Source organism: Camellia sinensis, unplaced genomic scaffold (assembly GCF_055761805.1).
Source record: "Camellia sinensis isolate YWXY unplaced genomic scaffold, ASM5576180v1 Unanchor2, whole genome shotgun sequence".
NCBI classification, from domain to species: domain Eukaryota; kingdom Viridiplantae; phylum Streptophyta; class Magnoliopsida; order Ericales; family Theaceae; genus Camellia; species Camellia sinensis.
The window spans coordinates 22,667,727-22,728,674 of NW_028129079.1; the positions used below are offsets into that span (position 1 = coordinate 22,667,727).

At 36.8% G+C, this 60,948-nt stretch overlaps 3 protein-coding genes across 3 annotated transcripts; all 3 read left to right on the forward strand.

The window, feature by feature from the left end:
- The first annotated feature begins 16,550 nt into the window (after positions 1–16,550).
- LOC114313040 (24-methylenesterol C-methyltransferase 2) lies at positions 16,551–18,056 on the forward strand. The gene has a single exon (XM_028259351.2). It carries the CDS (start codon positions 16,642–16,644, stop codon positions 17,722–17,724), a length of 1,083 nt encoding a protein of 360 aa, XP_028115152.2. The 5' UTR covers positions 16,551–16,641; the 3' UTR covers positions 17,725–18,056.
- An 8,512-nt stretch (positions 18,057–26,568) lies between these two features.
- LOC114313039 (pentatricopeptide repeat-containing protein At4g35130, chloroplastic) lies at positions 26,569–29,337 on the forward strand. Its single transcript, XM_028259350.2, has one exon. The coding sequence runs from the start codon at positions 26,697–26,699 to the stop codon at positions 29,106–29,108; it is 2,412 nt and encodes an 803-aa protein (XP_028115151.2). The 5' UTR covers positions 26,569–26,696; the 3' UTR covers positions 29,109–29,337.
- Positions 29,338–38,042: 8,705 nt separating this feature from the next.
- LOC145815459 (serine/threonine protein phosphatase 2A 57 kDa regulatory subunit B' beta isoform-like) lies at positions 38,043–43,665 on the forward strand. The gene is made up of 2 exons (XM_082912207.1): positions 38,043–39,092; positions 43,152–43,665. Exons 1-2 carry the CDS (start codon positions 38,043–38,045, stop codon positions 43,488–43,490), a joined length of 1,389 nt encoding a protein of 462 aa, XP_082768333.1. The 3' UTR covers positions 43,491–43,665.
- Positions 43,666–60,948: the final 17,283 nt, after the last annotated feature.

Here is a 60,948-nt window from a genome sequence, read left to right on the forward strand (position 1 = left end):
TAATTTTTTCTTTCATGTTTTTTAATTATCTAACACAATATTTTACAAACCTATTTTTTCACTAATCATAATAGTATAAAATATTATGTGTCCATGCTCTAAGATTACTTTAAAGGTTGTTTGAGATATTCTAAATAAGTGTATTTTTTAACTTTTTATGAAATATGGGTTGATTTTGAAGTGATATGGTAGAGAGATGTGACTTAAATAAGATGATATTATTTAAATAAAATAGTGACTTTTTGACTTTTTAATTTTTTTAGGGGATGCAAAACCTAACCTAAATAATTACCCTTACTGACGTTGCAAAATTACTTCAAATTATAAAAATCAAAATTGAAATCAAAATATATATTCCTTACTGAGTAAATTAGTCACTGCGTGCTTGGTCCAAGTAATGTGGCCATGTCACAAATCCATGGATTTGTATGGGGTCAATCGTTTGGATGAATTTGTGACAATACCCTGTTGGGTATATATTTTATTGCAGGTTAAAAATTAATAATCAGAAAGTACAAATTAAAAATATTTTTCTCCTAGCTTATTTTAAGTTTTTTCAATTAAAAAGTTATAAATAAAAACGATATCAAATAGTTTAACACATACTTTTAAATTAAAATAAATTATAATCAATTCGTTTAAATTGCAGCAAACATTGTGAGACATTGAATAATTTTTAATTTACTACTACGTCAAATGTGAGTGTGATATGATTTTTAAAATTTTTAAATAAAACATTTTTATGATATTTTTGTAATTAAAATAATTTTTCATGAGCTCTTCTTCTTTCTTTTTTTTCTTTTTTTTTTGTAATATGATTACTCTTAATTTATTACAAAACTAGTGACTTCGTACAAACATACTTGTTCAAAACAAAGTAGTGAGGTATTTGGTTAGGGAGTGTGGAAAAATAAGAATTTTTTTGGATTTTTCTTTTCTTTTACATTTTTGTCCAAAAGTTACGAATGTAAATAGTTTAAACCATGTAAAAATATTTTATTTGAATAATTTTGATAGACTTTTGGATTATTATTATTATTAGGGTAAATTATAATTTAACCCTCTGTAGTTTATCCTAAAAACACGGAACCCCCTTGTACTTTCATTTGTAACACTTAAACCACTAAACTTTATACCATGTTGCAATTTTTGACGGACGTAACAGAAATGCACAAAACGACGTCGTTTTGTGCACCGCCTAATAAAACATAAAATAAAAAAAGAAAAAACAGGAAAGAGAGAGAGAAAGAGAGAGAGAGACAAACACTCTCCCTTTCCCTCTAATGGCCAAAACCAAAAACCCAACAAAATCCACCAAGAAAAATCAGAAAAACCAGCCCGACAATGCCCTAAAATCACAAAAAACACTATCTTGGTAAGTTGTGAAATGCCTCCTCACCTGCAAACACCTCCAGATCCAACCAAAATATATGTGTATATTGGCATTGAGAAGACCCAAATATTGGCTCAAAAAAGCCCCTTGAACTTCTTGGTGGGCAAAATCGTGAAGGCCAGGCCATGTCTGCTTGGAAGCAATCCACCAACCCAGATATTGAAAACAACTCAGAAAAAGAGCATACTTGGGAATACTCAACACTGAGATACTCATGAGCAAAAACCCACAGCTATGACAGCGTTATCATGGACCATTACCATGGACAGCGATACCATAGCCATGAACTTGAATCACCTCTCAACAGCACCACTGGACCTCTCTATAATCTCTGAACCACAAAAAAACAACCCAGAGAAGCACCAGAGAAACAACGAAAAACCAGAGAAGCACTACCGACCAACCTGCCATATCACACGGAGAACCCGCCGACAACGAACTGACCACCGACGACACAACCCAGACCAACAGAGCACTCACAGAATTGCCAAGGCTGCTCTACAACCCAGCCGAAACACCAACTGGCCGAAGAGCTACCAAGACCCACAGAAAAGACTGCCAGAGTACCAACCCAGAGACCACAATTGTTAACATCATTTTTCTCTCTCTAGAACTAGAGAGAGATGCACACCTTCAGTTGAACCACAAAACTGGGACATGAAAGCCTTCCAGACAATTGTTGTGGAGTCGGTAAGTTGGAAGAGACCATTGTTGTAGATCTTTGCAACACCGATCAATCAAAGAGTGTTTATTCAATCGAAGAGTGTTTGTCCTTCTCTCTCTCTCTCTTTTCTGTTTTTTCTTTTATTTTATTTTATTTTTTATCAGGCAGTGCACAAAACGACGTCGTTTTGTACATTTCTGTTACGTTCGTCAAAAATTACAATATGGTATAAAGTATAGGGATTTAAGTGTTACAAATGAAAGTAAAAAGAGGTTCCGTGTTTTTAGGGTAAACCATAGGGGGTTAAATTATAATTTATCCTTATTATTATTGTTGTTATTATTATTATTATTATTATTATTATGTGTTGGTTGTTCCAAATTTGGCATAGAAAGGATGTGTGATGGGCCATATCATGCTGTAGGTACAGCACAGGTCTTCTCCCCAGAGAAGCCCACTAGTGAATGGGCCAATATTGACATTTTACAAAGCCTGTTATAGCCGTAGTGTTTTTTTTCCATAATTAAATAAATAAATTTAGGAGATTACAAAATGGAGAAACTTTTTCTTCAACTCAAGATGCAGGAGCTCCTACATTCCAATAATGTGGCACCCTATAATTCCTATGATTGGCTAAGAGATTACACAATTCAAGAAAACTTGTATTTGAAACTTATTTACTCCGTTTTTTTAATTAAATTTTTATGTAAATATATAAAATTCAATATTGAGAATTCTTGGATAACTTATCAGCTAATTTTTATATGTTTATTCTTGAACGATTAAATTGTTTCACAATTGTATTGCACAACTAGTACTGGTTCAAAATTTACATATATCAGACAATATTGTGTGCTATAAAATTATGTTAAAAAAAATAAGCATGCTTGGTTTTATTTTTTAAAAATAATTTTGAGTTTTTTTATTTACATTTTTTATTTTGTCTTTAGTAACTTTTCATATTTTAATCAAAATTTTAATTTTTTTAGAGGCGATACACTTTAAAATATTTGTGAAGAAATTTGATTTTTTTACTAAAAACAAATAAAAAATAAAAATACCACATTTTCAATTTTTTTTTTTTTGGAGAATTTTTTCTATATTTCTACGACATACAATGTTACCTAATGTATGTAAGTTTTTAACGGATATTAATTATGTAATACAATTGTGAAACGATTTGATTGTGAAAAAAAAAAGTGATGAGTCATACAAAATTTAATACCAAAATTAAATTTTGTATTTTTTGATAATGATTGAATTACAAATAAAATACATAAGTTATCTAATATAACTAGGTTTCTAAATAGGGTAAATTACATTTTGCCTTTCTAAAGTTTCATCCATTTTTTACTTTGACCCTTTAAGTTTATATTTTTCCACTTTGACCATTTATGTTTGTAATCCTTCCCACTTTGGCCTTTAAGTTTGATTTTTCCTATTTTGACACATCATGTTTGCAATACTTCAGACTTTTAACCTTTTATGTTTACAATTCTTCTTACTTTATTCCTAGACTAACTTCTATTCAAAAAACTAACAGAATCTGTCACATCACCAGCACATCAGCTCAATGTATAATGTAAAAAATTCACTAAAGATGTAAAAAATGAAATATAGAAAACAAAAGAAAAAATAGATTTTTTTTTTATAGTTTTTAGTGAACTTTTTTTCAAATTTATTCATAAACATTATTACATTATAGATGCATCTAACTTAGATGCACCTAAAAAAATAAAAACAAATTTAACTAAAATAAGAAGAAAAAAAAAGTTCACTAAAAACGAAAAAAAATCGATAATAAACTTTTCATTTCAAAATTGATAATATAAGTGTTTGAGTCAATATATTTTTATTTTTTTTGTCTTTAGTAAACTTTTTTTTTCCTTTTATAGTTAAATTTGTTTTTATTTTTTTAGGTGCATCTAATCTAGATGCATTTATAATGTAAAAATGTTTATGAATAAATTTGAAAAAAAAAAGTTCACTAAACACTAAAAAAAATCTATTTTTTTTTGTTTTCTATTTTTTATTTTTTGCATCTTTAGTAAATTTTTTAGATCACAGATGGAGCTAATGTGTTGGTGATGTGACAAATTCTGTTAGTTTTTTTTATGGAAGTTAGTTTAGGAGTAAAGTGGGGAGGATTACAAATATGAAGGGCTAAAATGAAAAAAAATCAAACTTAAAGGGCCAAAGTGTAAATGATTGTAAATATGATGGGCCAAAATGAAAAAAATCAAACTTAAGGGACCAAAGTGAAAAATGAATAAAACTTTAGGGTGACAAAGTGTAATTTACCCATTCTAAATATATGTATAATCTCTTAACCAATCTTAGGTGCCACGTTACTTGGGATGTAGGAGCTCCTGCATCGGGAGTTGGAGGAAAACATTTTCCTTTATAAATTGGTAAAATAAAACTTGAATATTGAATCCTATTTAAAAATAAAAGTAAAAACTACACCAATTTGATTTCTATACAATATCTTCTATTTCATTTATGTAAAAAAAAAAATCTCCTAATAGAGACGTTAAAAGCAAGAATGATTTTGTTAATTTTACTTCTATCTATTGAGAATTTTTTTTTTATTTTTCTAATTCAACTTATTTTCATATTTTAGTGAATTGTTTCTCAGAATTTACTCAAACTTCTTTACTTTTTATATTCGTCTTAACTATACGATTGTAAAGAATTTTTTTTTTTTTTTTTTTGAAAAAAGATTGAAAGAGAGAAAAATAAGCAAGTTTTTGTAACTTTTTTGACAAAATTTGAATTATTTTTATTTTTAATAAAATATTATTAAAATTGACTTAATTTTTTACAATTTTGACTCTCACTTAGAATAAAAAAATGAGCAATGCTATAAACTACTAACTTGCCATCACTAATCCCACCACTAGTAAGGTGGCAATTGAAAAAAAAAAAACAAGACACAAAAACATTGTGGCAGTGGGTGAGACTCACTGTCACATCATTAGAGCCACTTCTAATTAGTGGTCTAAAGTATTTCTCTAAAAAAATAAAAAATAAAAAGCTAGCTTTTTTTATATATTTTTGCCAAATCAAATACACAAGGAAACAAATAGCATTTTAAAGATTTTGTAATTTATATGTCACCAGGTACCTCTTTAAGGTCGGATCGCGTTAAATCCATTCAAATATGTAATTCGTCTTGTTTGAAAAGTGACTATATTTTTTACTTTTTGACTATTTAATTATTATAATAGACTATTTTAATTTTTATATTTGAAAGATAGGTGAGATTCTTTTGTTTAATTATTATATTAAAAAATATGTTTAAAATAATATTAAAATGTAAAATGACAAAATTGCCTCTAATGTTTCGTTTGTCAACTATATAATTTAGCTAAAAAAGCTAAAAAAATCATTATAAGTTGTTGAATAATGTTTCAGAGCTCGAAAATTTGCCCTCCTTAATCCCCCTAATGCCCAAAACGACGTCGTTTTGGGCATTAGGCTTTTTTTTTTTTTTTTTTTCCTTCCATTTTCGACATTTTCGAGCTCAAACACACAGGGGGAAGATGGAGAGGGAGAGAGAGAGAGAGAGAGGAGAGAGGGAGACACACACACACATGGGCCCCTGTATTCCGGCCGATCGGCCGATCGGCGCAGCTCCACCATCATTGCAGCTTCGCCATCGTCGCAGATCGCCGATCGTCGCAGCTCGTCCGCCGTGCCGCCGTCGTCTGCCTCTGCTGCTTCTTCTCTTCTTCTTCCCTTCTTCTTCTCTTCTTTCTTTCTTCCCTTCTTCTTTCTTCATTTCTGCCTCTGCTTCATCTCTGATTAAACGGAAAAAAAAAATCCAAAAACGACGAAACGACGTCGTTTTTGGTTTGGGGGATTTGGGGGGCGTGAATTCGAGCGACATAGCACTGCCGATAAGTTGTTATATCACTCTCTCTACTTCTCTGCATATCTTTTTGTAAAAAATTAAAAAAATATTAAAATAGTATATTCTCAAACGAAACCTAAGAATAAAATATCATTTTTCTAACAAAGAAATATTTGTTGACGTGGCATGCATAATTCAAAGGGCAAAAATGAACATTTACTCACCTGTGTTAGCAATGTTGTGAACCACGTGATCTATCATCTCACAATAGGAGATGTTACAATGTGCACCCTCAAAAAAGTACATATAGTTTTATAACTTTTTCATAAAATTTCATAACTTAAACCCAAAATGTCATAATTTTTTTACTACAAAAGTCATAACTTTTTTTCATTGAAAAATGTCATAACAAAATATCAAAATGTCATAACATTATCATTTCTAATTTTAGGGTGCTATAAATTTGCTATTTATAACTTTAAAACAAAATGTCATAACACACATGTCACGACCCGCTCCCCGTACCCAAGGGTTAAGCATTGTGATGGCCAGTAATTGAGATTACCTACGGCCAATTCTTAAACAAATCAAATAACGCGAGCGGAAGTAATATTTAAATAAGGGTACCAAAATAATCATTGGAGCTTCTATTTTTATTACAAAATATGTTGACCAAAAAGGCCGATATTTACATAGAAAAATATCATAAAAGTACTGTGTGTGTCTATTCCGCAGCCCCGCATCTAAGACTTTCCAAAAGCTATTTTTGAATTACATGTTTCTTGAAAATTGGTAAATAACTATAAGTACATGACAGAGTGAAAAATATTATACCAAGAGTATGAGAGACACGAAATAACCATGGATAGTTAGTTAGGCCAAAACATTTACATAACTCAATTTGGTAAATAAATCATTAGTAACCAAATCATTTAAGTAGCAGAAACTGAAATACATATATTATGTAAATATATAACCATAACCACGATACAGAACAGAACAGAACAGAGGTCACAGAAGTGACAGTCAGAACAGAGGTACGGATTCAAGAAGTGGCTCGTACGGATTCTAGAGATGGCTCCCACAATAGTGTAGCACTTAGCTCCGCATAACACTTTGGTCCGCACAGAACAGAGGTCAATGGATCAGAGGGCCACAAAGTAACCAAACAGAGGCCAAAAGTTATTTAAGTCCCCCAAGGCGTGGGACTCCCGTAATGGTATTTACAAAACATAATTGTATATAAGGTCATAACCAAATACTCTTTAAAATATAAACACACATATCCATGAGTTTCTTTTTAAGCAAATATGGTTCAGAAAATAATCCATGTAACTAAAACCTTTATAAAATATAACTTGTATAAAATAGATTTTGGTAAGTCAAAACATAAGTAAAATATATTTTGATAACTTAAGGTATAATATAATTTACCTTAACTTTAATACATTCCTCTTTCTTTCCACTATCAAAGACCTTTTCAACTTCCTCCCTTCTTTCCTTCTTTTCCTTTCTTTGCAGGATCACCACCTCCTTATTCATAAAGAGGTGCGAGCATCAGTTGGCCAACACGTGGCCCAACGCATCTCTCCCTCCAGATTCGTTCAATAATTACATACACTTATTTTTATTCTTAATAGATATTTAAGATAATTACTTTTTGACTTAATATTTTAATATAATTATATAAATTAATTAATTTTTAATTAAATTACATTTTATCATGTATCAATAAAAAATTAATTATTTATTTTACTATCACACCCATTATTATTATTATTATTATTATTTACATTTTAACTCCTAAACTTTTAATAATTATATTATTTTACAAAATTACGCATAATAATATATAATAAATTATATATTTTCCGAACTGAGATTAAATAATATTAGTATAAATTCTACAGAATAATCAAAAATTTGGGTTGTTACAACACATCACAAACAGTTATAACGTTCATCATAAAAAATCATAACTTTTTTACAATGTGCATCATTTGAAAAGGTGCACATTGTAAATTTCTCCTATCACAATGGATACCAATGTTTTGAAAATCGGATCGGACTGACCAGTTCGATCGGTCTATGATTTGATCCAGATATACTGAACCAATTTGCTATATTTGGTCTAATATTGAAAAGGTTGATATTAAAAGGACCTGAACCCAACATCTCAAGTTTTAAAGAACATGAATTTCCACTCTGCCAGCATATTTCCTTATTAATATATAAGAAATATATAATATTAATTGTATTCAAACTAATTTCTCTAAAACACATGTATAATTAATATTTTTACAAACAATATTAATATAAAAATATATATATAAACATATATGTTTGATGAATATATACAGTACAAGAAAAAACACTTTTGGCGACCACCTATTTTGAATTGGTCGCGAATAGTCCACTTTTTGCGACTAAAATTTTTTTGGTCGCTGGTGGATATGTTTTTGCGACCCACAATTTTTTGGTGGCTAATAACTAATTTTTGGCGACCGAATACAAATTTGGTCACAGAAGGTCGTCTTTTGGCGACCAAAAAATAAGTTGGTCGGGAATGACTTAACTATTGGCAACCAACTACAAATTTGGTCGCGGAAGATCACCTTTTGGCGACCAAAAAATAAGTTGGCCGCGAATGACTTAACTATTGGTGACTAGCTACAAATTTGGTCGCGGAAGATCATCTTTTGGCGACCAAAAAATAAGTTGGTCGTGGAATGTTATGGTAGGATAAATTAAAAAAAAAAAACGGGTACAACTGTAATTACATTCTATTTTTCTATTTAGGCATTGAAGGTTTTATGAAATAATATATAACCCAATTTTTATAGGTTATATATTTTCTCTGCCAAATGTGAACAACAAGCATGTTATTGGCAGAGTGGATTAGGCGCATAGAGAGTGACTCCTTGGTCAGGAGTTTAGCTCATAAGCGGTGCAAAAAAATATTTTTCTTCGGGTGAAGACGCTGACTTTTGGCGACTAATTATAACTTTGGTCACTAAAAGTTACCTTTTAGCTAATATGGATTGGAATTTCCGAGACCAATTATTTGGTTGCCAATGGTCCCTTTTAGCGACCAATTATAACTTTTGTCGCAAAAAACTATCTGTGACGAGACTTTAGTGACCAACTCGCGACCAACACATTTTGGTCGCAAAAAGATTTTAGCGACCAAATATGATACTTTTTGCAACTATCCGCGGAAAGTATAATTTCTTGTATTGATATTAAATTATAAAAATACCCATAAAATAATTATGATATCACGATTCGATTTCGTTCAATCTAGAACTAGTGATTCACCTCACTTATCGATGTGATTTTTAAAACATTAATAAAGACTTTTAAACTATCTTCTTTATGAAGCTAAAATAATCCCTCCCTCCATTTCCCAAACGGTGCCATTGTCAATGATGTGTATTGGGATAAGTTTGAGCGCATCATTAAAACATTATAATTTTTGAGAGAAATTTACAATGTGCGCCCTTTAAAATAGTGCACATGGTAAAAAAATTAAGATTTTTTATAATAAACGTTATGATTATTCGTTATGTATGTTATGACATTTTATAGTAAAGTTATGAACAGTAAATTTTTGATGTGCACCCTAAAGTTAGAAATGATAATGTTATAACATTTTGTGATTTTTGTTATGACATTTTAAGATTTTGTTATGACATTTTTTAATGAAAAAAAAGTTATGGCTTTTGTTGTGAAAAAATTATGACATTTTAGGTTTAAATTATGAAATTTTGTAAAAAAATCATAAAAGACATACCATTGTCAAAAATTATAAAAAACATAGCATATGCACCTTTTTGTGTGTGCACACTTCAACATCCCTAATTTTTGACAATTGAATTACGGATGTGAGTCAGTGACAACAAAGAACCACGCACTTATTTTTGTGAAAAATGAAAATTAATTTTTTTTACCAATTTAGGTCTTGGAAATAAATTTTTTAATATTTTTTAATTTTTAATAAAAATATATTAAAAAATAAAAAAATATTAATTTTTTCATGTCTTTTTGACTTGGGATATTTTTTCATAAATCTCTTTTCACGCTAGATACTGTAGCGAGATTGATGGACGTCTATTTTTATGAATAGTATCACTAATTTAGTTAAAAAATGATTTTAGCTAGTTTGATGCGGATGCTCTTATGTTCCATTTAATCCACATTATTTTCTTATATTCCAATAAGTTCTATGAGTGACATATTTATCAAAATACTCCTAATAATATTCATATTTATAGTGTGAATGTTCCGTGATGTGAAATTCACACAGTCAATGTAAATATTTACATCGTTAATGTGAATATTCACATTGTAAAATATGATTGCTCACATCATCAAATTACTAACATTTTAAAAAATATTTGTAAAGATATAAATGTCTATAAAATATTTTAAATATGAGAATTAAAAATTTATAAATTAAATATTTAAATAATAAGACTTATTAAAATATGAGAATATCATATAAATTAATTAAAATACCTCCCTTTTAACTTTTAATTAAATCACTAGCCGCCCAAAGGAGGCTTAACTAGGCTAATTACGTATGACACAAATCTCACTCCCCAAAATTATTGGTGGATGTTCGAACACCATATGATTATATCTTAAGATAATCACAATTTTTTTTTTATATTTAGTATATTTTTTAATTCTTAGCCTTGGTTTGGTTTGTATGTTGGGACTCAAAAAAAAGCACATATGGAAAAAAATAAAAAATTACAAAATCACAATATAACAAAACACTCAATTTAAGGTGTAAAATTATCAAATTAACCTATATACAAATAAAAAGTCAAAAAAATATCATTTTCAAGTTGAGGATAATTTTGTCATTTCAATACAAAAAAGCCAAAAAAATCAAATAAACAAAAAAATCTCAAACTAAAAAAATTAAAAAAAAGTAAAAAGCCAACATTACCAAACGACTCCTTAATATAACATTGTACTGTACATTTCATCCTCATCTATGTAAGGCGCCACGTGACTTGTGAGGTAAAATAATATTGAAGATTTTAAATAGAAATTTTTATTGATAAGTCCAATTTAGAAGTGTTTTAACTCAAGAAGTCCATGAAGGAATTTTTTAACCCATTTAGTCCCATGTATGTATAGTTTTATTCCATAAAGTCCATTTTCTTGATTTACACTATTTTCTTGGACACTTATGCCCTTATATTTAATTTTGATACCATTATAAATATTTTTTGAACGATTAGCAATTTAATGATGTGAACATTTATATTTTAAAATTCACATTGGTAGGAATGTAAAATTGGCCCGTGGGCGGCCCGAAACCCGGCCGCGAGCCGGGACGGGCCCAGCCCGTTGACAATGTGAATATTTACATTGACATATTAACATTCACATTAATACAAGTGTAAAATTGACCTCCGTCCCGTGGCGGGGCGAAACCTGCTCGCGACCCATGGCCGGCCCGGGGCGGTCCCGGTCCGGCCCGTCGACAATGTGAATATTCACATTGACATGTTAACATTCACATTGATAAGAGCATAAAATTGGGCCGCGGCCCATGAGCGGCCAAAAGCCCGCCCGCTGCCCGGGGCGAGCCCGGCCCGGCCCGTTGACAATGTGAATATTCACATTGACATGTTAACATTCACATTGATAGGAGTATAAAATTAGCTCGCGCCTCGTGGCTGCCCAAAACTCGCCCACGGCCCGTGGGCGGGCCCGGCCTGGCCTGTTGACAATGTGAATGTTCACATTGACATGTTAACATTCACATTGATAAGAGTATAAAACTGCACAGCAGCCTAGGGTGGGCCCGACCCGGCCCGGCCCGTTGACAATGTGAATATTCACATTGATATGTTAACATTCACATTAATAGGAGTGTAAAATTGGCCACCGTCCCGTGACGGCGCGAAACTCGCCCGCAACCCATGGGCGGCCCGGGGCGGGCCCGGTCCGGCCCATTGACAATGTGAATATTCACATTGACATGTTAACATTCACATTGATAAGAGTATAAAATTGGGCCGCGGCCCATGGGCGGCCAAAAGCCCGCCCGCGGCCCGTTGACAATGTGAATATTCACATTGACATGTTAACATTCACATTGATAGGAGTGTAAAATTAGCCCGCACCTCATGGCTGCCCGAAACCCGCCCACGGGCCATGGGCGGGCCCGACTCTGCCTGTTGACAATGTGAATGTTCACATTGACATGTTAACATTCACATTGATAAGAGTATAAAACTGCACAGCAGTCCAGGGCGGGCCGACCCGGCCCGGTCCGTTGACAATGTGAATATTCACATTGACATGTTAACATTCACATTAATAGGAGTGTAAAATTGGCCCCCATCCCGTGGTGGCGCGAAACCCGCCCGCGGCCCATGGGCGGCCCGGGGCGGGCCCGGTCCGGCCCGTTGACAATGTGAATATTCACATTGACATGTTAACATTCACATTGATAAGAGTATAAAATTGGCCCGCGGCCCATAGACGGCCAAAAGCCCGCCCGCTGCCCGGAGCGGGCCCGGCCCGGCCTGTTGACAATGTAAATATTCACATTGACATGTTAACATTCACATTGATAAGAGTGTAAAATTGGCCCGCAGCCCGTGGGCGGCCCGAAGCCCGACCGCAGCCCGAGGCGGGCTTGGCCCGACTCGTGACAATATAAATATTCATATTGACATGTTAACATGCACATTAATAGGAGTGTAAAATTAGCCCGCGCCCCGTGGCTGCCCGAAACCCGCCCACGGCCCGTGGGTGACCTGGGACGGGCCCGGCCCGGCCTGTTGACAATGTGAATATTCACATTGACATGTTAACATTCACATTGATAAGTGTGTACAATTGGCCCGTGACCCGTGTGCAGCCCGAAGCCTGACCTCAGGCCGAGACGGGCCCGGCTCGTTGGCAATGTGAATATTCACATTGACATGTTAACATTCACATTGATAGGAGTGTAAAATTGGCCCGCAGCCCGTGGGCGGCTCGAAGCCTGATCGCAACCCGAGGCGGACTTGGCCCGACCTGTGACAATGTGAATATTCACATTGACATGTTAACATTAACATTGATAGGAGTGTAAAATTTGTCCGCTGCTCGAAGCTCGCCCGCGGCCCGGGGTAGGCCCGGACCCAAACCCGGGCAGCCCACGGGCTTCAGGCCGCCCGTGGGACGCGAGTCAATTTTACACTCTTATCAATGTGAATGTTAACATGTCAATGTGAATATTCACATTGTCAACAGGCCAGGCCGGGCCCGCCTCGGGCAGCCCACGGGCCGTGGGCGTATTTCGGGCAGCCACGGGGCACGGGCTAATGTTACACTCTTATCAATGTGAATGTTAATATGTCAATGTGAATATTCACATTGTCAACGGGCCTGGCCCGCCCCAGCCCGGGGCCGGGCTTCGGGCTGCTCACGGGCTAATTTTACACTCTTATCAATGTTAATGTTAATATGTCAATGTGAATATTCACATTGTCAACGAGCCGGGTCGGCCCGCCCTGGGCAGCGGGCGGGTTTCGGGCCGCCCACGGGCCACGGGCCAATTTTACACTCCTATCAATATGAATGTTAATATGTCAATGTGAATATTCACATTGTCAACGGGCCAGCCCACGGGCTTCGTGCCGCCCATGGGACGCGAGTCAATTTTACATTCTTATCAATGTGAATGTTAACATGTCAATGTGAATATTCACATTGTCAACAGGCCGGGCCGGGCCCACCCCGGGCCGCCCACGGGCCGTGGGCTAGTTTCGAGCAGCCACGGGGCGCGGGCTAATTTTATACTCTTATAAATATGAATGTTAACATGTCAATGTGAATATTAGGGCTGAGCAAGAAATCCGTGAAATCCGTAATCCGATCCAGTCCAGTCCAATCCGATAGGTTTGGATTGGTTTTTTGAATCCGTGGTTCGGTTCCGGATTGAAAAATTAAAAATCCGTAGTACACGGATTGGTTCCGGATTGAACCCCACGGTTCCGGATTAGAACCGATCCGGACCGTATACAAATAGTATATATTTTTATTATACATTCTCCCTCATAGTATCTTCTCTTATTCTATATAAAATCTAAACTCAAACCTAAAACCATATAATATCTTCTTTTATTACTTTTGTTTGTTAGTTTTTAGTTTTAATTTGTAATGGTCTAAATATTTATGGTGAAACCAGTTTTCTTATGGTTGTTTAAATTCTAGCACAGTATGTCGCTATTATAGAAATAGATGTTGCTATTGTGGAACTAATATAGCGCTATTTTATATTTTTATGAAATTATAGTGTTATATATATTTTTTTGTTATTTAATTATGTGAATCCGTGGTTCTAAACCGATCCAATCCGTATTTAAATGGATTGGTTCGGATTGGTTCCATGATTTAAATGGATTGGATTGGTTCCAATTTTTCAGGAACCGTAGATAACGGATTGGTCCTGATTTTACCCCAATCCGGTCCAATCCGAACCATGCTCACCCCTAGTGAATATTCACATTATCAACGGGTCGGGCCGGGCCCGCCCAGGGCAGCTCACGAGTCGCGGGCGGGTTTCGGGCCGGCCACAGGCCGGGGCTAATTTTACGCTCCTATCAATGTGAATGTTAACATATCAATGTGAATATTCACATTGTCAACGGGCCGGGCCGGGCCTGCCCCGACCTGGGCCCGGGCTGCCCACGGGTCATGGGCCAATTTTACACTCTTGTCAATGTTATTGTTAATGTTAATATGTCAATGTGAATATTCATATTGTGAACGGGCCGGCCCGGGCCCGCCCCGGGCGGCGGGCCGGTTTTGGGCCGCCTACGGGCCGCAGGCCAATTTTACACTCCTATTAATGTGAATATTAACTTGTCAATGTGAATATTCATATTATCAACAGGCCGAGCCGGGCCTATTTTTTGGCCTGTGGGCCGGCCCGACCCGACTCAAATTTTTCCAGGCACCCACGAGGATCGACATGGGCCGGGCTCTTACACATTGACGATATGAACATTTACGTTAACGGTGTGAACATTCACATTAAGGGTATTTTGGTAATTATGTCACCCATAGGACTTATTGAAATATAAGAAAATAATGTGAACTAAATGGAACATAAGTAGATGAAAAGGATATTTTGGTCTTCTTATCTCAAATTGGACCTAATGGAATAGTCAAAAAGAATATGGGTTGGATGGAATAAAGCTCTTAGAAAATGGATTTATCAAAAAAGCTCCCTTTTAAATAATCTATTAAATATTTATCAAACCTCAAATATTTATAAATAAATTTATATAAATCTCATATTTATATAAAAAATTTAATTTATTTAATAAATCATTTAAAATTGATAGCACTTTCTCTTTTCATATCTAAGATCATCTCCAACGGTGAATCAAAATTTTTACCAAATTTGAGTAAAAAAAACTAAGGTAGCGTTTGGTAGAGTTTTGTAAATGTGATTTGAGAGTATGAGTTGTATTTTGAGTTTGTGTGTTGTGGAGTTATGATTTGAGTGTAGAAAATTTGTTTGGTAAAGAGTTTTGAAAATAGTTTTGGAAAAGAGGTTTGATTTGAGTGGGGAATTATTGATGTGACATTTGATATGTGATACAAAAATTTACAACTCATAACTAAACATACAATTCAAAATTATTTTAAAGCACATAAAAAATTAAAAAAATTTCAGAAAATATTTTTTCCGATTATATAAATCAATTGCAAAAAAAAAAAAAAAAAAAAAAAATTACTGTTCCGGACAGCCGGCCGGTCAACCGGCCGGACGTCCCCTTAGCAAAAATTTTGAAAAAAAAAACAGAGCAAAAGAGCGGCTGAGACAGATTTGGTACAGAGCTCTCAGTAGAGCTTTTGAAACGTGATTACAAAATCCTAAACAAACATCATACTGAAACACAGGTGTAGAATCACGTTTCAAAAGCACAACCAAACACAGCCTAATTTTTTTAATCTGATATTTCTTCCTCCAACCGTGCATAAAAAGGGAGGGTCGATCGATAAGGCAATTTTTTTTTTTTACCTGTTTGAACCTTTTTGACCAGTTTAAACCTACCTATTTGAAAAGGAACCGGTCGACCGATTGGTTGACCAGTTGATCTCTTCCAACGATCACGCACAGTAAAATAGCGAAATCTGTACCCTATTCTTACTTTGATGAAATTTTCGATAAATTCTCATTTTGATACTAATTTACTGAAACTATTAAAGCTCTAAAAAATAATTTTTTTATCAAAATTTAAATTTAATATCAAGTTTAATTCACCGTTAAAGATGCTCTAATAAATTATTTAAAATTGATACTCCCTCCGTCCCAAAATATTAGTCCCTTATTCCATTTTTCATTGTCCCAAAATATTAGTCCCTCTTTATAAATCAAGTACAAAAATAATATCAATTTCCTATTTTGCCCTTCTTTTAAATTAATAAACAATTTAAAAAGTACAATTATGACATTGATATTCTCAAAAAATGTACTATCAAAAGGGTAATTTTGAAAAATCAACTTTTTTCAAATGCAATAAGTGTACTATCAAAAAAAGTTAGATTCCCCAAAAGGGACCAATATTTTGGGTGGGATGGAGGGAGTAGCATTTTCTCTTCTCATATCACCCCCAACATAACATAAAAAGGCGCTCCCACCTTTGAGTATTTGACTCTCACACTTGACACACAACACAATCTCTCTCCCTCTCTCTTATCATGGACGCTCTCGCTCTCTTCTGCACCGCCTCTCTCATCGCCGGCGGCCTCTACTGGTTCGTCTGCGTCCTCGGCCCCGCCGAACAGAAAGGCAAGAGCGCCGTTCACCTCTCCGGCGGCTCCATCTCCGCCGACAAAGTCCAAGACAATTACAAACAGTACTGGTCCTTCTTTCGCCGCCCCAAAGAAATCGAAGTCACCGAGAACGTCCCTGCCTTCGTCGACACTTTCTACAACCTCGTCACCGACATCTACGAATGGGGTTGGGGCCAATCTTTTCATTTCTCTCCTTCCCTCCCCGGAAAATCTGATCGCGAAGCCACCCGCGTACACGAGGAAATGGCAGTAGATCTACTCAAAATCAACCCCGGATCCCGCATTCTCGACGCGGGATGCGGCGTCGGCGGCCCGATGCGCGCAATCGCCTCCCATTCCGGCGCTCACGTCGTGGGAATCACCATCAACGAGTACCAAGTCAATCGGGCTCGAACTCACAACAAGAAAGCCAAGCTCGATTCGCAATGCGAGGTCGTTTGCGGCAATTTCCTCGAGATGCCCTTCGAGAACGATAGTTTTGATGGCGCTTACTCGATCGAAGCAACTTGTCACGCCCCGAAACTCGAAGAGGTTTATTCCGAGATTTACAGAGTTTTAAAGCCTGGATCTTTGTACGTATCGTATGAATGGGTGACCACGGAATTGTACCGTGGGGACGATGCGGAACACGTTGATATCATTCAGGGGATTGAGAGAGGCGATGCTTTGCCTGGATTGAGGAGTTACGATCAGATTGCGGAGATTGCGAAGAAGGTAGGGTTTGAGGTTGTGAAGGAGAAAGATTTGGCGAAGCCTCCGGCGAAACCGTGGTGGACAAGGCTGAAAATGGGGAGATTTGCGTATTGGAGGAACCACATTTTGATTACAGTGCTTGCTTTTCTCGGGATTGCGCCGAAAGGTGTTGTGGATGTTCATGAAATGCTGTTCAAGACTGCTGATTATCTAGTTAGAGGGGGTGAGACTGGGATTTTCACTCCAATGCACATGATCCTCTGTAGAAAACCGGAGAAGAAGACCGCGAATTAGTCCGAGATCATGGAATTGAAGGTTATTCTTGTGCTGTCTTTGTCTCTTTTTTTGATCAACTCTGTTTTGGTTTTGTTATTTATCTGTTTTAATTTAATGTTTTGCGACTGTGTTTCCAGTTCAATCTGCTCCCTTTTGAAATTAAACTCTTGGTATTGGGGTTTGGGTACTTTTTTATTGAAGTAGTAGATGCTGCTGCAATCTTTAATTGTAGCCAGATTACATATAACTAGAGAGTTGGACAATGTCCTCTGATTTACCTGAGAAGTTTCTCTAGTTTAGTTTTTTTTTATGTAATTTTGAATTTTCAATGATATTTTCAGTGTTGCCAATTTGATTGTTTAGTGGGAGAATGTTTGAACTTTTGAGAGGCCATTTTTTTACAGCATTATTCATTTCATGATATGATATCACTAAGTTGGTGGCTTTACTGAGGTTGAGCTGTAAATGATGCTAGTAAGTAGCTGGAGACTGTTGTAATTGTCCTTAATTGTAATAGATAAATTTTTTAGTAGACATGGCACGTGATGTAGTTAGCTGTATCTCTCTTAGAGAAGAGTCATGTGGTGGCACTTAAAATAAAATTCAACATTAAAAAAAAGCGCACACACACAAAGAAAGAAAAAGAAAGGAAGAACCAGAAAGAGGAGAGGGTAATGTGAGGGATAAGCTTGATAGGATTTCATTTGTTTAGTTTTGAGTTTTGCTTTTACTTGTTTGCGTAGAAGGCATAGGATCTATGTTAATATCAAGACCAAAAGATGATGGAAGTTTAACCAAGTTGTAATATGGGAATTGACAATCTTTTAATCTTGGCAAAACCTAAGGAACTTTATGATAAAAAGAAACTATTTTGAAATAGGTAGGCAGTTTTAAGAAACTTACTAGTACTTTAATGTGAAATGATTTCGCCAATTTGTTGTGAAAATATTGACTTTGATTTGACACGGTATTAAAAGGTTTACATAGGAAAATTCTGAGATTTGGCTATAAAAATGATTATTAATTAAAAATCTTGGTTTTCCTTTGCTTATACAAAGATGTTTGTATTGTATTTGATGTGGATGGCAATGAACTTCACACTAAATTTTACCTTGATGGGAACTAGGGCCTTCCAAGTTATATGCTATTTTGCACAAATCATATCAAGTAGAAGGCAACAACTTTGGGTTAGCTAAATATGTACTTTTTACCATCTAACTTATCCAAAATCATATCCTTCATCAAATCCTTGACAAAATATTTCTATGTTCACAATTACTTGTGTTCTTTTTTTGCACTTTTATTGTCCTTTTGAAAACTTTGTACTATATTTTTCTCAATTAATTTTGGCTTTCTGACAATCAATCGTAATGCCATTTATCCTAACAATTTAAATCAACAAATCTTAATCCTAACTAATTGGGGTTGATTACACTCATATGTCTTTTACAATCCATTTCAAATGAGTGATTTTGGGAATAAAGAAAATGATGGAGAGGAGAGGTTTTAGTGCACAATGTTGAAAGGGAGGAAAGAAATTGAGAGCCTTTCGTGCTCTCATTATCTACTCTCTCCGAAAGTGGGAAAATTGGAGAAAGAAGAAAAGGGCGTAGAAAATTATCCTTTTTTACTCCCAAATATAAATGTCATTTTTTTTTTAAAATTTTTAATGCAAGGGAAAATAAATAAATCATAAAATTTGTGGGCAAAAAGGTTAATTCCTTTCTCTAAAGTGGTTGTGAGAGAAAAAATCCTTCAATGATTGTTACCATTTCTTTACTTTCTTTCATTAGCAATCCAAATAAGATAAAAGAAAGGGTTACAACTATCCCTTCTCTTTTTCCCTACTTTAACCTTTTTCTCCTCTCCTGCGGATTCAATATTTATTAAGTCATATTCTCAGTTAAGTCAAAAGTAATTATGTCATTTTTCACAATGTCAACCCACTTGCGCTTTGATTTACGTCTTGTCCTTCGGTTCAATTGGTCTAAATTGCATATGATCGGAACATCTCAATCAACTTTTCGTCATTTTATCTTTTTGATTAGTGCCCCTTCTAATTTCCTTATTCTATCTTTTCTTGTGATGGAAATCATTGATCTCAATATTTTCATTTTAACATTTCTTTTAGTTCATTTATTAACTTTCACCTATTTTGTCTTCGTTGTGTGAACTTGCAAAATGGTTCACTACTCCTCTTACATTGGATTGGATAATAAATAACATGGACCTAGTGTCTGTGATTTAGTATGCTTTTGGGACAGGAATAATTTAACCTTTGCGGATCTCCATGTATTAGTTTATTGTGAGTGTGCATCACATTCATCAAGTTTGAGCCCATACAATAAAGTAGTCTCCTGAGCATTGTATCTTCACTATTTTAAATTTTTTTGGCTTTTGGGAATAGAATAGGCATGTTCTACAGTACCATTGTTATAGTTAAAGAAATAGCTAATCGCAGGACAAAAGTGTAGTCAGAAAAACCACGCCTGATTGAGGAATATCTACATGTTCCACTGATACATTATCATTTCGAAATTTCATTTACATCTGCTGACAAATTGTACGAAAAGTTTATCGTATTATATCGTATCATATCAGTTTTGGATTCAAGCGGTCTGTGGGCTGCTGGACCACTTTGTTTCTTATGATGTTGGCAGTGGCAGTGTTCCTGGCAATAGGAATAATCTTCGCAATAGTGGTGGTAGCAAACACTAGCAGTAGCAGTATTGGTTGTAATAGTAGTGTATTCTGCTTCTATAAACCTAAAATTTGTCTCAAATTAATATAATAGTATATCTATAAATGTTTAGTTATAGCTGTTTGATTGTCTCATGGAAGTTGTGTATAGCGTATTAACCTTGGAATTATAAAGTAAAGCCTAAAAAATTATTTGTAACTAAGCTCTTTGTATGCACTTGTGATTGAAAAAGCTATTGCCGATAGTTTATTACAGCAATCTTGTGTAAGATTCTTTTTTCCCACACGCCGGAATGGGATAAAACAAAATGTTGCAGTATTATACAAATCAGACTGGATCCGGGCTTTCACTTCCGTTGTGTTATGGTGTAAGTTTCTAAGGTGTGAAAGTGGAAACAAGGGGGTGCATATGCCTCGTAAGGAGCACACGAGCTGTCCAGAAGTTGGGTTGGTCTGGCTCTGGCTGTTGTTCCCAAATTGTTTTGGCTTTCGCTACTGAATGCGTGTATATATATATATATATATATATTATTACCAGAACTCGGCGGGTCATTGGGATCCACTCCGGGTATGTGAACTTGGGGTTCAAAGGTCATTCCCTAGGCCTATGAACTATGCAATAGGGAGGGGAGTCATATAGAGATGGCAATTTAAACCTGATCTGATAGGAATCTGGCCCCCGACCCCAATTAGAACAGTTTTTTTTCCAAAAAATATCTCCAACGGGCTGGGGATGGTATTTGAAAATGAATCCCCAATAAATTTCGGGCCAGGGAGAGTGATACGTTCCCTAGCTTCGGTCTCGGCCCCGACCCGTCCCCGTCCTCGTTTCCCTGATGTGAAATTACTATTATACCCCTATATATATAAACCAAACACTAAAACATAGTTAGATCACCTCTCATCTCTCTCTCTCTCTCTCTCTCTCTCTATAACTCTCCCATCACCGTCGATCTCCCTCCCTCCACTATCCTCTTCCTCGTCCCATCACCGTCGATCTCAAAGTGATCAAACGCCATGAAGAAGACCCCACCAACACCAAATTCGCCTTTGCCGATCTTTTCACCACCGCTGTTTGGTTCATCTTCGCCATCGTCTGGTTCATCTCCAGCCACTCGTCCTCCCATTCTCTCCACAACATCAAGATCGTAGGCTCAGATATGTCGATGAAGAATCCAAAGTAAGTATTGCCATTGCCATCACTTTAGCATATTGAAGTGAACAATATGATTCACGGTCGATCTCAAAGTGATCAAACGCCATGAAGAAGACTCCACCAACACCAAACTCGCCTTTGTCGATCTTTTCACCACCGTTGTTTGGTTCATCTCCGCCACCATCTGGTTCATCTCCAGCCACTCGTCCTCCCATTATCTCCACAACATCAAGATCGTCGGCTCAGATATGTCGATGAAAAATTCAAAGTAAGTATTGCCATTGCCATCACTTTAGCGTATTGAAGTGAACGATATGACTCACGGCAATAGCGAGCCCAGTTCCCACCGTGCTCTTCTTCCTCCAAGCATATCTGTGTTTTTTTTTTTTTTTTAAATAGATCTAAGGATACTGAGTTCAGATTTGAGGATTTGTGTTTTTTTACAAACATTTTATCTGAGTTCGAATTTGAGTTTGGTTTATCTGAGTAATGATCTGTGGAGTGAGATCAATTTTTGTACATTTTACAAACATTTTTTTGAAGACATTTACTGTTATTGTTGTAGTATATATATATATATATATATATCTTATCTTTGTTTCTTCTCTATTTTGTGTCTTTTTATTACTGTTTGTTTAGTGTTAGATCATATGATTGAAGGATCAGTACGGCCTGTGTGTGCGCGCGCACGCATCCATCTTTGTATATCTGTTCTTGCATTCAAGATTGGATTGTATATCTGTGTAAATGAGAGAATAAATTTCATCCTATTTAGCATTCATCCTTTTTGCTTTTCTTTGTCTTCCCTCTGCCTCAAAAAAAAAAAAAAATGGGTCGGGGATTTTTTGGGGTCGGGAAAACCCGATCCCCGTTAGGAGCCGGGGGTGGGGGGGTAATGGGTTCCTTGTCGGGATTGGGGGTGGGGACGGGGAGTTTTTTACATTCAGGGATAGAGAGTGTAATCTCCGGCTCCGGCCCGGTCCGTTGCCATCCCTAGAGTCAAACCTCAAACTTCCTGGATTGGAACCTGGGCAACTGACCATCCGAGCTGCTGATCAGGGTCTGAGTTCCTATATTACTCCAAGGTGAAAGCATTGTTTTGGATCTTCCACTCCACTACTGCAGAAAGAGATGTTTTCACCAAGGTACCATCAATTTAGGGAGGATATTTTAGATTTTGAATAGGACATCATAACTTTTTCATCCCTTTTTGTCTAATGCTTGAACCATTTTATTGGTTGTCTACCTATTACCAACCTTGCTACAAGCAGAGTCTTGTGCAGTGGTTATAACTTCTTTTTTTTTTTTCTCCCTCTTTTTTATATTATATTTTATGAAACTAAAATCGTTTACCAAATGCGACCTTAGGAACTTCATAGATATGTTAATAATGTGAATACAATCTTGAATTCTAAAAGTTGGCTGTTAAGGGGAGAGTAAGATTACTTAGGGATAGGGATGGATTAAGAGTGTATTCCTAGCTTGCATGCGGCAAGTGTTGTTGAGTGAACATGTTGCAAGTGAGGAAGAGTATAAAGTGAAGTCTCATGTTCTTGTGTGCGTGCGTGCGATACACCCTCAACTCAACAATTAGCTTTTGGCGGTGGATTTTATCATAATTTCATATAAAAAAAATATGGTGCGCGCGATACACCCTGAACTCAACAATTAGCTTTTGGCGGTGGACTTTATCATAATTCCATATAAAAAAATATGCTCCTCTCTTTTTTTTAAGTGAGATTGAATCGAAAAACCTATGCACATATATTGAGAATTTGGCATGAAGTTGTCTTCACACGCTTATGTATTTCTCATTATTTTTTGATCTTTGGATGGAATTTAATCCCAAAAATTGGTTGTTGAGGAAGAAAAGGAGGATGAAGGTGTAGTTGAATATTCTTGATTAAAGAGCATTTCAATAAGAGTTAAAAGAGAACTCTTGTAATCAGGTATGATTCGGAAGTTATAACTATTAGGAGAAGAGAAATAATCAGCGAAACAGGCTGTGTGACACATCGCCAACATTGATGCCTTGCATTACGACTAAAACCCCCAATTATATATGTATAGGATCTGAGTAATTTTTAATTCATTTTTTTATATAAATAATTTGCTTGTTGATTCACCTTATAAAATAGACTATTTGAATCACCAATGCACTATGCAACCCTCTCAATTGAACTGTCAAATCAGAGAGAAGCCTTTATATATAGTATACAAGGCTTCTCTTTGCTCTATGAAAATAAATCAAACGATGTAGTTTTCATTTTGTGTGTTCACTCTAAGCCCACTTTAATAATTTGAATTGTTAGGACTTATCGAGAGAATCATCCATATAAAAAATAAAATTTGATTGCACATTGATAGCCACATGACCGGTTCACAAATTATGTGAAAAATAGACACTTTATTTCAATCATACTTGTCCTTGATCATGTGGATACCAATATTCAATTAATTTTATTTTTTGTATAAATGATTTGCCGCAAACTCCTAGTTTGGATTGTCGAGATGGCCTAAAATGTAAATTACACCCACAAATCCATTTACTCATTTAAATATAATCACAATGAACATTACTAGTATCTGAATGAGGGCCAAAATTCTGCCACCAACCTAATCAATCACCTGTAGAATCCCACCTATCTCCTCATCATTGTGTTGTAGTTGTGATCTGCTCTCTAACCTCCATTGAATTGCAAACTACTCTGAGATCAAACACCCACATTATTAATAAATAGATCCTTCTCCATTGACATTGACATGTACAAATACAGATACATATACATTTCCTGCGCATTATTCGGCTTTGCATGTGAGGCTAGTAGTCGGTGTGGATTTAAAATTTTCAATACATACATAGAACCTCGCCACTACATTTCAAATATCATAACTTTATTGAAATTTTGTTTAACTATTTCTTAGCTCTTGTCCCAATTCACGCAAAGGACTACTCCATTTGACAATTGAGCCCCAAACTCTAGTCGGTGAGGTGACAACATAACCCTTTATTGACTCTCTTAAATTATGTATAAATAAAGTTTAAATTGAGTTTTAGAGTATTTGAACTAAAATTAGGTTGAACTTAATTAAAAAATTGATTGGAGCTAACTCGATTATATAAATTAACTGAGCGCAAACTCAGCTTGAAAAAAAGAAAAAAAAAAGAAAAAGAATACATGTTAAAAGAAGAAAGAGAAGATCATGAACAGTATATATATATATATATATATATAATGATCATATTATTAATAAATTTCATCAATTAAATATGTAAATTTGCACAAACACCAAACATAAACAAAGAAATAATATAAATTAGTTTGAACTGATCTTGGGTCTCATGCAATTTAGCTTGAACTCATTTATTTAGAAAATGAGTTATGCTAAATAAATGAGTTATGCTGAGTTTAAATTGGCCAAAATCAAACTATTTATGAATAATTCGATGCATTTGAAACTCTATGAACAAACATTTCAAGCTATGTGAATGGGTATTTGGGAAATATTCTATCAAAAGTCAAACATTACAATCTTCATTCTTGGTATTTCAATTTGTACTGAAACGCGTATTTTTTGGTTAACCGAACTTGCATAGTTTAATAGGATCCATTGGTGGTTATTACTTATTATGACTATATAAAGGCCTAAATGGTACATGCGCTTTGATCAACAACATAGACATAGAGTCAAGTATAGAGAGAGAGAGAGAGAGAGAGAGAGAGAGAGAGAGAGATGGAATACTTGAAGGTTGCAGAAGGAAGATCTTCACCAAAGAGAGAATTTAGAGTCTCAAGAGCTAGGAATCAAAGGGCAATGAGGAACAACATTTTGGACGCTATTGCACAAGTCAGCAATGGAGATGGTGTTGTTTCGGGCAGCGATGGTGGTGAAGATGGGGTGGTGAGGATGAAGATTGTTGTGAACAAACAAGACTTGAAGCAAATGCTAGAAGTCATAAGAGGTGGCAAGAACACTGGTGGAACATCAACGTCGGTTTCGCCTACACCGTCCTTGTGTTTGGAACAACGGTTAAATCTGATGAGGAGAAGGCACCAATGGAGAGTCGGTCAAGTGAAGGGGAGTCGCCGGAGTTCTTGGAGGCCTGCTCTTCAGAGCATCCCTGAGGAACTTTAAACTTAACTATGGCGCGAGATTCTCTGTTCTCAAAATCTCTATTATTTTATCTCAGTGCACTTTCAGACAATCTAGTCACAAGATTCTCATATTTTGAAATTTTCTTCACATCATGTGATTGGAAGTACACTAGGAATTGAAGACAGAAAATTTGAAAACATAATCTCTATTGACGTCTAAATTTAGCTCATATTGGCATTTGGCCTTTTTGGTTATAGTTGTAATGTTTTTCTTTGTTTTGTGTGAATGGTGCATCTTAATGTGGCATGGCACCACATTATGATGAGATGATCTAATTGTAATTTGCTGCACAAGCCCTGCATATTATTAATTGAAGGGATGTAACTAGTGGTGATTTTTAGCTGATCATTTGACATTTGTTTGAATTTGGAACAGTCTGTCTTATTTTCCTCTCTTCTTGTTCAACACCATGAATGGAACTCCAATCTTATGTCCTCAGTTGCCTTTTAGCACCAATTTATTGTAATTTGGGAAAGGAAAATTATATTGTGCCCTTTGAGGGTATATATTTTCATCACATCAACAAATCATATAATAAAGTAAATTCTTTATATTTAAAGATGCACTCCACGTGATCATATTTAGAGATAGATGACCGTGTAATTCTTTAAAGAAACAATCCAACGTAGTAATATTAATGATATTACGGCATTATTGATATATAATATCTCCCTCCAATTATAATCTACTTTGTAGAAATAATAAATCCAACCAATGCAAGCAGGCTCAACTTTTTAAAAGTCCTCCATTGTAGAGCTTAAAAAATAATTTTTTTAAAAATTTTTTACTAAAAAATAAAATAATAATAATAATAATTAAAAAGTATAGCTCAAGACACTCTAATGCGGCTAGCCCTTCACGCGCCCATAACCGTAATAACGGTCACTCTGCGTCCCCCCCAAAAAAGAAAAACCGAGACCACCCCATGATTTCCAACGCCTCTCTCTCCAATTCATGAAACTCTATTGATCTAAAGATGTCTGCAACTCTTGCTCTCTGCTATTCCCACAAACCCATCTCATCCGAAAACATCCGACGAGTCAACTCAGCCAAAAAGAACACGAACCCCGACCTCGCTATCAAGCAAAGACTCACCAAATCATCTCGAATTAATAGAAAACCGTCCAAGATTGTAAAGTTTTCAACTCGACAACGCAATCTCTCTGAAATTCGGAGTCTTTTATCGAATGTGAATTTGGGGTCTATGGAAGATGCACTCCATCTGTTTGAGAATATGACTAAATGTGACCCTTTTGTTTGGAATGTTATAATCAGGGGACTAACTAGCAATGGGTATTTTCAAGAGGCCATTGATTTTTATTATCGAATGCAATTCGAAAGAGTACGATCTGACAATTTCACCTACCCATTTGTGATTAAGTCGTGTGCCGGGTCATATTCTTTGATAGAAGGACAGAAAGTTCACTCAAAGTTGATTAAAGTTGGATTTGATTTGGACCTTTACATTTGCAATTCCCTTATTGCTATGTATGCAAAGCTCGGGTGTATTGAGCTTGCTGAGAGGGTGTTTGAAGATTTGCTGGTTAGAGATTTGGTTTCTTGGAATTCAATGATTAGTGGGTATGTTTCAGTCGGGGAGGGTTGGAATGCGTTGGTGTGTTTCCAGGAAATGCTGGCCATTGGATTGAGAGCTGATAGGTTCAGCATAATTAGCAGTCTTGGAGCGTGTTCTCTTGAGTGTACGCTGCGATACGGGAAGGAAATTCATGGACAAGCAATCAGACGTGGATTTGAATCAGATGTGATGGTTCAGACATCAGTCGTTGATATGTATGCAAAATGTAGTAGAGTGGATTATGCAGAGACATTTTTTCAAACAATTTCTGAGAAAAACATTGTTCTTTGGAATGCTATGATAGGTGGATTTGCTCTAAACAGGCAACCTTTAGAGTCATTTGTTTGCTTGAAGAAGATGCAAGAGGATGATAACTTGACTCCTGACATGATCACTGCAATAAATTTTCTCCCATCTTGTGCACAAATTGGAGCTCTCTTTCCCGGTAAAACTATCCACGGTCTAACCATTAGAAAAGGGTTTCTCCCTCATTTGGTGCTCGAGACTGCTCTTGTTGACATGTATGGAAAGTGTGGGTATCAAAAACTCGCAAGAAAAATTTTCAGTCACATGAGTGAAAGAAATCTAGTTTCTTGGAATGCCATGATTGCTGCTTATGTTCAGAATGGTTGTAACAGAGAGGCCTTGGAACTGTTCCAGGACTTATGGAGAGAGCATTTTAACCCAGATGCAACAACAATAACTAGTATTTTACCTGCATATGCTGAAGTAGCCTTGCTCAGAGAGGGGAAGCAAATCCATGGTTACGTCATAAAGCTAAATCTTTGTTCAAGTACCTTCATCTCAAATTCAATTGTTTACATGTATGCAAAATGTGGGGATCTCAAGACTGCACGGAAAATTTTTGATGGGATGTTGTTTAAGGATATCATTTCATGGAACACAGTCATTATGGCTTATGGTATTCATGGATTTGGTGAAAATTCAATTAAATTGTTTTCTGAAATGAAGGAAGAGGATATCAAACCCAATGCGAGTACCTTTGTTTCCCTGCTGTTATCTTGCAGCATTGCTGGCATGATCGATCAAGGATGGGAGTACTTCAGTTCAATGAAAAACGACTATGGGATTGAACCAGGAATAGAGCACTATGGTTGTATAGTTGATATTCTTGGCCGTTCTGCAAATCTTGACCTAGCCAAGCGTTTTATCGATGAAATGCCACTGGCCCCAACAGCAAGGATATGGGGGTCTTTGCTCTCAGCCAGTAGACACAACAGAAACATAGAATTAGCCGAGCTTGCAGCTGAGCACATTTTGTCCTTGGAACATGATAATACTGGTTGCTACGTCTTGCTTGCAAATATGTATGCTGAAGCTGGAAGGTGGGAAGATGTAGAACGGATTAAACATCTTATGAAGAATCAAGGATTGGAAAAAACCACTGGGTATAGCACGGTTGAGAACAATAGTAGGACTTTCAAGTTTGTCAACCAAGACAGGTCTCATATCGACACCAGCTTGATATATGATGTTCTAAACATTATCTCAAGGAAGATTAGTGAAGACATATACATTCATAGTCTCACCAAGTTCAGGCCACTAGACTTGATACGAAAAAGATCAACCGCTCCTGAATGTCACAGTGTTAGATTAGCAATTTGTTTTGGCCTGATAGCTGTATCACTTGGAAATCCTGTTCTTGTTAGGAAAAACATCAGAATATGCGAAGCTTGCCATGGTGCTGCAAAGAAGATTTCAGAGGTTACTGGAAGAGAGATAGTAGTGGGAGATCCGAAGATGTATCACCACTTCAGAAATGGTCGATGCTCATGTGGAGATTATTGGTGATTGGTTCTTTGAATCGCGCAAATATAGAACTGCGAATGAGTGTAGATATACATTTGTGACAATGTAAAAATCTCATGATCCGTTAGTGAAATTTTCCCAAAGGAACGATAAAACCACTTCTTGATTTTCTGGTGGTGATATTGATACTATTTTTTTGTGTTGGTCCAACTTCTTAGCATTGGACTGTTGTGTGATTATGGAAGATAGTTACATTCATTCCCTTTGCTCATCTGTTTGCAAAACAGTCTTATTAGTCAATTTAATATACTTTGTCACATGTACCATATCAATATTAAAGAGTACCAATCCGTAGAGAAAAAAAATAAAAATAAAAATAAAAGAGAGAAAAAAAAGTGTAATGTATGCTTCTAATTTAAATTAAAGTTTATCCATTCTCTTTTATTAAATTTAAAAAAATAAAATAAACATTACTTACAATTTTTTTTTAAAAAAAAATCAATTATATGATGAACCTTGACAAATATAATTCCATGCCTGATTTATTTATTTGATAATTGAGAGTCCATCCTAAAAAAGTAGACTTGAGATTCAAAGATTACCCCTAAGTCAGTGAACTGAGCAAACAACAGAAGATTCGAACATAAATAATATGAGGAAAGAACACTAACTCACATACTCGAATAAGTTATCTATTGTTTTATAACTCTTTTATAAATTTAAAAATAAAATCCCAGAAATATAGAAGATAAGAAAAACTCAAGAACACAATAATAATATCATAACAAAAACGGATATATATAGATCAATCAAATCAAATAAATTTTGTTCTATTTTCTCATCACCTATCGCTAAAAATCAATAAACCAATTAACAAAAAGAAAGTGTGTCAAACTAAAAGCCAAAAAAAAAAAAACCAAAAAATTCTTATTTATATACGAACTAAAAGTCCATTCACCAGTCAAATCGAAGCTTCAAAAAATTCCGCTTCAATGTTCAGTCAACCTTAACAGCTTCATCATCATCATCACCAATTCTCATTGTTGGAAAACATCCTCTTCATCATCAAAGACACCCCCGAAGCACCCGATCACAGCACAGCACATGTCCTTGAACTTGGCGGCGCAACCCCGACGGTCTTCGGGTTCCGACAACCTCGGCCGTAGGTAGTGCCACGCTGCCTTCTGCAAGAGAGGATCCTTTATCCGAATCTCCCTCCAGCTGTCCTTCCTTCTATAGTCCGGCCCTGCCGCCACCTCCGGCAATAGATCTTTCAGACTAATGTAGTTGGTGTAAGAATCCACCATCGTTTAAAAAAATTAAAAATTGATAATCACAATGCAGAAATTAAAATGAAACAATGAAACAATGAGTTTTTAAGGTGGGGTTGGTTAAGATTGTTTCCATATGTGAATAGGATAGAATTGATAGGGTGACTGTGTTTTGATCAATCACTGATTTTTAATGTGTCCTAATTAGGATTGAAATAGCAAAGTGTTAGTTTTATTGAGGATGTGAATCAATCTATTGGATTTTTAAGATATACACGGCATGTGGGACCGAGGTATTTCCAAATCTAGCTGCGTTTTAGATTGAATGAGATTGTTATGCTGAATTAACGTAATGTCATCACGATCATGTTGTCATATTTTTTTTAAAAAATCCATTAACATTCTTACTGTCCTAATAGATAATTACATTGACCATTGGGCCAATTATCATGTATTTCTGTGAGGATATATTTTCTGAGTACCAACATGTGGCAAGGTGACGCCGACGTGTCAGCTGAGGTGCCACGTGTCTTGGTCGTTGTGCCGAGGTCATCTCAGCTAGGTCGAGGTTGCCTCTGAAGATATCAGAATCCGAGATAAGCGGATAAGGGGACAAGAGTCCTAGAATGAAGAGGGAACTCAACTTGGATATGGACAAGAGTCCTAGATTGGGAGAAGATTTCAGTTTGGGTAAAGATAAGACTCTTAGAAAGTTTATCCTAATCCCACTGGGAGTCCCGAGTAATCCTAAGAACATTAGGGTCAGGCTCCTTTTGGGACTAGGATTGTATTGGCTTAGGATTGTCTTGGCTATAAAAGAGAGGCACCCCCATGGGTCTAAGATATGCTTCTAATACTCAAACTTGTGAGTTTAGTACTTGATTTATCTTTGAGAGATATACTGACTTGATCGTCGGAGTGCCCCCGGGTGGTCGAAACCACCGCGGGATTCTTATATTTCTGTTGCAGGTCAGTCAGGTGCCATCTATTCTGCCAGTGCTCTCCAGCTGGTTACTAAGCGGGCAGTGTGGTCGGAAAATCACCCATACAATTTGGCGCCGTCTGTGGGAAAGAAAGAAGAATAGATGGCCAATGACGAACAGAAGGATCAGACTGGAGACAACGCTCCTACTGGGAATGAAAGATCTATTAACCTCGACGTTGAAGGGGACAACCGCAACACAGAAACTCGTGACCAGAGTCACGGAGTGAAAGACGCCGGCCAGGAAGGTGACGCACCAAAAACAACAGATCGAAGCAACGAAGATGACCTCCAGGTATGGAAGGATAGATACCTGCGGAAGAACGAAGACCCTTCCAGAATGGATGCAAAGACAGGGGGCATGAGCGCTCCCAATGAGATAACATTCAAGCATAGAAGAACTCATCCTGAGTGAGCAGATCCCGGATTCTAGATCTTGGATCCCGGATCCGAGAAGACATGATCTCAGCCTAGACAAGTAGGCCCGAGAAGACGAGAGCTCAACCTAAGTGAGCAGATCCCGGATCCTAGAAGACATGATCTCGGCCTAGATGAGTAGGTCTGAGAAGAGAAGAACTCAACTTGAGTGAGCAGATCCAAGATTCTAGCAGACAAGATCTCGGCACTTAAGTCCGAAAAGAGAAGAGCTCAGTGAGCAAATCTCAGATCCCAGAAGATAAAAAGGAAACACACAAGATCAGACTAAAGTTGACCAGAATTGAGAAGTATACTAAGGCCGAGGAGGACATGCCGGGAACAAAGGCATCGGAACAAGAAAAAAGAAACGGCCCGCCGATACGAGACCGAAAATCAAACTCAAGTTGGAGCCAAGTAAATAGAGAAACCAAGGCCGACAACCTCGGCTTGAATTAAACCTCGGCGACAAGGTCGAAGCTACATGTATGATGAGAACCCAAGGGGATTTTAAGTTCACACTGGGGGGCAGAGAGAAGAAGAATGCGTTTACCACTTGTTGAAATTTGTAGCAATTTACAAGTTGGTTAAACCGAGATGATGCTTAACCCTTGTTGAAATTTGTAGCAATTTACAAGTTGAAGTTAAGCCGAGATGGTTCCTTATCTTCACTTGTTGAAATTTGTAGCAATTTACAAGTTGAAGTTAAGCCGAGATGGTTCCTTATCTTCACTTGTTGAAATTTGTAGCAATTTACAAGTTGAAGTTAAGCCGAGATGGTTCCTTATCTTCACTTGTTAAATTTTGTAGCAATTTACAAGTTGAAGTTAAGCTGAGATGGTTCCTTATCTTCACTTGTTGAAATTTGTAGCAATTTACAAGTTGAAGTTAAGCTGAGATGGTTCCTCACCTTCACTTGTTGAAATTTGTAGCAATTTACAAGATAACGTTAAGCCGACATATGATTATCTGTTGAATTTTGCAGCAATTTACAGGTTGAGGAAAAAGCTAATTTGCAGGTCAGTATCTTGCCGAAGTAAAAGTTTTGTAGCTATTATACCCGAGGTATGTAACCCCGAGAAGATTGCACAAAGAAGGCAAAGTATGAAAGGCATACAAAATATTCTAAGTATAAAATCATGCAAGAGCAGTTAGAAGAAGATCAAAATAGAATTCGTCATGATTGACACGCCTTCACCTTACAACATCATCTTGGGAAGGCCATGGTTGCATGCAATGGGGGTAGTTCCCTCAACGTTGCATCAACTATTGCGGTTCCCCACAGAACATGTGATTGAAAAAGTCAGAGGAGACCAACTGCAGGCAAACAATTACTCCATGGCAGCAATGAAAACTACCCGCAACATTCGAAAACCAGGGAAGACAGAGATTGAAGACGAGGACATGGAGGTCCTAGATGATGTCGGCAAGGAGTCAGCCGAAAAGAGTGAAGAGACACTGAAGAAAATCCTCGTCCAGGAGGGCGACAAAGAGCGCTTCTTTCTTCTCGGCTCAAGCTTAGCCAAAAAAGAAGAAAGACAATTGAAAAAAAAACTACTCGGCATCAATGGCAGGATATAGAAGACAGTTGGGAAGACTTCTCAGCAGCCTTCTCGGCCTCGAGCTCAGCCTCGATCTCCTGAAGAGTTTAATCAAGGCTCTTCTCGGCGATTGGCACCTCGGAGTTTGAAGGCAAAGATTGAAAGCAAGAATCTGAAAAAAGACACAGAAAACAGAAACATGAATGTAATTCGTAATCAAGAATGATGATGAAGCTATCAAGAAATCAAGATAAAAAGATTGCACAAGTATGTCAAGCCAAGAACAGTGGTAGAAATCAATAGATGTGTGAATAGTGTGTATTCAAGAAGATGATTTGGAAATAACGGGTAAAAAAGGCAATGGTGATTAACAATGAAGCAGAGCTTCTTGGAAAGCAACAAGAAATAAAACCAGGAGGAACAGTAGCTTACTAGAAAGAGGGAAGTCGGAATGAGAATTGCCGAAGTCTGACGACAATGACAGAATAACGTAAAGCTTCACCGGAGGAGAGAAACGAAGACAGTTGCAGAAGCTTGAAAGCTTGGAACAAATGACGGATTTAAGCAAAAGAGCTAGAAAGAGAAGAAGCTAGAGGATTAAATGAAAAAAAAGAAAAATAGTCAAGAAGACGACAAAGTTCAAGAATAAAGCCAAGTGCACAGGCACTAAGTATGTGAAGAACAAGAAAGTAATGAACCAGACATGATGCTAGCAACAGAAAGCGGGTATGACAAAGAACAGGTCCAGGCATTTTAGCAATAAGAAATCAAAAACTTGAAGACAGACGAGAACAGAAGGCCACAGATGGCAAATAAACAGATTCAAAGTAAATCAGAAGAGTTATGAAAGATTGAGCTTAATAAAAAAGTAAGAGTTTATGAACCTACAAAGTGAAATGAACACCGATATGAAAATCGCCGAAGTCAAATAAGTGACTGGAAATCGGAAACTCACCAGAGAGTGTGAGTGGAGCAGTTGCAAAACTCTTGGAGTTTACGAATTAATGGAACCAGAACCTCGGCTAGGAGGTGCGATTTCAAACAGCTCGGAAAGCATGAAACTTGATTCTTGACACCAGTGGACAGTAAAGTCCATAGAACTTTGAGGTCGGCGAGTTTGATCTCGGACAGAGGGGCACAGATGAACAAACAGTGTAGGTTCCAGTACCTCAGAATGCCGAAGTAATAGAACCTTGGGGGCAGTTGTAGGGATATATTTTCTGAGTACCAACACGTGGCAAGGTGACGCCGACGTGTCAGCCGAGGTGCCACGTGTCTTGGTCGTTGTGCCGAGGTCATCTCGGCTAGGCCGAGGTTGCCTCCGAAGATATCGGAATCCGAGATAAGCGGATAAGGGACAAAAGTCCTAGAATAAAGAGGGAACTCAACTTGGATATGGACAAGAGTCCTAGATTGGGAGAAGACTTCAGTTTGGGTAAAGATAAAACTTTTAGAGAGTTTATCCTAATCCCACTGGGAGTCCCAGATTAACAGTAATCCTAAGACCATTAGGGCCAGGCTCCTTTTGGGACTAGGATTGTATTGGCTATAAAAGAGAGGCACCCCCATGGGTCTAAGGTATACTTTTGATACTCAAACTTGTGAGTTTAGTACTTGATTTATCTTTCAGAGATATACTGACTTGATCGTCGGAGTGCCCCCGGGTGGTCGAAACCACCGCGGGATTCTTATATTTCTGTTGCAGGTCAGTCAGGTGTCATCTATTCTGCTAGTGCTCTCTAGCTGGTTACTAAATGGGCAGTATGGTCGGAAAATCACCCACACAATTTCCATCTTCGATTTATCAAGGTAAAAGATTTCAAAACAAAACAAAACAAAAATTTGTGGATAATTAAACTAAAATAAATAATTATATTTTATAAATACTTATTTATCTTTTCTCAATTTTCTAACCCAACTATAAAAAATAAAATAAAAATAGAAGTCTTTTACTCTTTTCACCTTTTTTTATTTTATTTTATTTTATTTTATTTTTTTCAAATTTAAGATTAAAACATAACATAAAGGATGAGTTTAGAAATCACTAAGCAATATTGTCCAAAACTTTTCAACTCGCGAAAGTGTTTGGGTTTCGCTCCAATTAATCCCAGATATATCTCACATAGTGTGCCTGTTTCACATATATCACATAATTACCTACCTATGTTTTAAACTTAAAATCATGTAGAACCGGTTATGGGAGTGGTGGGCTCAAGGGGAATGAAGAATAATGAAACTTAAAATCATTGATCAGTTTTGAGGTTTGAATTATGATTTTCCATATGAGTCATAAACCTTAACAAACTGGAATAGCGTAGAAGGATAAAACAAATGTCATTTATACTCATAATGGGAAAAAATTAATCAATCCACTAGAAATAACTCGTGCTAAAAAAATTTGATGCTACATATGGGAAAAAGCAAACATTACTCAATTGTCATTTTTATTTAGAATATTCTGATCTTCCAGATCTTTATTCTTTTTTCCAGGATGGTACTGAACCATGAATTGCATCAAATCCTTTATAAAATAACTATCTAGAGATATTCTGTCTTAATTTCGCCAAGTTTTGTGTCTTTCGCTCTCCTTGCCCGAAAAAAATAAAATAAAATAAAAAATACCTCTTGTTATTTGTTAGGGAAATTGCTTGTTCTTCTTGTGGATATGTCTGTCTTCAATTTTGATTTTGCTTTACTTTTTTTGTTCATAAAAAACAAGAAACAAGTTATTGTTTTTCTGTTTTTTTATAAAAAACAAAAGTTTTGAATATGAATGAACCCAAAAATAATTAAACATGTTTAATGAGTTGCTAGAGGTGGTGTTCGACGGTGGGAGTGACTGGAAGTAGCCACCCTAGTTCGTGGCCAGATGTCACAAGTAATGACTATCTGATTGCAGAAGTCTACTAAAGAGTCATCGGAAGATGGTCAGAGTACATTGGAGCTCGCCGGCAGCTAGCAGTGGGGTGGTGGTGGTGGAAGCAGTGGTGTTGATGGTGGGTGGTGGCCATAGGTGGTGAGAGAGGGAAGAGAGCATAAAAATTTGTTTTGAAAATTAGTGAAAGCACTTTTTCTATTTCCAAAAAATTTTAGAATATTAATTATACCTTCTGAAAAACAAAAATAAAATAAACAAGTTTTGTTTCTAGTTTTAAAAAACAATAAAAACAGAATACAAAAAATAAAAGCTTTAACAAACATAGCCACTAATGAGTTAAAATATACAACTGTTCCCCCACCGATATCTAGTTTTTAGGCCAAACTCTGATGTAGCCAGACGGTGAATCATTTTGGTTGCATTCAAGGTTTTCTTGTGATTGATAAAAGCTATTAGGCAAGTCTGTTTTTTTGTGTTTATCTTCTGTTCTTTTCCTGATTACTCAATTTCTTAAGTTGAAATTTGTTTTAAACCTCTAGTGTGCATAGTAGCATTAGTTTAGTGATGTGAGCTGTCATTGGTTTCAAGGTTTTTTTTTGTTTGAAATTTAGATGAATTAATATGGATGATAAGGACTTATCCAGAAAGGCAGACTCCACATATCCTCAAGAATGGTTTTGTTTTTTTTTTTTTTTGGTTTTTTGGTTATATTTGAGGTTTTTCTTACATAAGTCAAAGTACCAATCCTTGTTATTAGCTTCAAATCAGGATCAGGATAAGGCTTCATTTTTGGAGCATCTGTAAATGCAGCCATTCAACTCTTTTTTCTGTTTACTGATAGTGAGGCCTACTTCTATAACATTCCCAATGTGTTTGCTTTCTGTATTCGGTTTTGGTATCGGTTATACTTTTATCTGCCAATAATGCTATACATAAATGAATTTTTCACCAAAATTTCCTTACCAATTGACACAAAAGCCGTGGGTGTCAATAACTGCATATGTAACCTACGCTTTCATATCTATTGAAAATCAAGTAAAAAATTATAGAACATCTCTCTTTCTTTTGCTAGCTAATAACAAGAGATCAGAAAAGGTCAATAGGGAATTGTCATCAACAATGAGACTTAATCCAAAACCATTTCCAAAAGGACTTAACTTTTGTTACCGTCAACTCAGAGAAGTAATATTCATCATTTTATGCTAAAATTCTATTACACATGTTATTTTTTTTATACTATTTTACATTGCTTACGCACAATGAGAGTGAACTTTATATTTATTTTCATTATGAGTAGGCGGTATAAAATAATATAAAAATAATATTTTTGTAACCTTATTCTTCATGCTATACAACTCTACCAAACAATCCCTTTTGAGTTAGCAACTTCAATCATTGTGTGGACCCTTGTTCCAAAGCTCCAGATTGGTTTTCCTGTTGGTAGAGGCACATGCACATACAATGCACCGAAGAGGTCCAAAACTGTGTTGTCCTCTTCCTAATACGTCCCCTAATAATTTGCAACAACCCTTGCTTGCTAGCTGGCTGGCTTTTCATTTTACTATTACCAGAGAAGTCCACGTGGCACTCACCCAGGTGAGAGAATCAAGAGACTAACGACAACCCATTTGCATAGTCATAGAGAGACTCATACTCACCTGGGGGAGATATCAATGTTATGCTCCCATATTATCGGATGTTACAACACTTGTTCCCTATGAAACACCGCTGTCTCTTTTGGCCTCTTCTTCGCCACCCAAACAACACTAAAAACATATAGAAAAACATTATTCCTCACACATCAAAACTACATTAAAACTTCAAAACAAACAATCAATCAATCTGTTGAAGAGAGAGAGAGCAAAAGAAAGAAAGAAAGTGAGAGAGAAAATGGGTGCTCAAAAAACCACCCCACAACCCTCTCCAAAGAAAAGGTCCACCTCTATCACCCTCCAACACCTCTTCGATCTCGATTCGAAAAGCAATCTTTCCGGCAACAATGTTACCGGAAAGAGGACGTCTTTCGAGTTAGAAAACGAAGAGGTTCTAGCTCTCATCTCTTACACTACCTTCACTTATACGTTTACGGATCCCTTGGAATCTCCATCGCAGCAAGATCTCAAGCGCCTCAAGCTCATCCAACTCCTCTCCATCGTCAAAACCTCGAAAACCCCGCTTCACTCTCAAATTCTCCCACCTCTCTTCTCCATGCTATCGGCCAACCTCTTCCGACCCCTCCCTCCGCCCTGCACCGCCTCTGTCGTCTGTGTTCTCCCTGATGATGAGGATCTTGCCGCCACCCTTACTGCCGCCTGGCCTCATTTGCAAATCGTATATGATATCCTCCTCCGTGTCATAATGAACACAGACGCCAAGGCGCTCAAAGACTCCGTTGACCGTTGTTTCATTATGAATCTTCTTAATCTTTTCCAAACCGAAGATCCTAGAGAACGGGAGAGCTTGAAGAACGTGTTCCACCGGATATATCTAAAGTTCACTTTCTACCGATCCTTCATGAGGAAAGCGATGAACGATGTGTTCTTGGACTACATATTCGAGACAGATCGGCACAGTGGGATTGGAGAACTGCTTGAGATATGGGGGAGCATTATTAATGGATTTACTGTTCCATTGAAAGAGGAACACAAGTTGTTTTTAATGCGAGTGTTGATTCCTCTGCATAAGCCCAAGGGAGTGCAGGTGTACCATAGGCAGTTGGCTTACTGTGTGTCTCAGTTTGTGCAGAAGGAGCCTGGGTTAGGTGGGGTTGTTGTGAGAGGGATTTTGAGGTATTGGCCAGTCACTAATTGTCAGAAGGAGGTTCTGCTGATTGGGGAATTGGAGGAACTGGTTGAGAATATGGAGCCTGAGCAGTACAGAATGTTGGCTCTGCCTTTGTGCACACAAATTACCAAGTGCTTCAACAGTTGGAACTCGCAGGTAACAAAACTATGATAAAGTCTAATAACGCATAAGCTGATCACAGCATCGGATACAATACTCACACCTTTTTGTGGGTCTAACATCCATGTAAGGTGTTTGTGTCCAATTCTGTGAATGGTTTCTGTGTAAGTAGAAAAACTAACTTCTTGTGTTTTAGGGTCTTTTTTTTTTCCCTTTCTATAGTAGCTGGTGTTGGACTAAGCCTCATTCCCCGTGTCCATTTCCTGTCGACTTTTCCTTTTCTGTGAATTAACTAGCGAAAAATAGACGGTGGCATGAAGAAAGATAATTCTTGGTTCAGTTCCTCACACAAATGACAGAGAAAAGAATTGATCAAATTCTATTTAATCTGACTTATGGTGATCATTTATCAAAGAATTACTCTAGTTTTCTGAAAAAAATAAATTGATGTATATTATTGATTGATGTCTTTCAAGATTGTTATATATTACAAATCAGAGTGGCTCATTATATAGGAGAGGGTTTGGGTAGTAGGTGAGGAGTAGGTGAGGGTAAATTGGTGGTAGGTGTAGTAGGTGTGGTAGTAGGTGGTGGTAGGTGTAGGTAAATTCTAACAGCCCCCCGCAAACTCAAGGAGGAGAGAAACTAACCAACTTGAGTTTGGAGAGAGTAACAAAACAAGAAAATACATAAAAATAAAAAAGGATAGGAGACACTGTATGGTCGTGTCAGACCATTGGTGAAGACACTGAATGGTGGTGTCATAACGTTGTAGAGGACACTGTATGGGGGTGTCATAACCATGTAGAGGACACTGTATGGTGGTGTCATAACGGTGTAGAGGACAGTTTATGGGGTCATGTCGGACCGTTGTAGAAGACAATGTTGTGACAGTTTACGGAGTCTTGCTGGACCCTTGTAGAAACTAACCGGAATCAATGTCGGGACAGTTTACTGAGTCTTGTCGGACCCTTGAAGGAGCTAACCGGAATCAATGTCGGGACAGTTTACTGAGTCTTGTCGGACCCATAAAAAATCGCATCCTCAAAAGGTGCGCTCAATTTTTTTTTTAAAAAGGCGTGCCATCAAAAGGCGTGCCCAATTTATCAAAAGGTGTGCCGGACATGATGGCGAGGCACGTGGGCGCCTTGGCTTGCGTGCCCGTTTGTCGGCTGGTGGCAAGAGGCGCGCGATGCGCGTGGCTGCCTCGGCTATAAGACGGAGGCTGAGGCTGAGGCAGAGAAAAGCTGCGAAAAAACCTCTGAAAAAAACTTCGTTGTGCTGAGAGAGAGAGAGTCTGAAAAACTCTGTTGCCCAGACAATGGCCTCCTCTTCCTCTTCTTCCCGTGGTCTGCTTACTCTCTTTCCCGAACTGAACGAGTCAACTAGAGAGAGAACTGGTGCGGTGGCACTGGAACCTCAACCAAGCACCCCGGAGTTTGCTCCGTTGAACTTTCCGATGCGGTCGGTGGAGCAAAGAATGGCAGTGCAGTCAGATGTGGAAGCCAATCAATATACACTGAAGTCATGTGTGGAAACCATGACTGCGGTTACAAATTTGTCGAACCGGCTGCAGAGTAGGACAAATAAGGTGCAGCATTTGAACGGCCAACTGGCTCTGTTCCAGCGCATGTATAAGGATGCGCGAGCAGAGATAAGTGTGCTGAAGGCGGAAAATAAGGAGCTGAAGCGGAAGGCCACCGTGATGTTCCGATTTGGAGGTCCTCCATATGCTGCAGTGGAGGAGTATGGGGGAGTGAACGTGCTCGGTGGCGTAGAAAACATGGAGGCAACACCGTCAAGGGCTGCCCAGGACGGAGGCAAGAAGAAGAGACCGGCGGCTGAGTAGAGAAGAAAAATCCCACTGTGGGTGTGGTTGTTGTTTTTGTTTTTGTTTTTTTTTGTTTTTTTTTTTTTTTGGTGTAAAATTGTGATCGGGGTGGATCCCTGAGATGAATAAAATATGGTTTGGTGTGCAACGCTATATGGTATGAATTTAAATGGAAAAATATTAAAAATAATGTGAAAGAAAAAATAAAGAAAGATATAATAAGAATATATGTGAAATCGAAATGAAAGATGGGGGAAATAAGTAAAGTGGATGGAGAAAATAAATAAAAAAGAATGGAGTTGGAAATCAAACGGAGGAGAGATGATTTTTTTTTTTTTTTTTTTAATATAATAAAAAAAGATATATATATATATATAATAAAAAAAAATGGGGAACAGTCTGAGAGCATCAATGAAGGTTTAGAATAAAAAAATAAAGTTTGATTAAAAAATAAAGTGGGTGGTGGAAAATGTGATGATGGTCTTGGGTGGAGAAAAAGTGTAAATAATAAGAACAAGAAAAGTGAAGTGAATGGCCTGTGGCTTATTTATTGATTTATTTTATTGGTTTGGGTGGAACCAGCACATGGGTTGGGTTGTATTTATTCTTTAAAAAGATATATGGCAGTGGAGCAACGTGGGTGCTTTGAGTAAAATATTATAAAATATATATATATATATATATATATATTAAAATAAAAGAAAGTGCTGGAAGTGGAGCAGTGTGTGTGTTTGCAAGTTTCAATTTAGAGAGAGAGAAAAGAGATGGCACAGCAGATCAAAGAGCCGTGTGCCTTAACGTCATTGAATTGCTTCAGTCTTGCTGTGAGAAATGTAGTTACAAGTCAACACATTGTGCTTCTGTATCTGGCCTTCTAAATCAAAAGCCCAAGTAAGAGTCAAAACTCTAACCATATTTTGCCTGAAGATGGACTGGTATGGTTCTGTCCTTTTGTTTTCTGGTTTTCTTTTTGGAGTACTGAGAAGCTAACCCCAAGAGAGAACGAGCGAGAAAATGGTTGTTATCAGAAGTGAATTGTGCAAGTTCCAACTTCTGCAATGCTCTGGGAGAGATAGACCAGGCGTCGGCCTTTGCGCCGTCGAAGCCGCGGCAGCGGAGGACTTCCGGGGAGGTGTATGCCGGAGTTCCGCAGGTGGTTTGGAGCACTTGCGGTGGAGTTGGTTTTCCGGCGAGGCGGAGAGGCCAAAACAACGGAGATTTTCAAAACTCCGGCGGCGGTAATGAGAAGGTTCTGGGGCTTGTAACATGCATGCTGATCTTAAAACCAAGTATGCTGTGAGTGGGAGCATGGAACATGCAATACGACCCACTAGAGCTGAGGCACTCTCAACTTTCAGACGAAGGAGAGTGTAGAGAGGTCGGGAAAGTGAAGGTATGTGTAGAAAATTCCAGCGGGCAGCGAAGGCAAGGTTGCCGGCCGGCTGCCCGCCGGTGAGAAAATAAAATACGGGCCGAAATCTTATTGCTCTGATACCATGAAAAAAATAAATTGATGTATATTATTGATTGATGTCTTTCAAGATTGTTATATATTACAAATCAGAGTGGCTCATTATATAGGAGAGGGTTTGGGTAGTAGGTGAGGAGTAGGTGAGGGTAAATTGGTGGTAGGTGTAGTAGGTGTGGTAGTAGGTGGTGGTAGGTGTAGGTAAATTCTAACATTTTCAATTATTGAACAATCCTGAGCAATTTATTTACAATGAAATATATAATGAATTTTGAGTTCAATACGTCAGAAAGACCGATATCCCTTGTTCATTATTTTCTTCTTCTTTTTTTGTTCACAAAACTCACGTGGACAAGGTTAATAGTTTTCATTTCTCATCTCACGAAAAACCTTTTCGCTCCACCCAAACTGACTTTCATGAATCCTAAATTTCAATTACCCCCTCTGTCCTCTCAGAACACTAAACACTACTACTACACAATTCTGCACATGGAGAATCACTCTGTTTTTGCAGTTTCCTATATTTGAAACAAGTGAAATTTCATTTTCAGTCAATAAATGGGACTGGGTTGTAGATTGACATGAAGATTTAGGGTGTTTTGCTAATTGGGGCATGAGTCAATTTAATTTCCATTGAATCAGTCACCATGGAAGCCTCTGTTGTCTTTACATGTGGACATTGTCAAATGAATTGATCACAAAGTAGTTGCTTCATTTTTGTCTGTAATCTCTATGTCAATATCATCAAATTTGTGTATGTATAGGAAATTAACATAAATTCTTTGAATTAATTTAGGTAGCAGAGCGTGCTCTCTATGTATGGAACAATGAACAGTTTGTGAAGATGGCATCACAAGTGACAGAAGAAGTGTTTCCAGTGATAGTTGAAGGCATGGAGAGGAACTTAAAATGGCACTGGAGCAAGAGTGTCAAACAATTGACAGAAAACGTGAAGGTGATGCTGGAAGAAATGGAACCGAGTTTTTACAACCAGTGCCTCCTCAGACTTCAATCAAGAGAATCTGTGGCACGCCAGGAGGAGAAGAAGAGAGAAGAGAAGTGGGAGAAAATAGAAATGGCAGCTGCCGGGAAACAGTTCCTCCAACCACCACATTATGTTTGTGTTTCCAATTGAAAAAACAAACAAAGTTACAAGAATTATTAGTTTGCAGCTGGTATTGAGATATGCTATTTTAATGCCATTGTACAATGCAGGAGGAGAAATGCTATGTAATCAGAAAATATCGCAACTACATTTAATCTATACATTTTAAATTTTGAGTACTTCTCTTGAAAAATTTAATTACTACGTAGTGAAGAGATCAATGAATAGATGTGCAGTGTCATTAATCTGCAGAATGGAGCATTATTAGTGTATATGATTGCTAAAAATCTAATTTTGTTACAAGAATCTAATCTCGTTAAGAATATAATTGTTACAAAAATCTTTCCCAACACAACACGGCTTAACCATAGCCTCTGCATGCACGGTACCTCATAATAATTGTGTTAGACAATCTTCACTGTATTTAAATAGATTAAATTCTGTTGTGTACTTAACAACAACCAGAATATAAAAGAAATAAAAGAAATGAGAGAATTTGTTTGATTACAAAAATCAAACTTGAAATAAAACTAAATAAATAAAAACAGATTTTATTTTGTTACAAAAACAAAATTAAAATCTGATTAAATAAAGAAATCAAACAGAATAATAAATTAAACAATTTACTTGATTAATTTCTTTGAATAATTATCTGATCAAGTCCAGTGTTTGACACCGTGTCCTTAAGACAGATTCGTCCTCTCCACGGTGCTTTCAGAATACGGACGTCTATCTCCCAGGATGAAATGATTAACTACAAACAATAGCAGCACTACAAATTGTTTGCCTAACGAACACACTAAGTGTTTATACTCTTTCTCACAAAAAATAAAATGCAGCAAAATGAAGAATAAATTTGCAGAGGTGAAGTACGAAATTTCTGAATGAAAAACATCAAATGAGGGCTGTCATATTTATAGATGTATTGGTGGCTGCAGGTTTTGAATTGAACAAGTGCAAACTTGTTTGAACAGGTATGAAACCTGTTTGGTTTTGAATTAAACAGATTTAAATATGTTGGTTCAAAATTCAAACAGATAAAAACGGGAAGAGCCCTGTTTGGGTGTACAGGAAAATCGGACCAGTTTATTTCCGGTTTAATTTGAATTCTGGATTTTATTTTACCAAAAATAAAATTAAATTCAATTGTTTTTAGCCCCAAAAGATAGGTATTGGACCGGACAAGCCCAACTCAACCTCACACCACGCACCCACGCCCAAGCCCAGGCCCAGCCCAGCCTGCCCGACCGGACGGCAGCGACGGCGCGCGTATAGTGATTTTTGGATCCAATGGGTCTAGCCCATTTTTCCCATAACCTCCCTCTCTAAAACACTTGGGTACCCCTTGGGGCACACCCCAAGTTCCAATCCCATGCCTTATAAACCCAATCAGAACTTCTCACCAAATCAGTGTGGGATAAGCCTTATTCAAACCTTTAAAGATTTTCCACCAAAACTCTATTTCCATGGAGTACACTTTGGCTTCAATTTCCATTCACTCGGTAATGGTTTTGAGCAACCAAATATACCACGTAAATCACAACGCGACATAGAACGCGTTACCATTTTGACCCGCGAAAATCGACGCACGGGTCCCACCTAAATATTAGACCAAAGTTAGGAAAAAATTTGTTTTTACCCAGATTTTCCAAACCATTTTCCAACAATCTCCCACATGAATGGAATTTGATGACAACGGAAATGCAACAAAATGCAGACTTTATCGAAAGAGTATAAGTCGAAAATATCTTGCATCAGGATAGGTAACTTTCAGCCTTGAACCTTCCCTAGTGATAACCTATCGGACTTACTGGCTAACCAATGGACGTGATGCCTTGAATTGTTCAGCCGTTTGTGTAAGCCAAGACAATAGATTTCACACAAAATATCTTCTAACACATCGTGGTTCTCACTGTTATGTTCATTTTGGCCTTGAACGCTCCTGGTTTTCATGAGTGTTTCTAGAGAATTTAGCCTCTTCATTCTCATAGAACCGACCCCAGTTCGACACTCATATAGGTGATTCTTATTGTGAGTATCTCCTTATACTTGTCTTGATTTTATACCTAAATCAAGATATAAGTAATCATTAAAAGCAAAGCTTATCCTTTTACCCCTGTAGACAACACATGTTGCAGATATTACTCTTACCATAGGAATGGGTTGGGACCATTGGAATGGGTTGGGAATTTTAATCCCTTGGTGATTTCTAGCGAGCCACACATAACTTAGTTGTCCCTTTGAACTTAGTTCTTGGGATCTCCAGTCATATAAGTAGGGTTACCATTATGACGACTCTTATGTAATAGGCTTTAATCTCATCCCCTTCGATGAACTATACATTAGCTCTTTTGTCAAACCTTTTGTTAATGGATCCGCAATATTCTCTTTAGATTTTATATAATCTATTGAGACTATTCCATTTGACAACAATTGCCTTACGGTATTATGTCGACGACGAATATGTCGTGACTTACCGTTATACATATGATTTTGTGCCCTACCTATTGCAGATTGACTATCACAACGAATGCAAATAGCTGTGTAACGCCCTCAAAATAACAACATTAAACCCATCAATATAGACATGCATTGATATATAAAAGTTCCACATTCTTCCACTTATCAGAGTTTCATTACAAAAAGTATTACATGTTAACGACAAAAGCAAATGCCCTAAAGGCTTACAGCTGTCCAAGTTAACACTTGGTTACAACAAAAGAGTACTAACTCATTTACACATTAAGCCCTTTGCTTGAATTTACATGTAATACATCAAAAATAAAACAACAAAAGTGTGTCCGCCTCTAGCCTCCCAAGCTATGTCCTTGGAGGTGGCATGCTACCTGTACCTGAAAATGATATTCCCATATAGGGTGAGCCACAGCCCAGTAGAAATACACTAAACCAAATATGAACAATGACTAAAAGATTAGCAGTTGATAGATGACCAACACTGATACTTTCTCTTATCACACTTTACAGTTTCATGACATGCAAGTCCATGTTACAATTCATTTTTCAGTTCCTTTCAATTCTCATTTTATAACCATGGCTCAGAACCTGGCCAAACAACTCATATGAGACAATAACTCATATCAAGCACTTCCTCATTTCATAATAGATAAGCATACTAGCTATATCACAAACCAACAGATAAGCATACAAGCTATATCATCAATTCCACAGATATGCATATGAGCACTATCACTCTTCCAATGACAAGCATATGAGCTCTGTCAATACATCACTAGATAAGCATATGAGCTCTATCTACGGAGTCCATCCCCTATCTCCTCCCAACAACATCCGGTTTAGAGGTTCATCCCCTATCTTTCCCTAAACCGTGGAGTACATCCCCTATCTCCTCCAACACAACACAATGCATATAAACAATAATTATACACATCATCACACAACACATAAATTTAACGTGTTCTTTCAATCATCATACTCAATGACTCATTCCAGTGATTAGTTTTCGTTTGCCTAATCATCATGCATTGTCTACAACAATCAAGACTATCCTCCACCGATAGCCCAAAGTAGTTATTTCTATACAGAAAATAAATGCAACAATAGATATATAATCAACATTTCAACTAGGTGAGCGATAAATAATCCAACTACACCCTTTAACCTCTTCCCTTTCCAATTTCCACATTCTCAATTCAATTCCTCATTTCCAGCAATTAATTATACAAATTAATCAATCAATGTAATTATGACATTTTCCATAATTAACATTACAACCCTTAGGTTCCATTTTCATTAATGTTTTATCATTAATTTCACTTTTTCCATGCCAAACATGCATCTAGGCTTTATATGGTTAAAACCCCAACTTTTGTAAATTTACGCAAAAGCCCCAAACTTTTACAAAATTACCAAACCAACCCCAACATCTCAAAATACTAAAATTTAAAGACAAAGCTCATAAAGAGGAGTAGGATATCCCTACCTCAAAGTTTGAGCTCCAATGGAGATGAAGACCAAAACCAAAACGCTTCAAATTCCAAAATTTTCATATTAGAATGTAGCCCTCGACGATCAACACAACTTTCGTAAAGACCAAAAGTGAGCAAACAACTCCTACTAGATCAAATCTAAGAGAGAAGGGCCGGTTTTAGAGTGAGAAGCTCTGAAAATGGCTTTTTGAAAAAGTAAGAGAGAGAAAAGATCTTGAAAAAGTGATCCAAAAGTCGGATCTCGGATTTATATAAAAGTCGCCCCGCTCGAGCGGCACTCACAGACTCCCGCTCGAGCGGCCAATCCCCCGCTCGAGCTCCGGATGCACACTCCCAGAACTTTTGCAGACAGGTCTCCCGCTCGAGCGTCCAACTCCCCGCTCGAGCGGCACTCACACAATCCCGCTCGAGCGGCCACTCCCACGCTCGAGCGTCCAATACTGCACAGGAAATACTGGATGGGTGAAATTCCCGCTCGAGTGCCAAAACCCCCGCTCGAGCGGACAGGTCAAAATCTGGGCAACTAGTTTTGGTTTCTAAACTCAACCAGCCTGTAACAAACCTGCCCAACACATCCTATAACCCAAATACAAAGTAAGAAAGGATGTACACCGGGTAATAATCAACTACTATCATCCACGGACACATGTCCGGATCACTGTACAACAAGGGTAAACCCGGGATCGCTATAAGCTGGCACAGGTTTTGGCCACATTAGAATGTCTTCTAAGAAGTGACGAAGCCATTTTGCTTCTTCTCCTGCTTTGTCTAAAGCAATGAACTCGGATTCCATTGTGGATCGTGCGATGCATGTTTGTTTCGTGGATTTCCAAGAAACAGCAGCGCCTCCCAGAGTAAAGACATAACCACTTGTGGATTTTGAATCTTTAGTATCCGATATCCAATTTGCATCACAATAACCTTCAAGTACTGCTGGATATCGAGTAAAGTTCATACCATGATCACGGGTGAATCTTAAATACCTAAGAACCCGAATGATCACCTTCCAATGGTCTTCTCCGGAGTTACTAGTGTACCTACTCAATTTATTGATAGCATAAGCTATATCAAGACGAGTACAATTCATTAGGTACATTAGACTTCCAATGATTTGGGAGTATTTTAACTGAGACACTGCATCACCTTTATTTTTCGATAAATAAAGACTGATATCTACAGGTGTTCTAGCTAAATCCGTATTATCCTTGATAAATTTATCAAGAATTTTTTCAATATAATGTGATTGAGATAATGCATATCCGTTAGATGTTTTAGTAATTTTCATTCCTAATATAACATCTGCGACCCCCATATCTTTCATATCAAATCTTTTGTTAAGCATTTGCTTAGTTGATTTGATCATATTTTGACTGCTTCTAATGATAAGCATGTCATCTACATAAAGACAAACTATGACATATCATTGGTCAGTGTTTTTAACATAGACGCATTTGTCACATTCATTTATCTTAAACCCATTAGTAAGCATTGCATGATCAAATTTTTCATGCCATTGCTTAGGCGCTTGTTTTAATCCATAAAGAGATTTTACAAGCCGACAAACATTCTTTTCTTGCCCTGGCACTACAAACCCTTTGGGTTGCTCCATATGGATCTCTTCATTTAGATCACCGTTTGAGAAAGATGTCTTAATATCCATTTGATGTATTTCTAAATTAAACAACGCTGCTATAGCAATAAGCATGCGAATGGATGTTATTCTTATTACAGGGGAATATGTGTCAAAATAGTCCAGACCTTCCTTTTGTCTGTAACCTTTAACTACAAGTCTTGCTTTATATTTGTCAATTGAACCATCTGTTTTCATTTTTCTCTTGAATATCCATTTATATCCAAGAGGTTTAGAACCTGGTGGAAGATCCACCAATTCTCAAGTATGATTTTGCATAATGGATTCAATTTCATTATTAACATCCTCTTTCCACAAAGGTGCTTCAGGACCTGACATGGCTGCCTTAAAGCTTTGAGGTTCATTTTCTAACAAGTATGTCAGAAAATCTGGACCAAAGGATTTTGATATTCTCGCTCTCTTACTTTTTCTTGGTTCATCATCAGTTAAATCCTGTTGGTCGAGACCATTACTAGTCTCTTGTGTTTGATTGTCATTAGTCTCTTGACTTTGTGTACAATCATATGTTCTTTTCTGTGAACTTAATTCCTGTCCTTTCTTGTAAGGAAAGACATGCTCAAAAAACACAACATTCCTTGACTCGATAATAGTGTTCACATTTATATCAGGTATTTCTGATTTATAAGTCAAAAACCGATATGCACTATTATTCTGAGCATAACCAATAAACACACAATCTACTGTTTTTTGTCCAATCTTAGTCTTTTTAGAAACAGGAACTTCAACTTTCGCCAAACACCCCCACACTTTTAAGTATTTGTAAGAAGGTGGTCGACCTTTCCACAATTCATAAGGAGTGCTGTTAGTTTTCTTGTGGGGTATTCTGTTAAGAACATAATTAGCAGACAATATTGCTTCCCCGCACAAATTTTGTGGTAAGCCTGAACTTAGTAACATGGCATTCATCATTTCTTTTGGGGTTCTATTCTTCATTTCAGCAATTCTATTTTGCTGTAGAGAATAGGGTGCTGTAGTTTGGTGAATAATGCCATGTTGTACACAAAATTCATTTAATGGTGCATCATATTCACCACCCCTATCACTTCTAACTATTTTAATGGTTTTACCAAGTTGATTTTCAACTTCTGTTTTGTAGAGTTTAAACATTTCTAAGGCTTCATCTTTACTTCTAAGTAAATAAACATAACAATATCTTGTGCAATCATCGATAAATGTTATGAAATACTTTTTGCCTCCTCTAGTTTGAATAAATTTTAGATCACATACATCAGTATGAATTAAATCTAGAGGTTCGGTTTTCCTTTCAACCGATTTAAATAGAGCCTTAGTTAGTTTCGCTTCTACACAAACTTCACATTTATGATTAGGATTAATTTCAAACTTTGGTATATAATCCAAACCAATTAATCTACGCAAAGCATCATAATTTACATGTCCTAATCTACCATGCCATAAATTCGACTCAAGAATATAAACAAAAGATGTGTTATTCTCATTCATAGCAACTTTTGGTACAACTGTCATTACATTTAGTTTAAAAAGACCATCACTCATGTATCCCTTACCAACATACATGCCACTCTTTGTTAATACAAATTTATCAGACTCAAAGACAAGCCTAAAACCATTTTTACTTAACAAAGAACCAGAAACTAAATTCTTCCCGATGTCAGGTACATGCAATACGTTGTTGAGGGTAAGTTTTTTCCCTGATGTCATCTTCAAGATCACCTTCTCTTGTCCAGCCACAGTAGAAGTAGAAGAATTTCCCATGAAAAGTTGTTCACCATTTGCAGCCTCATTGTAGGTAGTGAAAATCTTCTTGTCCGCACATATGTGACGAGTTGCTCCAATGTCAACCCACCACTCTTTGGGATTTCCAACCAGATTAGCCTCAGACACCACAACAGAGAGGTTGATGTCATTCACTCCATCATAAATGTAATCCAATTCTGTTATATTGGCCTGATTGGTGGTCTTCTTGCTTGTACTTCCATGATCCTTCTTAGGGTGGTGGCAGTCAGAAGCTCGATGTCCAGTCTTGCCACAGTTATAGCATTTTCCTTTGAACTTCTTGGTGCTATCGCCTTGTTTAGGACCATCTCCAGTAAACTTCCTTTTTTTGTTATGTGGTTTATGAACTTGTTCAACCACATTAGCCTTGGACTCAATGGGATTTTTCCCATTCCTCTTTTCAGCCTTTCGGTTATCTTCCTCAATTCTCAGTCTTATAATAAGTTCATCCATGGTCATCTCTTTGCGTTTATGTTTTAAATAATTTTTGAAATCTTTCCAAGCCGGTGGTAATTTTTCCACTAAAGCGGCGACTTGGAAAGACTCGCTTAGAAACATACCCTTAGAATGAATATCATGTAAAATTAATTGAAAACTTTGAACTTGAGAAATTACCGTTTGGGAGTCTACCATAACAAAGTCCAGAAATTTACCGACAACAAATTTCTTCATGCCGGCATCTTCTGTCTTGTATTTCTTCTCCAAAGAATCCCACAATTCTTTTGCTGACTTCAAATGACTGTAAACATTATACAGCATGTTGTCAAGGCCATTGAGGATGTAGTTTCTGCACAGGAAATCTAAATGTTTCCAAGCATCTATAGCGACAACAACTTGCCGATCACTTTCACCCTCTTTAAGTGCTAGATCCTCTTCATGGAGAAACCGGGCCAAATTTAGAGTTGTAAGATAGAACAGCATCTTCTGCTACCATCTCTTAAACTCAGTACCGTTAAATTTTTTCCGTTTTTCTCCATGATTTATTGGTACATGAACATGGTTCTGGATAGGGACCGGTGTTGGTATAATAATAGGAGTACCACTACCAGATGTAGTTTCAGTTGCAGTAGCCATAATCTCTTATTACAAAAATCAGAAAAAATTAAAACACAAATTAATTTTCTAGTTATTAAAACCAGAAAATAAATTATAACACAAAATAATTTTATTTTCCTTATTACTAAAACTAGAAAAATAAAATACCACAATAATTTTCTGTAACACAAATTAATATTCTGCAATTGTTAATGACACCAATATATTACTACTAGTTGTCAAAGAAAATAGACAGTATATTACTACTATCTGTCAAATAGCATAAATCACTATTTGTTTTTCCAACCAGAATATGTCTTTATGAAATCACAAAAAATTAAATACAATGAAGATACCAAAAAATGAATCTGTCTTAAAATTGTTAGACATTCTTCACTGTATTTAAATAGATTAAATTCTGTTGTGTACTTAACAACAACCAGAATATAAAAGAAATAAAAGAAATGAGAGAATTTGTTTGATTACAAAAATCAAACTCGAAATAAAAATAAATAAATAAAAACATATTTTATTTTGTTACAAAAACAAAATTAAAATCTGATTAAATAAACAAATCAAACAGAATAATAAATTAAACAACTTACTTGATTAATTTCTTTGAATAATTATCTGATCAAGTCCAGTGTTTGACACTGTGTCCTTAAGACAGATTCGTCCTCTCCACGGTACTTTCAGAATACGGACGTCTATCTCCCAGGATGAAATGATCAACTATAAACAATAGCGCACTACAAATTGTTTGCCTAACGAACACACTAAGTGTTTATACTCTTTCTCACAAAAAATAAAATGCAGCAAAATAAAGAATAAATTTGCAGAGGTGAAGTACGAAATTTCTGAATGAAAAATATCAAATGAGGGCTGTCATATTTATAGATGTATTGGTGGCTGCAGGTTTTGAATTGAACAAGTGCAAACTTGTTTGAACAGGTATGAAACCTGTTTGGTTTTGAATTAAACAGATTTAAATCTGTTGGTTCAAAATTCAAACAGATAAAAACGGGAAGGGCCCTGTTTGGGTGTACAGAAAAATCGGACCAGTTTATTTCCAGTTTAATTTGAATTCTGGATTTTATTTTACCAAAAATAAAATTAAATTCAAATATTTTTATCCCAAAAAGATAGGTATTGGGCCGACCAAGCCCAACTCAACCTCACACCACGCACCCGCGCCCAAGCCCAGGCCCGGCCCAGCCTAGCCCAGCCCGCCCGACTGGACGGCAGCGACGGCGCGCGTGTAGTGATTTTTGGGTCCAATGGGTCTAGCCCACTTTGCCCAGAACCTCCCTCTCTAAACCACTTGGGTACCCCTTGGCGCACACCCCAAGTTTCAATCCCATGCCTTATAAACCCATTCAAAACTTCCCACCAAATCAATGTGAGACAAGCCTTATTCAAACCTTTAAGGATTTTCCACCAAAACTCAATTTCCATGGAGCACACTTTAGCTTCAATTTTCCATTCACTCGGTAATGGTTTTGAGCAATCAAATATACCGCGTGAATTACAACGCGATATAGACCGTGTTACCACTTTGACCAGCGAAAATCGACGCACGGGTCCCACCTAAATATTAGACTAAAGTTAAGAAAAAATCTGTTTTTACCCAGATTTTCCAAACCATTTTCCAACAAACTGTGCCACGTGTTCGTGCGGAGAACCCATATAATTTTGTGTTAATTTTTAGTTTAATATTGTTGTTATAGGAGATATATCAAGGCCTTGTTGCTATTGTTTAAGCTTTTTCTCAGGACATAAGCAATACATATTATTAAACCTCAATAGCCCAATTAAAACCGGCAAGGCATGAGATGCCAAGCCAAGCTCGGAGTCTTAACAAACACATACAAATACACACAACACAACTATTATGTCGTTGTTGTTGTTGTAGCACATGGTTTAGGTTTTGTTTGGTACGAAAACGTTTCTACACCTAAGCTACAAGTTGGTTGGCTATGGCTTGAAAAATATACCTTATGGCTAGTTTACTATTTTAAAATATGTCTTACAGTTAAAAAATATCACTGTTATATTATTTTAATATAATTTTATAGATAAATTATGTAAAAGTAACATTTTTCATTTAAGAAAAATGTGAAGGATTTGGAATTTAAAACTTACAATTCAACCACAATGATGGTAATAGAGTTGAGTTTTACATTCTTAAATTTGTAACAAATCAAAAAAAGACATGATACTTTTTAGGGTTTTAAAAAAATGGTAAATTACACTCACCTCTCTCAAGATTTTAATTCGTAATGATGGCAATAGAGTTGAGTTTTACATTGTTAAATTTGTAACAAATCAAAAAATGATATGATGCTTTTTAGGATTTTAAAAAAATGGTAAATTAAACTCACCTCTCTCAAGATTTTAGTTCGTATAATAGTTAGAGTATTTTTCATTAGTAATTCGTTAATTGTAGAATGAAAAAATAATATTATCATCTATTTATTATTTTTATCTTTATTTATTTCAGTGTTTATCCATCCTTAACTTTAGTGTTAATCACTTTAATTATATTAAAAGAAAAATTAATGTAACTATATTAAAAATGATAGATTAAAATTGTAATTTTTTGTAATTTTTTTTTTTAAATATCCAAGAAGGTAGTAAGCGTAATTTATCTTAAAAAATTATATTATAGAATACGACAGAGAGAGAACTAATGTAGAATGTACACAACTTTCTGAAGCAGCACTGTTATCTGGAAGAAACAAATATTGCTGTGTCAATAGCAGCTTCCATTTCTCTACTCTGTCCTCTCTCCTCTCTCCTCTTCTCCTTGGGTGATGGTGAGAGCGTCTTCATTGACATCTTCATTGACATCAGGTGAGGGAATAAAAATAACTACAGGAAATATGTGGGTCCCGACATTGCCATATGACAATTATCAAATTCTTATCAAACACTGCATTAGTGTTTTATGTTATGCAAAACTTATCAGGATATGAAATCTTATCGATATAGAATTCTTGAACAACCGGAGATTGTTTGGGATAGGACTTCTGGAACATTCAAATTATTTGAGAAGTAAGTCATTGGATATTATAAATAGGCAACACCCTTATGGGTTGAGGTACGCAATTTCTCTCTAGGAATTAGTCCATTAAATATTTTGATAATATTGGAAGACTGACTTGGGCATCAGAGGGCTCGGCTACGACTGGGGGTGTTTTGTCTTGTAGATAGTGATCGTCTGGTGGTGCTGATCATCTTTTTTGTTGGATTTTTTTATCATCAAATACGATATTTTTTATATCCATACAATTAGCGGCGTCTGTGGGAACCGACAAAATTCAATGAAGAAGATTATGCGGTTCTCCAATATTATATTGATCATCGACTATGTTGATCAACCTAATAATTACGCAATGACATGCTTGACATATTCATTTATGTCGATCAAATACACGATTGACATTGGGGTAAAAAATTCTTGTATTATAATCTTAATATTAAGGCTCTATTGTAGTTTTCATATTGATGCATTGCAATATGTATGGAGAAAAGAGGGTTTGACTATTACGTCATAATTATGCAACAAATATGCAATGAATTGATCTTGCACAAGATTATTCGAAGAAAATAGATGATTCCTTATAGGAGGCAGTGATGGGTTATTGTTGTTATATGCGGAGTACGGAGTTTATGTACTATTATTCTGATTACGGATATATGGAAGATCAATTATATTAAATTTTTATTATCTGCGGTGTATGGGTTTTATGTATTATCATTTTGATCATGGAGATATAGAAGATTAATTATATTGGATTTTTATTACTCTGCAGATGAAGATATTTTATTATGTATTGTGCTGAATTTTGATTATCTATGGAGCACGGAATTTATGTATTATTATTCCAACCACGAATATATGGAAGATCAAATTATTATATCAAATTTTTATTATCTAAAAAATATGAGTTTTTATACCAAACGTAGATGAAGACCATTATTTGGGTCAAATATGCTGAGATGGAGTTCGCGCTTTATGGATCATGAGGGCAATATGAATTACGCTACCCTTTAGTTACAAATTTTATCACTTTGCCAAGCTGGTTTGGGCAAGAGATAAGTTGCCAGGTTTGACCAACTTAAAATTTTTTTATCGAGTGGGTTTTGCTTGGTGAAGTAGATTGGCAGGTTTGACCAATTTTGAAAATCTTTGTCGAGCAAAGTAGGTTGGCAGGTTTGACCAACTTTAAAAATCTTTATCAAGCGGGTTTTGCTTGGTAAAGTAGATTAGCAGGTTTGACCAATTTTGAAAATCTTTGTCAAACGAAGTAGGTTGACAGGTTTGACCAACTTGAAAAATCTTTGTCGAATGGGTTTTGCTTGGTGAAGTAGATTGGCAGGTTTGACCAATTTTGAAAATCTTTGTCGAGCAAAGTGGGTTGGCAGGTTTGACCAACTTGAAAAATCTTTGTCGAGCGTGTTTTGCTTAGCGAAGTAGGTTGGCAGGTTTGACCAACTTGGAAAATCTTTGTCGAGTAGGTTTTGCTCGGCAAAGTGGGTTGGCAGGTTTGACCAACTTTGAAAAATTTTACAGAGTAGGTTGGTGGTTTATCCAACAGTGAGATTCCTTGCCAAGCAGGTTTTGCTTGCCAATATGCAAGTTAGTGTTTTGGTAGTTCCTAACAAGATTAAGCATTCTTGAAATAAGTCCTAACAAGGTTAGGCATTTTCAGAATAAGTCCTAACAAGGTTATGCATTTTCAGAAAAGTCCTAACGAGGTTAGGTATTTTTGGAATAAGTCCTAACAAGGTATTTTCAAAATAAGTAGGTTAGACATTCTTGGAATAAGTCCTAGCAAGGCTGGGCATTTTCGGAATAAGTCCTAACGAGATTAGGCATTCTTAGAATAAGTTTCAGTAAGGCTAGGCATGTTCAAAATAAGTCCTAATGAGATTAGGCATTCTTGGAATAAGTCCTAGCAAGGCTAGGCATTTTCGGAATAAGTCCAAACGAGATTAGGCATTCTTGGAATAAGTTTTAGTAAAGCTAGACATTTTTGGAATAAGTCCTAATAAAGTTATGCATTTTGGAATAAGCCCTAGCACCCATGTATGGTTTTAGCTAGGCATTATACACGGCTATTTTTATTAGAACAACAGAAAGCTTCCACTCTTTCACTGGGTTCAAAGAGAATGAAAGCTTGGGGGCGACATTTTTGGAATAAGTCCTAATAAAGTTATGCATTTTGGAATAAGCCCTAGCACCCATGTATGGTTTTAGCTAGGCATTATTACACGGCTATTTTTATTAGAACAACAGAAAGCTTCCACTCTTTCACTAGGTTCAAAGAGAATGAAAGCTTAGGGGCAATTGAGAGTGAATAAAAATAACTACAGGAATTATGTGGCTCCCGACATTGCCACGTGGGGTAATTATAAATTATCATGTGTATGACAATTATCAAATTCTTATCAAACATTGCATTAGTGTTTTATGTTATGCAAAACTTATCAGGATATGAAATCTTATCGATATAGAATTCTTGAACAACCGGAGATTGTTTGGGATAGGACTTCTGGAACATTCAAATTACTTGAGAAGTAAGTCACTGGATATTATAAATAGGCAACACCCTTATGGGTTGAGGTACGTAATTTCTCTCTAGGAATTAGTCTATTAAAATATTTTGATAATATTGAAGGACTGACTTGGGCATCGGAGGGCCCCGACTACGGTTGGGGTGTTTTGTCTTGCAGATAGTGATCGTCTAGTGGTGCTGATCATCTTCTTCATTGGATTTCTTTATCATCAAATACGGTATTTTTTATGTTCGTACATCAGGTATTGCTTCTTCTTCTTCGTCTCCTTGTCCTTCTCCTTCTTGTTAGGGTTAAACACACTCTTTCTCAAATTAAAAATAGAAATTTCATTGGTGAAGAACTCTTAATTTCATGTATCTTTGCACCATTGTGAGACTTGGATTGGAGAGACGCCTAACTTCTACATATATTGAATTAACCTTGTTACATATGTTTATGTACACACATGTTTGTGGTCTATGTATTCAAAAAAAAAAAAAAATTGAAGTTTGTTTCACAATGGATGCACCTTTAGGGTTTGTTCATATTTTTCTGTGATTCCCAATTTTCTCAATTATGGGTTAGCTTCTTCTCCTTCTTATTCCCTCGATTATGCTCTCTACAGTGGTTTTCTTCTTGCAAGAGGTTCATTATTTTCCCTATTCAATCATTCTTGGTATTCAGTTGCTCAAAAAACATCAGTCTGGAGCTATAGATAGGATGGAATGAAATAAAAATAGGGTTGGTTCATAAATTATAATTGTGGCTCATCCAATCATGAGTAAATAGGTTAAAAGTTAGCTTTTTGATTTTTTTATTTTTTTTTTTGATTTATTCTATCAATCTCTTTGGCTACCCCTTCAGGCATTCTAAACAAAGATAAGTAAAAAAATTAGTAGTGAAGATAGCATCGACTTGATCATTATCAACCGATCAGCAAAGGAAAGCAGCCTACGCTTCCAGGAAGCAAGTTTTGAGTTGAAATTATCAATGACAGGCTGCCAAGACCTTCTCCTCCTGGGATTAGCCCCCAATGGCATCCCTAAATACTTCATAGGTAGTCTATGATGCAAGTAGTTCAGTATGGCAGCAAAATCTTTGGAAAGTTCTTCATTAATTCCAACACCACACACTACGCTCTTGTGATAATTTATCTTCAACCCAGACAAGATTTCAAAACATCGCAATATTCTTTTGATATTTAGCAGCTTCTCCCTTTTTGCCTCACAAAACAAGATTGTCTCATCAGCAAATTGTAGGTGAGTAATAGTTAGATCATTTGAACCAACTGATGCACCCTTGATCAATGTCTCAGTTAGGTAGCAACAGTTATCTAAATTAAAATAGATGTGCAAGAGTATCTAACTACTTTTGCATCATAGTGGTGAAGGTATGTAATGGCATCAAAACATTTCCTTCCTGTAACGAACTGATTGCCATTTGATATTCCCTTCACTATTCCACTAAGGGAAGCCTTCTTCTTGTCGTTTCTTGATAATTGACCAATAATTTACAAACATATATGGGTTTTGCGTATATTAGTTTTTGATTTGTCTTCGCAGAAATTTTTAATATATATCACTCGAATTCACTAGCAAAGCGTTTACTTCTATTGTTATTGTCGTGTCACATTATGGCACTTCATCATTCCTCGTAGCTTTTACCACTATGTCTGTTACTATTGAATTGTGCTTGAAATGACTCTTAAGTCCCAATAATCTTATCAGTATTCTTTTCCCCGTTCATTTCTGCCCTTTTTTTTGTTTCTTTTTCAGTAGTTTGTTTCTTTTGTTGTTGTCAATAGGTTTGAGTTAACATTCGTATAAGATGCAAATCAGTTCCGGGTTGACGGTAGGTCGTGCAGGTCCTCCTGACCTCTATTTATCTGTGACTATGTCTTTATTTTTTATTCTTTTGGCACTTAGTATTTGTTTTGTTATTATTGATAGGCTTAGTCGATCCTAAACTACCATTCCAGATTCAGAAATATAACAGAAGCACACCTAGAGATTACAATGTCATTCAACTGGTTTCAAAAAGAGTAACTTACGAAGTCACTCAACTTACTTCTAAAAGGGTAACTGTGGGGATATATTTTCTGAATACCAACACGTGGCATGGTGACGCCGACGTGTCAGCCGAGGTGCCACGTGCCCTGGTAGTTAAGCCGAGGTAATTAAGGGGAAGCCGAGGTCATCTCCGAAGATATCGGAATCCGAGATAAGGGGCAAGAGTCCTAAGGCAAGAAGGGGACTTAACCGAAATAAGGATAAAACTCTTAGGGAGTTTATCTTTATCTCTTAAAGAGTCCAGAGTAAACAGTAAATTAGAATTCATAGAAGTCATACTTCTAGTGGGACTTGGATTAAGTATATTATAAAAGAGAGGCACCCCCGTGGGTCTAAGGTATGCAATTTATATTCTGAGTATTCAGTTTAGTACTTGATTATCTTTGAGAGATATACTGACTTGATCGTCGGAGTGCCCCCGGGTGGAAGAACCACCGCCGGAGCTTTTTCTTTCTGTTTCAGGTTACTTAAGTCATCTATTCTGCTTGTGCTCTCCAGCTGATCACCAAACAGGCAGTGTGGTCAGATTTTCACCCACACAATTTGGCGCCGTCTGTGGGAACGAAGGAAGAATAGATGGCCAGTAACGGACAGCAGGAAAATATTGGGGATGACGCTCCCACTGGGAGTGGCAGACCAATTGACCTTGACATTGAAGGAGACAACCACAATGCAGAAGCCCGTGACCAGGGTCACAGAGAGAACGACGTCATCCCAGAAGGCGACACGTCAAAAAGAGCAAACCAAGGAAAGTACTACAATGAAGATAACCTCCAGGTATGGAGGGACAGGTGCCTACGGAGGGATGAGGAAGTAAAAGAGCTGGCGAACAAATTGTCAGACCTTCAGTCAGTCGTCAACTTCATGATGCAGAATAATGTTATGCAGCCACCATACCCGCTGCAAGATACGCCGATGCCAGCAACCAACACCCAGAAGGGTGGAAGAAAAACAATCCCCGAGGTCCCTCAGCATACCAGGAGCGGAAGGCATTCTCATCGGCCTTCCAGGGAAGTCGGACGGGAAAAGCCGAGGCAAGAAGAGTCCCGAAGGACACACCACATGAAAAATCCAGACCCCAAAGAACATCGACATGTTCAGGGGCAAGTACTCCACTTTGACACAACCCATGAAGAAAGGTCCAAACGGACCCACCACGAGGCCGAAAGCAGTGTACCAAAAAGACTAAAATCTAAAGACAGCCGAGCTCCAGGGAGGAGCAAAGAAGACTTAAGGGACTACCTCAAGAGGAGGCAACAGAATGCAGAAGCCGAGGTAAACTCCCCAGTAAAACCGAAGACAGCCTTCTCGGTGGAACTGGACAAATTCGAACCGCCCAAGAGATTCAGTATGCCGAGGTTTCAAATCTATGATGGTAAGTCAGATCCAAACTTTCATGTTGGGCTATACCTAAATTCAATGGCAATATATAGCGGGAACAAGCCGTT

Excerpts from the sequence above, each read along its gene's own strand:
- LOC114313040 (XM_028259351.2), top strand. The coding sequence starts at position 16,642 with ATGGACGCTCTCGCTCTCTTCTGCACCGCCTCTCTCATCGCCGGCGGC.
- LOC114313039 (XM_028259350.2), top strand. The coding sequence starts at position 26,697 with ATGTCTGCAACTCTTGCTCTCTGCTATTCCCACAAACCCATCTCATCC.
- LOC145815459 (XM_082912207.1), top strand. The coding sequence starts at position 38,043 with ATGGGTGCTCAAAAAACCACCCCACAACCCTCTCCAAAGAAAAGGTCC. Across the intron at positions 39,093-43,151 it reads TCAACAGTTGGAACTCGCAG|GTAGCAGAGCGTGCTCTCTA; the intron begins GTAACAAAACTA and ends GAATTAATTTAG.